Source organism: Schistocerca piceifrons, chromosome 5 (assembly GCF_021461385.2).
Source record: "Schistocerca piceifrons isolate TAMUIC-IGC-003096 chromosome 5, iqSchPice1.1, whole genome shotgun sequence".
NCBI classification, from domain to species: domain Eukaryota; kingdom Metazoa; phylum Arthropoda; class Insecta; order Orthoptera; family Acrididae; genus Schistocerca; species Schistocerca piceifrons.
In genome coordinates this window covers 231,289,837-231,361,925 of record NC_060142.1, presented here as the reverse complement: position 1 = coordinate 231,361,925, position 72,089 = coordinate 231,289,837, and positions in this window count along the sequence as shown.

Here is a 72,089-nt window from a genome sequence, read left to right as displayed (position 1 = left end):
TTGCTTCCTCTTAATTCTTACGTTCAAAAGTAACGGTGAAGACTGTAACAGCAGCCACAGTAGCTTGAGCGTTTTCTTAAGGAATCGTAATATTATGTAGGTTTGTGTGTAGCTTTGCTATTTCTTTCGAGTCAAGTTCATTTGCATAAGACATTTTCTAAAACGTTTGAAGAGTGTATTTTCTTTAATCAACACTCGTTATACCAAGGAGAGGGGAGGGCTACATTATGCTCACCTTTTGAAAATATTGTTATGTAATGATGTACATTATATTTTGAAATTTTGAAAAAAATGTTTGTTTTTAGTGATTTCTTATACCAGACACCTTAAGCTTTTTCAATTATTACATAAATCTTAACACAAAAATTTAAATCTTACAAGGGAACCTCCCCATCGCACCCCCCTCAGATTTAGTTATATGTTAGCACAGTGGATAGGCCTTGAAAAACTAAACACAGATCAACCGAGAAAACAGGAAGAAGTTGTGTGGAACTATGAAAAAAATAAGCAAAGTATACAAACTGAGTAGTCCATGTGCAAGATAGGCAACATTGGCGACCATCTGAGAACAGGAGCGCCGTCGTCCCGTGGTTAGAGTGAGCAACTGCGGAACGAGGGGTCCTTGGTTGAAGTCTTCCCTCGAGTGAAAATTTTAAATTTTTTATTTTCGCGAAGTTATGATCTGTCCGTTCGTTCATTGACGTCTCTGTTCACTGTAATAAGTTTAGTGTCTGTGTTTTGCGACCGCACCGCAAACGCGTGCGATTAGTAGACGAAAGGACGTGCCTCTCCAATGGGAACCGAAAACATTTGATCGCAAGGTCATAGGTCAACCGATTCCTCCATAGGTAAACACGTCTGATATATTCTATACGACACTGGTGACGGCATGTGCGTCACATGACAGAAATATGTTGTCGACCCACCTAACTTTTACACTTGGCGAATGGGTAAAAAGATTCTTCTACCTTGTCTGATTTAGGTTTTCTTGTGTATGTGATAATCACTCCCAAAAAGTGATGACAACATAAGAGTTTGTCAGATAATAATTGTCTGAAAATAAAAAGTTAAACTTTTCACACGAGGGAAGCCTTGAACCAAGGACCTCTCGCTCCGCAGCTGCTCACGCTAACCACGGGACCACGGCGCTCCTGAACTCATACTGTTGTTGAAGTTGCCTATCTTGCCATGAACTACACAGTATGTATATTTTGCTTATTTTTGTTGTCCACACAACTTCTTCCTGTTTTCTCGATTGATCTGTGTTCAGTTTTTCAAGGCCTATCCACTGTGCCAACTTATAACTAAATCTGAGGGGGGTGCGATGGGGAGGTTCCCTTGTTAGTAGTTACTATGACTTCTTGCAATACGTTCAAATTCATATTTTCAGGTTCAGGAACCTTCATACACATCTTCATATCCTTAAACGGTATGTTGTGAATGAAAGTCAACGAGAATTAATGAAATTTTTTTTTAGTGGCCATGAGGCATCCCTCCCCTTGATATACTCATTATGTGTCACAAGATAGAACATACTTTTTAACACGGCAGTAATGTAGAAGTTGTTCTACATTAATGCCGCGTTAAAAAGTATTTTGTTAATAAAAGTTAACAACAATTAACGACATTTTTAATTTTTTGTGGTGGACGTACGATACACCTTCCTGTCTCTCCTTGGTAATACACGTCTTGGAAAACGCGTTGGTATTGCTAGGCTTAAATGATAAGCATTAACTTAAACTGAAGTGTGAACAGTCTTAAGTACTGAAAGGAAGTCAACAAACATCATGTCATTGTCATTCTGGTATTTAAAATTATCTTGTATAACTGTTCCAATTTGAATGAACAGATTTAACATTCAATACTGGTTCCTTCAGAACGTGGGGACTGTAATAGTAAAGAGAAGCATTAAATAGTGGGAGGAATTTCTCAAGGTGCGTTTAGTCACAGTCTCTTTTCCAGTGGTGGATGCAGTCACTATTTTCACTGGTAAACTGAAATCAAGATGTACAGAGAAGCGCGAGAAATACTTTGTTGCTAAATATAACAGCCCAGTAGTTTGTCTACTAAACGCTTCAGAACAAGTTTGAAAGCCAAATGAGCTCTCAGCTAGGTAAACACAAGATCCAGATTAGTTACAGACTGCACTGTAGTTAAGTACATAACTTTAATATAACCATTAGATATAGGAGAGGGATGGCAAACATGTACATGATTTAATAGTGGAAAGACACATTCTAGGGCCGTGGTGTCAAGACATAACTGCCTTATTCTCCTACACAATATAGCTGGGAAGTTCCGGAAACCATTTACAGGAAGTATAAAAACTTACGGCTATAACTTGTAAAGTGCAGCTGGTCAATACTATAATGCAAGATTTTATTCAGGATCTTTTTTTATCAAAATGGATATGTGTGACTACCTAACATCCACCATGGCTTATGATTACAAGAGGAAGACTACCAGAGAAGCAACAATGTTATTCACAGTCCATATGTACGTGATATTTAGTATCAGTAAGTGCTAGCTTCGTCAGTCACCACTGTGTCTTGAGGAAAGTTTCTTCTCTGGGTGGACGTTTGGCGTGGTTTAATTATGTGCACATTCATTTTCATGGTACTTCAGACATAGAGGTCATAAAAGATGAGTGAGTGGTTTTGTAATTCTGGACAATTTGCACTACACTGGAGATGCAAGTTCGTGGTTCGTCCGAAACTGCTGTAACGTGTGGCTTGTTACTGTGACCACCAAGTCACAGCACTCTGCACATGGTCCAGGGCAGCTGTCGTAGCAGTCATGTGTCTGAGGCTTACGCCAGAGCAGCAAAGACGTTTGACAGTCAATCAGTGCCAGCCTGTCAGTGTCCTATTGTCTAATAACTGCTGTAGTGTAGTATTTAAATATATGAATACACTCTTGCTACAAAGTGGGATGGGCTGACATTAAAATCGATCAGCTGCCTGGAACAATACTATCTAACATTTGGATATTACTGAATTACGATTAGCTGCTTTTGAGTATAAAAAAACTATGTTTGTAGCAGTAATGTGATTCTGCAGTAATAAGAACACCCGAAATTGCACGCTTCCTAGACAATCATGAACTGTGGAAAGATTGTAGTCCATACTCTGTTTACAACTTCTAAGTACTTGCAAGTGGAAATGTTACACATCCTATGCTATTGCCCTGCTGAAGTAATGGCTTTTCTACACAACTAAATTGCATTTCCTAAATTTGGAGGAGTTTTATTTGCTGTAGGTTTTAAGCCTCCATTCAAATTATAAAGTAGAACCACTGGTAGGTAAGTACGCTCTACCACGGTCTATACGTAGAAGTACACACACACACACACACACACACACACACACACACACGACATAGACGATGAGAGCTTGGTTCCAGTTAGTGTGGATAATTTTGGGCCTGATGGAATAAGGGTTTGTTAGTTGCTAATTTAGCTGCGCTAGACAACTTAAGCATGGATAATAGCAGGAAGCAATATGTCTTTACTGCTGCAATATATTACTTCCTCTCACATAAGTCTCGCAATGAGAAAATCCCGCTAATTATAGCCAATATGTAGGTTTACCATCAATTCCTTTTTACGTTCGTTGCTTAGGTTTTTAGAGCCTGAGGAATAATTACATTTAATGAGTATTTGTTTTGCAATTACATGGAAATCAATTACACAGGTTCCAACACTATTTGCGATTCAGCAACCAACTTACTGAAGCTGTATCCTTTAAGCCGCAATTTTCCTGGAACAGTTTTTTGTTCATGGCTGCAGTGGTACCATACCTAGAAATTCTCTGCTTAAGAAAATGGAGGAGTGACAGGAGTATACAACTCAGCTTGTAGATTAGGCTACTACAAGAGATTGCTTTAGTGTGCAGATGTTTAGCTGTCCTGGACAACACAAGCATGGATTGTAGCCAGAAGCAAACCGTATGTACAGATGCAACATATTAATTCCTCCACCACACTTCTCACACCATGGAAAACTGGGAAATTATGGCTAACATGTAGGTTCACTGGCAATTGCTTTTTAAGAACACTGCTGTTTTGTGTTTTACATCCATGGAATCATTATATTTACCTTGGTAGAGTAGTAAAGTATTTGGAAAACGATTACACATACTCCCAAGCTTTTTATGATTCAGCAGCAATCTTCCTGCAGTTGGATCCCAACTAAGATGCAAACTGAACCAGGTGTGGGTAAGATTATGACAGTGAGAAACATCGTATTATATCTTGGATGAGAAGTAGCTTAAGATCGTAATGCTGGATCGCTTCATGTCTATAAGTTGGCCACGTGATCACGACGTCACTTCAGGACTCCTAACACATACTGAGTATCTCAGGGTGTATTAAGTCGAAGAACGACTGTTATATACTCGTATATTTTCATCCAAGTGTTTGCTGCAATTCACGTTTTATTAATTTGTCATATCTACGTCACAAGGAGCTCTTTTCAACTGTTTTGCCATTTTAAAGTGATAATGAAATGATGGTACGTTTCGCGTATGTTGCTTACGTCTATATTCGTAGCTGCTAGCTTTACAACGTATGCTACATTATAGCCCTAAGGTTGCTTCGTTTGTGTTTGAATACGGTATAACATAATAGGAAATGACTTACATGTGTGACTGTAGTTGTTTGCTTTACTTCTTAGATGTTACGATGTATTCTACAAATTTGCATCTTGGAGCGTCCTATAGATTATCTCTCAGGTTTTGTGATAATAGTAATTTTTTGTATGCGAAAACGTTTGCAACAACACCTACAAATATTTGATTGCTTTCTCCAGTGATGCTTAAATGTTTACAATAAATATTATTTGCGAAAAATCAGCGAAACAGTACATTCCAGTGATTGTGTTTTCGCTTCTCGTACAAAGATATTTGTGTTGACTATTTTATTGTTTTTTATATTTCGTGAAAAGAAATATTATCCCTTTTCTGTTAGAATATCAATTAAAATTTGTGGGTACGTCCTCTATTTACAATTTCTCCATTCCCCGCTTTTTCTGCTTTGTGTTTTTGGTCTTCTAGGTGCATATAAAATGTAAATTGATTGCGCTCACATTGCCGGGTGTGTTCCGCAAACGCTATTCAGAAATTTCTACCTGGTTGTCTGACGTAAAAATTCGTTGGAGTCATTGCAAGAGAATTTTTAAATTCCTGTATTTGAGAAAATAAATATTTTGGACTTTCTTGACTGTATTCCGGCACAAATTGCTAGTTTTACTTTTGTCTTCTTAAATAAATAATTCAGTTTACTTGAAAGTGGTGCTGTGACGTAAGTTAGTTAGCCGCGAGAGTAGAATATTGGCTCCCAAATTCGAATGTTATTACCGTTCAAAAACTCAGCCAGACACAGACACGAAATATCAGTTCCGGTATACTGTGATTACAACGTTAATTCAGAACGAAGCACAGAAACTTATACAGACTCGCTAGACAGTCGTGTTGAGCTGTAATCTGAACATGAATAGAAACAATGGCAGGTACAATTGCTACAGAAGACCATTTTCGAACGGTAACTAACAGGAGTTCTATACCCAGCGTTCCTGGATGCCGGCGCGTGAGCTGGTATGACGACACGTCCGCTGACGGCATGTTGACGGCCGATGTATGGCTGGCTGAACCCAATCGACTGTATTGGGTTTGCTGTTAATAAAAATTTCTGTGGTTCTTCCGCCTCTGCTAACGACACAAAGATGACCAAAGTACAGACTTGTCAGCGCAGGTTTCACTCAGTCTGCATATAGCACAACAGGTGTACTCCGGAGCAGATGTGTGTGTGAAGTTCCATGCTGTGGTGTTTGATGAGGTCGGATTTGAGTCATCCATTTGCTCGGGTGAGAAATGAAATCTGATTTTTTGCTGTCATTCAGCTTGGAAGCACTTGAATCAATAAACTTGCCAAGCAGTCGTAGCATTCCACCATAAACGAGCTCGGCTGACAAACAGTACAGTTTGCGTTTGTGAGTGTTTTACACACCGAGCAAGACCAAAGGTAAGGCTGTATGTGTGTGTGTGTGTGTGTGTGTGTGTGTGTGTGTGTGTGTGTGTGTTTGTGTGTGTGTGTGTGTGTGTGTGTATGTGTGTGTGCGTGTGTGTTTGTAGTTTACGGGCGCCCATCGCCTAGGTGTTCAGCAGCTTAAGAAATACACACATCAAAAAAAGTTTTGCATGATCTCGATTCCGAGAGCTCGGGAACCTGTACAGAAAACTGGAAAAGAGATCAACATAAACATCATTTCCGCCCTTTTTATTGCTCATGAAAACCACATATTGCGTGTTGCACCACCATACACAGCTAGTGGTCCAGATTGCTGTGTACACCGGTACCTCTAATAGCCAGTAGCACGTCCTCTTGCATTGATGCATGCCTCTACTCTTCGTGGCATACTATCCACAAGTTCATCAACGCACTGTTCATTCAGGCTGTCCCACTCCTGAACGGCAATTCGGCGTAGTTCCCTCAGAGTGGTTGGTGTGTCATGTCGTCTACAAACAGCCCTTTTCAATGTATCCCTGGAATGTTCGATACGGTTCATGTCTGGAGAACATGCTGGCCACTCTAGTCGAGCGATGTCGTTATCCTGAAGAGAGTCATTCACAAGATGTGCACGATGGGGGCGCGAATTGTCGTCCATGAAGACGAATGCCTCGCCAATATGCTGCCGATATGGTTGCACTATCGGTCGGAGGATGACATTCACGTATCATACAGCCGTTACGGCGCCTTCCATGACCACCAACGGCGTATGTCGGCCCCACGTAATATCACTCCAAAACAATAGGGAACCTGCACCTTGCTCCACTCGCTGGACAGTGTGTCTAAGGCGTTCAACCTGACCGGGTTCCTCCAAATACGTCTCCGACGATTGTCTGGTTGAAGGCATATGTGACACTCTTCGGCGAAGAGAACGTGATGCCAATCCTGAGCGGTCCATTCGGCATGTTGTTGGGCCCATCTGTACCGCGCTGTATAGTGTCGTGTTTGCAAAGATGGTCCTCGCCATGGACGTCGGGAGTGAAATTGCGCATCATGCAGCCTATTGCGCACAGTTTCAGTCTTAACACGACGTCCTGTGCTGCACGAAAAGCATTATTCAACATGGTGGCGTTGCTGCCAGGGTTCTTCCGAGCCATAATCCGTAGGTAATGATCATCCACTGCAGTAGTAGCCCTTGGGCAGCCTGAGCGAGGCATGTCATCTACAGTTCCTATCTCTCTGTGTCTCCTCCATGTCCGAACAAGATCGCTTTGATCACTGGGAGATACCTGGACACTTCCTTTGTTCAGAGCCCTTCCTGGCACAAAGTAACGATTCGGACGGATCGAACCGCAGTATTGACCGTTTAGGCTTTGTTGAACTACAGACAACACGAGCCGTGTACCTCGTTCCTGGTGCAATGACGGGAACTGACCAGCTGTCGGACCCACTCAGTCTAATAGTCGCTGCTCATGCATGTTTGTTTACATCTTTGGGAGAGTTTACTGACATCTCTGAAGAGTCAAAGGGACTGTATCTGTGGTACAATATCTGCAGTCGACGTCTATCTTCTGGGGTTATTCAAACCTTTTTTTTATCTAATCCTAAAAATTGACACTCACTCACTCCCACCTCAGTTTTGTTGATCTACAGAATCACCCTATGCCACGCCCCATAAATCAATGAAGAGGGTGAAAGGTACTATATAAGGGAATGGAACACAAGTAAAACGACAGCGGAGCTAAGATAACGGCACAGGAAAATGTGACTGTCTGACCAGTTCCAAAACCAAGTATGAGCCAGTCACCCTGGTAACACGTTAAGAACGTCCCCTAAAATTTTTGAAACAGGTTGGACATTTTAAAACTCCCATCACAACAGTTCGAACGTCAGCTAAAGCACAAAGCAAAATATGGCTCTCGGCACTTTGGGACTTAAAATCTGAGGTCATCAGTCCCCTAGAACTTAGAACTACTAAAACCTAACTAACCTAAGGACATCACAGACATCCATGCCCAAGGCAGGATTCGAACCTGTGACCGTAGCGGTTGAACGGTTCCAGACTGAAGCGCCTAGAACCGTATAGCCACACCGGCCGGCAAAGTACAAGGCAGACCTGTCGGCAAGTCTGCCACAGTTTTCTGGTCTGAAATAAAATGCAGTCTAATAAAATGTGACGCACACTGATCTCTACCACCCACGTGCCCTGGCACTCAACAGAAATACACCTTCTTTGCCAACTTTTGTAAGTGGAGTATTGCGTCCTCGATATCCTTATCTACTTTTTCGGTTGGATACAAGCGTTGCAGAGACCGATTAGGGACAGACGTGGATCTTAGCAGGCTTAGCCTTCAAGATCGCGGTAAATTCGACATCGAATACAGTGAACTGGAGCAGATGCGTCCTTTTCGCTCCCAAAGACCTGCGGCTAATATACTTCTAAATAATAAGACTGGAAGCCATATGATTCCATCGTGCCAACGATCGTTGAATATAGGAAACGGAGAAAAGAAATGGAGAAGAGAACAGTAATCGATCCCGAAATCCGTCTTTTTTTTACAGCGGATCTAGATGTCAGCTATTGCATAGTCATATTCAGTGTTAAAAATTACAAAAGAAGAGAGTCAGAAACAAACATAAAACAGTCGACAAAATATCGTAAGTGCAGACATACTCACCATACAGTTACATACCGTAAAACAACAGGTGGCAGTAGCCCGAAGTTTCACGTAATAAACAATATTGGTTGTTGTAGAGCATGCAGGAGTCTAATGTTAACTTTGCTTGGATGGATAAACAGGAAGAAAATGTGACGTCACAATCATGTGGTACTTTGTATCGAGGTTTTGATGAATAGTTAAATAATAGAAAAGCTACATAATTTTGAAAAATAGTTCTTTTTACTGTAGTGAACAACAAACCACAAGTAATAGTTAAAACGTGGAAGGCAAATCACTTATGCGAAGCCGTAAGTGTACACCCCTCAATGACAGTAGCTACAAGATAGTATTTTTGCAGTACAAGCTAAAGGAAGAAGAGCCATGTACAATTTGATAAATAAATGTTAAAATGTTTTTATAAGCCGCTGGCTAGATTCATACCTTTCAACATACTATGCTGCTTTATTCCACATGCTTATACTGTAAACCCAAAGAGAGGGCACCAGTGTATTCTTAGGATTTGTATGATTTTGGTTTTTGCCCAAAGGGGGCACACTGAGGAGAAACTTGAGCATTGGGCAAATACTCTAGATCATAAATTAAACGTCTTAGAAAATGAAATTCATACTGAAATGCTTCATCAATACAACCTTGTACGTAACGAAATTCAAGAACATATTAGGGAAATTCATACTGATGTAGATAGTTTGCTAGAATTTGTAGTAAAGGAGTGTAATCATAAAAGATCAGATCTCAGATGTGCAAAACCATATTGAACTTTTAGAGCAAAGGAGCGAGAATGGAGATCCCATTTCTTCGCGGTGATAGCTGTACGGGTTTGGAGGAAAAAGTAGAGGCCTTAGTAGATCAAAAATTTCAAGAGAGTACACAAACTTTAAATAACATACAGCTTTCTGGGGATGAAGTAACTCATCCAAATAATGAATCTAAACAGATGTAGAATGAGTTAACTAAAACAAGACAAAAGATAACAGAAAATCACTGCAGATGGAAATCTTTAGATACAAATACTTCATTAGAAGAACTACAATTAGGCAGTAGCATGAACCTATACAAGAATATCCCAAAGTTTAAAGCTGACAGAGATGTACACCAAACATATTTCTTACAAGATTTTTGAAGATCTTTACCTCAAAAATTGGGGGATTCTCGGAAACCAAATTTTGCAGTAAGTTATCTAATAGAGGATGCTGCTGAGCGAGGCAATGTTCAGTCAGACGAATTTTCTTCAGAATAGGATTTTCAAGAGAAATGTGGACATAAATACTGGTCACTAACGAAACAAGAAAAATTATCTTTAGTCTTACTCAATCCGAAGGACTAAAATAGTTCATGGGGAAAGTTTCAAAAAGTACATTGACTGGCATGTAACACGAACTAAATATTTAGACAACCTACTGGCTGAAGTTCACTTAGCTGAAATATTAGTGGGTTGGCTACCCTATTGCGTACTGTGGTTGGGTTCAAATGGCTCTGAGCACTATGGGACTCAACTTCTGAGGTCATTAGTCCCCTAGAACTTAGAACTAGTTAAACCTAAGGACATCACAAACATCCATGCCCGAGGCAGGATTCGAACCTGCGACCGTAGCGGTCCTGCGGTTCCAGACTGCAGCGCCTTTAACCGCACGGCCACTTCGGCCGGCTACTGTGGTTGGGCTACTGTAAACAAGTTATTATCATTTGTGGAAAATCTGAACACCAGCAACAATGAAAAGAATAAGACAAATTAGGAAGACACGGGCCATGAGAATAGCAAGTTAAACCAGAAGTTTCAAAAGAAATGAGAACTAAATTATAGCCATGTGATCGAATATCCAAGAGGAAAGTCGAAACAACAACGACATGATGTAAGAAATGCAAACACATGAATGTTTAACAATAATAATAATGACAACAGAGTAGGGGCTACAACTGTACAACCCATTACAAGAACCTAAACAATTTTAGGGATGGGAAACGATTTATTTCCTGTCAAATGGTTGGATCCAGGATGTATCATATTGAATATAGGCCCATATGGGAAAAAATTTATAGCTTTTAGTGAAAAAGCACCACTAAAAATTGGCTATTAGTAGACGGTGAGAGACAGAGATGTTCCGAAAATACAAAACCAATAGTTGTAGATATGATAAACAATTGTGAAGTAAATGCATACTTAGACTCGGGAAATGAAATTTCCGTTGTATCAAATTCATTATTTGACAAACAGTTTATAGAACCTTCATTAAAATTCTTTAGTTGGCCCAAACACGAAACATTGCCTATAGAAGAAATATAGTGACAAGTAACAAAAAACCTAATAGACAGCACAAATATACAAGTCCAGCGGTACAATTAACAAGTGCAAATACCACAGCTTAATATTGGAGACCTGGTGTTAATCAATAATCATCATGTAAGTGCAACTATTAAGAAAGAGACCAGTAAATTTTTTCCAAAGTCTGGTACCGCGCGCCGCGGTTTTTGAATCTGCACCAGACGGCATGGACGTCGAATACTAACCTTGGCGAGCACCTATCGACATCTCGCCTCAGACAGCGTATTTACATTCTTTGTTCCATGTACCAGTGGACGTGGTTGATTACTTAGGGTTCCGTGTGATTCTGTTGTTTCTAACTTGTTGTTGTTTATAAGGTCCTTCGTTGTTTGTGTCCGTCCTCTCCCGTTTGTGTTGCTGTTCGCAGGCCACTCCATGGGTCCCCCCGCGATTTCCTTTACGACAACCCCACGGCCGTTCCAGTTGCGGTTACAACATTTTTGGCGGCGAGGTAAATGGTGGTCATTGTTCGCATGGAGGTGAAGGTGGTCTGTCTGCTGGGGCAACAGCAGCAGCTCATGCAGCAGCAGCAGCTCCAGGTAGACATCTTACAGCAGTCACTGTGATTGCTTACAGATTGAGTTGATGCTAGGGACGCACTGCCACAACAGATTCCGAGTCCTCGGGGGTTGGATGCTTTCCCACGTCCGCTGTTCCCTCCTTTTAATGACGCTAAAGAAGACTGGGAAACGTACTTACAGCAAGTGAAACAACATTTCACGGCTTTTCAAGTCACGAATGACTCCTTGCAGTGGTCGTTGTGCTTGTCTTGGGCCTCCCCAGACACGTTCTTTCTGCTCCACAAGTTGGCACTGTCGTCTGATCCTGTGACTCTCTCTTTCCAGGAGATATGCCTTTTGCTGACGAACTATTATTCCAAACGCTACCATGTGGTTGCCTCTCGACTGGAGTTCCACCAGTACCATAAACAGCCTGGTCAATCGTATCTTCCTAGGTCATGGACTTGCAGGGTCTCAGCCATCGATGCGATTTTACATGCACCAGTGAGCAGTGTAAGGCTTCGTATGTGAACTCCCAGATCCACGATGTGGTGGTTCAGCTCGCTCCTGATCCTGAGGCCCTCACTGCGGCATTGAAGCTCGATAAACCCTCCTTGGAAGAGATTCTCCGCATTGCCCACTCCTTTGAAATTGCTCAAGCAGCCAACGAGCGTCTTATGGCATGGCCAGAAGTGGCGGCGATCGATACGTCCCGGCGCCATTGCTGTGGCCCGGCCGACAGCGGCCAGCACCATCGGGGCAACTCTTTGTCCGACGTCTCTATAGTGTCGGCGCCTCCGGTCGCCCTTCGTCGCTGGTCGCCCGCCCCCCTTCCCTCTTGCCCACTGTACCTTACCGCACATTCTCGAGCAGATTATCCCCATCCTGGAAAATGTGCGTGCTGTGTCGCAAGGAGGGCCACATCCGATTGGTGTGTCGTAGTCGCTCGACTTGCTCCAATCCTGCCCCTCCTGGGCCTCAAGATACCGTCCATGCTCTGCACTCAGTCGTCTCAAAGGATGACCAATCCGCGCGGAACTTTTCCTCACGCTCCGCCTTTTCACTGAGGATGTCAGTTTTCAGGTCGACACTGGGGCCACCGTCTCGTCGATTGATATGACGACATATCCTTACCTGGGCTCTCCTGAGTTGTACCTCCCTCTTGGCGTTTTGTCTCCTATGGAGGTGGTGCCATTCCCCTACGAGGGCAGTTCATCATCCAGGCAATGTACAAACATCTTCCCTGGCTCCTTACCCTATTTGTCGTCGACCATCCGTCAGCTTCGAATATTTTTGGCCTGGATATGTTTCAACTGTTTGGCTTTTCAATTTCCGATGAAGATAAGGTTGTTTCCGTGGCTGTTCCTTTTCAGGACCTAGACGATCTGTGCTCTGCTTTTCCATCGTTGTTTGCTACGGATCTCAGATGTGCTTCCAATTTTCAGGTGCACATCACACGTCGGCCGGGTGTGTAACCTCGTTTTTTTTGGGGCCAGCGGTCAAGCTTGATCAGCTCCAGGCCGCTGGCGTTCTGGAGCCTGTGACATACAGTGCCTGGGAAACACCATTGTTGGTCATATGGAAACCCACTGGGTCCCTTCAGCTGTGTGGGGATTTCGGTGCTACTGTCAATGCTCAGTCCCTCATCGGCATTTACCTCATTCCCCGACAGGAAGACCTTCTCGCCAAGCTTGTCGTGGGTGAGTACTTTTCCAAGATTGATGTGGCTGAGACATACCACCAGTTATCCTTGGTCGAGTCCCAGAACGCCATGGTTATCAACACGCCTTTCGGGTTATATAAGTACAAGCCCCTCCCCTTTGGTGCCTCGTTGGCGCCAGCCATTTTCCAACAGTTCCTGGAGCAGCTTACGCAGCCTATCCCCGCCTGTGTGAATTATCTGGATGGCATCTCGGTCTCCGGGCGTTCCCACCAGGAAAATTTGCAAAACCTCAGTGCCTTATTTTACACTCTGCAATCTGCCGGTTTATGCTGTCTGCTGGACAAGTGTTGTTTTTTTCAAACTGAAGTGGAATACTTAGGCCACTTGCTTAGCAAAGATGGCATTCGTCCTTTGGGTCACAATATCGCGGCCATTGAGGTCCTTCCTCATCCCAAGAACTTGTCTGAACACCAGGTGTTTTTGGGCAAGGTCCTTTCTTAGGTAAAGTTCTTGCCCCAGGCTGCCTCCGTTGTTCAACCTCTCAATAACTTACGTCGCAAAGGTGTGCCTTTTTATTGGACTCCTGCCTGTGACCAGGCTTTTCTCCATTTAAAGGCACAGCTGAAGTCCGCCCCTAGCCTTACTCCCTGCTCTCTGGACCGCCCCTTGGTTGTGGCGGCTGGTGCATCAGCATATGGCATTGGGGCCGTCCTCGTGCATCGAGATGCCGATGGCTCTGAACAGCCCATCGCTTATGCCTCTAAGACGTTGACCCCAGCACAACGGAATTCCTCCCAGATTGAAAATTAGGCCCTGGCGATGGTGTTTGCCGTCCAAAAGTTTCACATCTATCTCTTTGGGGCGAAGTTCACACTCCTGACAGACCATACACCCTTGGTTACGCTTTTCAGACCCCACTCTCACCTTCCAGAGTGGACGGCTCAACATCTCCAGTGCTGGGCGTTGTTGTTGTTGTTGTGGTCTTCAGTCCTGAAACTGGTTTGATGCAGCTCTCCATGCTACTCTACCCTGTCCAAGTTTCTTCATCTCCCAGTACCTACTGCAGCCTACATCCTTCTGAATCTGCTTAGTGTATTCATCTCTTAGTCTCCCTCTACGATTTTTACCCTCCACTCTGCCCTCCAATACTAAATTGGTGATTCCTCGATGTCTCAGAACATGTCCTACCAACCGATCCCTTCTTCTAGTCAAGTTGTGCCACAAGCTCCTCTTCTCCCCAATTCTATTCAATACCTCCTCATTAATTATGTGATCTACCCATCTAATGTTCAGCATTCTTCTGTAGCACCACATTTCGAAAGCTTCTATTCTCTTCTTGTCTACACTATTTATCGTCCACGTTTCACTTCCATACATGGCTACACTCCATACAAATACTTTCAGAAACGTCTTCCTGACATTTAAATCTATACTCGATGTTAACAAATTTCTCTTCTTCAGAAACGATTTCCTTGCCATTGCCAGTCTTCATTTTATATCCTCTTTACTTCGATCATCGTCAGTTATTTTGCTCCCCAAATAGCAAAACTCCTTTACTACTTTAAGTGTCTCATTTCCTAATCTAATTCCCTCAGCATCACCCGACTTAATTCGACTACATTCCATTATCCTCGTTTTGCTATTGTTGATGTTCATCTTATATCCTCCTTTCAAGACACTGTCCATTCCTTTCAGCTGCTCTTCCAAGTCCTTTGCTTTCTCTGACAGAATTACAATGTCATCGGCGAACCTTAAAGTTTTTATTTCTTCTCCATGGATTTTATTACCTACTCTGAACTTTTCTTTTGTTTCCTTTATTGCTTGCTCAATATACAGATTGAATAACATTGGGGATAGGCTACAACCCTGTCTCACTCCCTTCCCAACCACTGCTTCTCTTTCATGCCCCTCGACTCTTATAACTGCCATCTGGTTTCTGTACAAATTGTAAATAGCTTTTCGCTCTCTGTATTTTACCTCTGCCAGCTTCAGAATTTGAAAGAGAGTATTCCAATCAACATTGTCAAAAGCTTTCTCTAAGTCTACAAATGCTAGAATCGTAGGTTTGCCTTTCCTTAATCTTTCTTCTAAGATAAGTCGTAGGGTCAGTAATGCCTCACGTGTTCCAACATTTCTATGGAATCCAAACTGATCTTCCCCGAGGTCGGCTTCTATCAGTTTTTCCATTCGTCTGTAAAGAATTCGCGTTAGTATTTTGCAGCTGTGACTTATTAAACTGATAGTTCGGTAATTTTCACATCTGTCAACACCTGCTTTCTTTGGGATTGGAATTATTATATTCTTCTTGAAGTCTGAGGGTATTTTTCGCCCGTCTCATACATCTTGCTCACCAGATGGTAGAGTTTTGTCAAGACTGGCTCTCCCAAGGCGGTCGGTAGTTCTGGAATGTTGTCTACTCCGGGGGCCTTGTTTTGACTCGAGTCTTTCAGTGCTCTGTCAAACTCTTTACGCAGTATCATATCTCCCATTTCATCTTCATCTACATCCTCTTCCATTTCCATAATATTGTCCACAAGTACGTCGCCCTTGTATAGACCCTCTATATACCCCTTCCACCTTTCTGCTTTCCCTTCTTTGCTTAGAACTGGGTTTCGATCAAAGCTCTTGATATTCATGAGAGTGGTTCTCCTTTCTCCAAAGGTCTCATTAATTTTCCTGTAGGCAGTATCTATTTTACCCCTATTAAGATAAGCCTCTACATCCTTACATTTGTCCTCTAGCCATCCCTGCTTAACCATTTTGCACTTCCTGTCGATCTCATTTTTGAGACGTTTGTATTCCTTTTTGCCTGCTTCATTTACTGCATTTTTATATTTTCTTCTTTCATCAATTAAATTCAATATTTCTTCTGTTACCCAAGGGTTTCTACTAGCCCTCGTCTTTTTACCTATTTGATCCTCTGCTGCCTTCACTATTTCATCCCTCAAAGCTGCCCATTCTTCTTCTACTGTATTTCTTTCCCCCATTCCTGTCAATTGTTCCATTATGCTCTCCCTGAAACTCTGTACAACCTCTGGTTCTTTCAGTTTATCCTGGTCCCATCTCCTCAAATTCCCACCTTTTTGCAGTTTCTTCAGTTTTAATCTACAGTTCATAACCAATAGATTGTGGTCAGAGTCTACGGTCGCAGGTTCGAATCCTGCCTCGGGCATGGATGTGTGTGATGTCCTTAGGTTAGTTAGGTTTAACTAGTTCTAAGTTCTAGGGGACTAATGACCTCAGCAGTTGAGTCCCATAGTGCTCAGAGCCATTTTTGTGGTCAGAGTCCACATCTGCCCCTGGAAATGTTTTACATTTTAAAACCTGGTTCCTAACTCTCTGTCTTACCATTATATAATCTATCTGATACCTTTTAGTATCTCCAGGGTTCTTCCATGTATACAACCTTCTTTTGTGGTTCTTGAACTAAGTGTTAGCTATGATTAAGTTATGCTCTGCGCAAAATTCTACCAGGCGGCTTCCTCTTTCATTTCTTATCCCCAATCCATATTCACCTACTATGTTCCCTTCTCTCCCTTTTCATACTGACGAATTCCAGTCACCCATGACTATTACATTTTCGTTTCCCTTCACTACCTGAATAATTTCTTTTATCTCATCATACATTTCATCAATTTCTTCATCATCTGCAGAGCTAGTTGGCATATAAACTTGTACTACTGTAGTAGGCGTGGGCTTTGTGTCTATCTTGGCCACAATAATGCGTTCACTATGCTGTTTGTAGTAGCTTACCCGCACTCCTACTTTTTTATTCATTATTAAACCTACACCTGCATTACCCCTATTTGCTTTTGTATTTATAACCCTGTATTCACCTGACCAAAAATCTTGTTCCTCCTGCCACCGAACTTCACTAATTCCCACTATATCTAACTTTAACCTATCCATTTCCCTTTTTAAATTTTCTAACCTACCTGCCCGATTAAGGGATCTGACATTCTACGCTCCGATCCGTAGAACGCCAGTTTTCTTTCTGCTGATAACGACGTCCTCTTGAGTAGTCCCCGCCTGGAGATCCGAATGGGGGACTATTTTACCTCCGAAATATTTTACCCAAGATGACGCCATCATCATTTAATTATACAGTAAAGCTGTGTGCCCTAGGGAAAAATTATGGCTGTAGTTTCCCCTTTCTTTCAGCCGTTCGCAGTACCAGAGCAGCAAGGCCATTTGGGTTAGTGTTACAAAGGCAGATCAGTCAATCATCCAGACTGTTGCCCCTGCAACTACTGAAAAGGCTGCTGACCCTCTTCAGGAACCACACGTTTGTCTGGCCTCTCAACAGTTACCCCTCTGTTGTGGTTGCACCTACGGTACGGCTATCTGTATCGTTGAGGCATGCAGGCCTCCCCACCAATGGCAAGGTCCATGGTTCATGGGGGGAGGTGCTGGGCGTTATTTTTACGAAATTACGCTTACGCCATCCAGTATAAACACACCGCCCACCATGCTGATGTGGACACTTTGTCACGTCTCCCAGCAGACCCCAATCCTGCCTTTGACCAACAGGAGGTCCTCTGCTTTCACATTGATTCCGCCTGCCGGGATGTGCTGGACAGTCTGCCTCTTATGACTGCTCATGTTGCTGCGGCTACCCGCCGTGACCCTATCTTGGGGTAGTTTCTCCACTGCGTGGTCCACGGGTGGCCCTCCTCGGTTAATCATCGGATACAGTCCGATTTCAGCCCCTGGTGCCACCTGCCCCACAGGCTCTCCATGGTCGATGATGTCCTTGTGCTGGCCATGGAGTCGGATTCCCATCGGGAAGTCATCCCTCTGGATTAGCAGCTTCAGGTGCTCAGTTTGTTACACGGCGGGCACTGGGGTATGTGCAATATGAAAGTTTTGGGAGCCAACATGTGTTTTGGCCTGGCATCGATGGTGATATTGACCACCTGTTCCGTGGGTGCACTGTGTGTGCATGTCACCAGGCAAGCCCCCTCAGTCGTTTGCACCCTAACCTGTCCCGCACTGCTGTGGCATTGCATCTATCTCGATTTTGTGGGCCTGTTTTTGGGGTCCATGTGGTTACTTATTCTTGATGCTTACGCCAAACACGCATATGTCGTCTGCATGGCATCCACCACCACAGAGGCTACACTCACAGCCCTGGCCCAGGTTCTCGCCATTGATGGCCTGCCACACACAGTGATCTCCGATAATGGCCCCCAATTCACGGCGTCCTCCTTCCACGACTTCTGTCAGGCGAATGGTATCAAACGTATCCGTAGCCCACCTTTCCATCCTTCATCCAATGGCGTGGCAGAGAGGCTTGTCCACACTTTTAAACAACAGTTGACAAAGGCGGTCGACACATCTCCAACAAAATTGGCCCTCACCCTGTTTTAGAGCACCTCTCGCACTACGCCACTTGATGGATGTAGTCCGGCACAGCTCCATCATGGGCAACAGTCCCAGACCCTGCTCCATTTGCTGATGCCATACCCCTCCCGCCCCCACTTGCAGCCCTCTCAGTGTTATGCCCCCAGTACGCCCGTGTGGGTCTGCGAGTATGAGTCATTGTGGCCCATGGGCGAGTGTGACGTCGGTGCAGATGTCGAAAGGGGTGGAGTGCCAGCATCATAATCAGTTCCACTCGTGTGTCCTCGCGGGACTCATGCCAGCTCAGGCGCCGCCTCCTCCTCCTCTACCTTCTTCGGGTACAAACATGGACCTCGAGTCGCAACCGCCGCCCCCAATTGTCTTCTCCCTGCGGGCCTGCCACCAGGCCTCCCCCCAGGGGGATCAGCAGCTCCCTCCCGCACTGTGGACTCTGGGTTGGACGTCGTGGATACCTCGGGCGTCCCTTCCTCCCCACCAACGGTGGTTGATGAGCCAAGCTCTTCCTCCCACTGTCGCTCACCTCGGCACCATTCGGGATGTTTCCACCCCCATGCGCAAGTTTCAAGGGGGAGGGATCTGGTACCGCACACCGTGGGATTTAAATCCACACCAGATGGCGTAAGCCATGGCGGCGCACGCCTCCTGGGCTACGTTTAATGTGAGGGCGCCACAGTGAAACACGTGGTCTCAGCAGCCAATCACGGCGTCCCTGATCATGTATTTAAGCGCCTGCCTCTCGCTCATCCAGTCAGTCTAAACTTGTCGTGCATCTATCGATATCTCGCCACAGACAGTGTAATTACGTTCTTTGTTCCGTGCACGAGTGGTCGTTGTTGATTAGTTAGGTTTCCGTGTGACTCTGTTGTTTCTATCTTGTTGTTGTTCATAAGGTCCTTCATTGTTCGTGTCCGTCCTCTCCCATTTGTGTTGTTGTTTGCAGGAAAAGAAAAAGGCCTATACAACGCAGAGACGGTAACGTGATTAAAACAATAGCATATCCAACTGGAAACAAACCGAGCACTGTTTTTTACTCTGAACAATGTGAATAAAACAATTCTTTTTAATTTTTTTTTATGATTGTATTGTGGATGTGTTTGTGCTTATTTTATAGGGGAGGTGTGGGATTTGCAGATTTTATAAGTCAACACACATAATTAACACAGTGCTATTATTTACTCTCTGCAGGCCATCCACAGCAGGGTGTTGGACTCACTGTTCGGTGTCCGTTTGAGTGAAGCCAGGACATTACCAGTCTATAGGCCACATTGAACACTCTGCGTCCTCCAGCATCTCGATGAAGAACCTGGCAGGGAGAGCGCCCTGGGGTAGGAGGTTGGGAAGGGATTCTGTCTTAGCAGATTATTTTTCTTCATCGGGTCCAACATTCTGATTCCAACTTTTCACACTCTTACTTCTCACTCATTGTGGGAAACATTGTAGAAAAATAGTTTTTTTTGGAAAGGGGGGGGGGGAGGGGGTCAGTCCTGTCAGTTTTTTGAGGGGAGGAATAAGGGGGCCAGGTGCCAGAATAACCCAATTATAAGAGTGACAAGCTAACATGTAGAAGGAAAAGGGTTTTGGAGAAGAGTAGCGATAGGAAGAATAGTCGAGCAGGAAAACTGTCCAGAGCAAATCAAGAGTCTGGTAGTGGGTGTAGGGATTAGAAAAAGAAAAACGGAAGGGAGAAGTACTGGAGTACTCACAGTAATAGTAAAGTAGCTATGTGATGCACCTTATGGGAGTTTATGACTAAATTACACCAGAGAAGATAACTTCTACCAGGTTCGTGTGGACCCAAGGAAAGGAGGACCCCAACCACCTTGTAGGAGTTTGTGGGTAAGTTGCCACAGAGAAGGGAACTTATACCAGGTTTTGGTGGACCCAAGGAAGGAAGGACCACAACCACTTTATGGCAAAAGTAGTACAGCCTGTTAGCGAGGGTTTGGAGTTAGAGGAAAGAGTACTTAAGCACCAGAAGGGCAGTGTTGACAAATGTTTACACGTATTATTATTTGCACAAGGGCAGAGACCCTGGATAAGGGAGCATTTCCTCCAACTGATTAAATGAAATTATTAAAGTTAACTAATTTACCTGTTTCTGAGGACACAATGTAATCTTAGAGTACTTTGATGTTTGATCCTAGAATAATAGATAATATTTACCTTCTCCAAGAAAGAGATTTTCATGATAAAACCAAACACAAAGAAATGCTTACTGTCACAGTAAACTTAAAGAAAAACTAAAAGGGGTAGTGAAATGGCTCTGAGCACTATGGGACTCAACTGCTGAGGTCATTAGTCCCCTAGAACTAGTTAAACCTAACTAACCTAAGGACATCACAAACATCCATGCCCGAGGCAGGATTCGAACCTGCGACCGTAGCGGTCTTGCGGTTCCAGACCGCAGCGCCTTTAACCGCACGGCCACTTCGGCCGGCAATGATAGTGAAGCTATTGTGTCTGTTTGTGTAACACTTGTACAGTAATTAAAGTTGTATGTATGGTCACACCTTTCTCATAGTGGAGGGATGTATAGTGATGCATTCCATTCCTTGAATGAGAGGTATCAAATCCTTAAATACGTATATGAAAGAAAAGGTACTTGTGACAGAGCCGGACGGAGTGGCCGAGCGGTTCTAGGTGCTACCGTCTGGAACCGCCTGACCACTATGGTCGCAGCTTCGAATCTTGCTTTGGGCATGGATGTGTGTGATGTCCTTAGGTTAGTTAGGTTTAAGTAGTTCTAAATTCTAGGGGACTGATGACCTCAGAAGTTAAGTCCCATAGTGCTCAGAGCCATTTGAACTATTTTGAACTTGTGACAGAGTAGTCGATAAGTGGTGAGCACACCACACATGGGAGGTATTTTAAATCGTAGGTGCTGATACCAGAGTTAACGATCCAGTAACTGTATGAAAGTGGGTAGCAGTTAGACAACCCTATCTGCTGAGGTTGAGATAGGAGTTCCATGGGGCAAGTGGTGTGGAAGAAAGAGCTTCGTGAAATCTAAGTATGCAAAATGTTAAAGATAATAAATATATTGTAATTGTTAATTATCAAGTTGAATATTAGACCTATCATGTGTAGTACAGAGAGGCAGTAAACAAATTGGTAGCTGTTCTCATTTATCATGAATTAAGTTGTAATTTTTAAGATAATATAAGAAGGTGAATTGAATCTCACTTCTTATTTATATGTTGGGGTGAATGAGAATGAGAAGTTAATTTTAAGCAGTTTTATCTGCAGCCCTTAGGGAGGCAAAGTCTGAGCCAAGTTACAGGAAGAAGGCACATGGATTCAGGGCACAGACTAGCTTGACCCAGATTAATAATACTTAACGGTGACCAAATATTCAGCAAATAACATTCATTGTACATAAAAGGAGTGATAAGGTGTCGACTTTTTAAGTGTTTGGTGCATGATGTGAAGTATAACAAACCACCACACAGCCCAAGCCAATCTGAAACACTTCAAAAGGATGGACCAAACAAAGAAATAGAAATCAGGTAAATGAAACTACAATGTTACTTATTGTAGAGAAATAGCAAACATACTCACTGATGATTATATTGATTTGATAGGTGCCGTAAAACTGGAAAGAAACAGTCCAAAAAAGAAGGGTATTAAAAAAATTACAGCACCATGTTCGTTGAAACCAGTCGCAAAAGATGAACTGAGGAGAACTATATTGAAACCAAAGGTCAAGAAATCAGCTGTTGGTAATGAAGTATCAAATTACATTATAGTAAATCAATAATCATACCACTGCTAAACATAGCAAATAAATCTTTCAAAGACGGAATTTTTCCAGAAAAACTGAAGGTAACCTGGGTTGTGCCAGTGTACAATAAAGGGAGGGTGAGGATGACCCCAACAACTACAGGCCAGTTTCACTGATATGAGGTTCCTTGAACTGCTTATGTGTAACAGACTAGTTGTTCATCTGGACAAAAACTCCACGAACAGCATTCTGGCTGGCATCCAAAGCTTCAAAGCCATCTGGTGGTAAAGCTGTGACACAAAGTGATATTGGTACAAATGGCTAGGTATTTATACACTTTTGGTCTGTGATTGCTTGAGCTTTTCTGTGCCTAAACACTTCAGTGTCTGCTGATGTAGAAAGGCTTCTGCCACCTTCTTCCACTTAGGTACTGCTCTGTCAGCTGTTTTCACACCTCGTCAGGCAAGCTCCCTTGCAGCGTTGCAACAGATGTGTCGTAAGGACATTGTATAATTATAATTCCACTTACGCTGCTAAGTCTGATAATCCTGCAATTGTCTGTCAAAGAAGCTGTCACGAATAACTCAGATAAGGTGATAACTAACCGTTATCGCTGCAATAACACCAACGGAACGGAACTGACAAGCAAATAGATGGTGACAGGACCACCAAAACCACACAGATGTCAAAACTGTCAGGCATAGTTGATGATGGAAATTCAGCTTAAATACACCTGTTGTAAAATTAAAGCAATCAAACTTAGCAGCATACGCGGAATTATAATTATACAATGTCCTTAAGAGACATATACTATGCAGTGGGTCCAGAAGAATATAAATTGGAAGTGTTGTATTTTCTAAGACATAACATCTGTACTCTCCTGCAACTAGTGTTGCTGCAATCTACTTCCTACTCTGCATATTTCATCTACATCTACATCTAAATCTACATGATTACTCTGCAATTCACATTTAAGTGCTTGATAGAGGGTTCATCGAACCACAATCATACTATCTCTCTACCATTCCACTCCCGAACAGCGCGCGGGAAAAACGAACACCTAAACCTTTCTGTTCGAGCTCTGATTTCTCTTATTTTATTTTGATGATCATTCCTACCTATGTAGGTTGGGCTCAACAAAATATTTTCGCATTCGGAAGAGAAAGTTGGTGACTGAAATTTCGTAAATAGATCTCGCCGCGACGAGAAACGTCTTTGCTTTAATGACTTCCAACCCAACTCGCTTATCATATCTGCCACACTCTCTCCCCTATTACGTCATAATACAAAACGAGCTGCCCTCTTTTGCACCCTTTCGATGTCCTCCGTCAATCCCACCTGGTAAGGATCCCACACCGCGCAGCAATATTCTAACAGAGGACGAACGAGTCTAGTGTAAGCTGTCTCTTTAGTGGACTTGTTGCATCTTCTAAGTGTCGTGCCAATGAAACGCAACCTTTGGCTCGCCTTCCCCACAATATTATCCATGTGGTGTTTCGAACTGAAGTTGTTCGTAATTTTAACACCCAGGTACTTAGTTGAATTGACAGCCTTGAGAATTGTACTATTTATCGAGTAATCGAATTCCAACGGATTTCTTTTGGAACTCATGTGGAACACCTCACACTTTTCGTTATTTAGCGTCACCTGCCACACCATGCAGCAATCTTTTCTAAATCGCTTTGCAACTGATACTGGTCTTCGGATGACCTTACTAGACGTTAAATTACAGCATCATCTGTGAACAAACAACATCAAAGACTCAGAAATAGCAGAAAGAAAACGTTTTAAAAACAAAATACTAAATTGGGAAGGCTTTCAAAGCAGAAGAAATAAAAAATCGGGAACAATATGGACAGAAGAAAGGAAGAGACTTCATGGGGAGAAAACGAGGGATTACTGGAAAAATAGGAAACAACAACAAAGGAAGAAGAGGAACTGAAGTTGTTAACGTGATCCTAGTTCGTCAATACGATTGTAAAAAAAAAAAAAAAAAAAAAAAAATCGACACCCATTTTAATATCGATATAACTGTATATTGGGTGAAAATTTCAACTGATATATATCTAACTCGTGGTGAAAGCATCGACATATCGATATTTTGTCAACAACTCAATTACCAGCTTTATACGAATTTCTTTCGCAACGATATGTCCTATAAACCAATATCTGCAGACAAGTACAGGCCAATTTTTACAGAAGGGTATAGTGTTGGAGTAAATTCACCAAAGATGTAAGCTTTTGACATGCTCAAAGTAAAAACTGTAAGTACCAAAGACCTCCAGCTGAAAGAAAGTCTTGAGCAATAGCTGGAATTACACCAGTTAAGAACAGTGGTAGGCGAGACTAGTGCTTGAATCCAGTCGAAACATGAGGAGGCAGACAGTTACGTTACGTTTTATTTGCAGCAGACTCTACCAGTCCATAAATTAAGATGTGGAGGAATTTTTTACACTTGCTTCACCTTTCTCAAGCAACAGGAAACAGGTAAGTGGACCTCAGAACTCTGAACCAGAGTGTTGCGGTTTTATCATACCAGGCTGCTGCTTGCACGCCAATTGCAACCTCCAGCTATGAGCGGAGGTGGTGTTCTGGGTTAAATTTCAAGTTATGAAAACATGGTTGTGGCATGTTAGATCAAAACAAAGACATTTAATTGTATTATATACTAACCACACGAAATCCTTATGGGTAGGGCTGCCAGACATAATTCTAGAGGGCAAGACTCACTCAAATTCCGGATTCTACAAAGCCTGGTTTATATAGGCAAATGGGAATTCTCTCAGTAGGCGAGCGCGAGCAAACTGCATTTGGTTCTTATTTGGTTGTGTTCCGCTGGTTGTCAGTCTTTAAAGGAATGTCACGACGTAGCAGTACAGAAATCATTTGTCTGCTACCTTTTCTATTTCTGCTGTTGACACGAGTATCGTGATTCATGGAGAAAATGTAATATTGTTGATGGAAGGATGCAGATAACATGGGTGCTTCTGGCATCCATGAGAAGATCAGCAAAAATGCCGAAGGAAAAGAAATAGGTAACCTCGCAGTCACTCAAAGATCCAACCAGAGATGTGAGAAAGACGAGATGCCTGCATCAGGTGGGAATAAGCACAACCCTACTATTTCTTTTTACTAAAAAGAAAAAAAAGGAAATTAACTATCCTTGAAAGGAGACAATTGTGCATACGTATTTACTATTCTGACTGAAAACATGCAAAATACCTAATCATTCTTATATTCATACTAGCTATAATGCCACAGTTGATGTTTCATTGTAATGTTACAGATTATTTGATGGTGGGTTACTGGGGACCATGCAGCTTGCCTTCTGATAAACTATAAAGCAGATTTTATCAAGTAAACAATGTGACAAGTTGTATATGTGCTTGTTTTTAATTTTGATGACGTTATCTTGCTTTTACGTAAAATTCTTCAAGTGCAACACCAGAAACCACCTGAGACAAAACAGCTACCGGAATGCGAAACCATCACTAACATAAATGAATAAAGTGGCTAGTAGTCAGAGTGTAAATGTTAATGGTCTAAGTTTTACTTTATTTGCATCAAAAAACTATAATATAGTTTTTATAAGGCATGCTCGTGTTCTTTTCCTCTCCTTTTAGTGTACACACTTGTACAAGCGAATGGTAGTGAAATGTCCGCCCCTTGGTGTAAGCCAGACTGAATGTCAGTAGAAGAGTTAACTTTGCCAGCATCGATTATTGCTTGAAGTTTATGAGTGCATAATTGCAGTTATGTATGAGAGCATTTCGTCATTTGGGAGACATTTGCTAAAATTGCATTTCTCTGATTTGCAAAAAGTTCGCGCTGTTATTGCATAATATTTTGCAGCATGTAGTGAGTCCTGCGCAAAGTATCGTATTTTCTTATGTAGAAGAATTGACAATATCGGCTAAGCCAGCATTACATCTACAAAACGTTGCATGTTAGCAAACGTGCCTAACAAGGTGGCCTGTCATACTACAGCAGGCAGCAAGCAACTGCTAACCTAGTGTTGCCTTATTTTAATAACTACGATGCCATGAATTAGTGTTAATCACGCCTTAAACAGAAGAAAAAAATTGTGACATAAAGATATGAATTCTGGTTATTTGTCCACTGTCTGCAGCGATTCAACACTCACATCTTCCTCAAAGATCACGTTCATTGCGAGTGTGAGAAACTCTGAAACAAGAACAAGATAGCAAACTTGCTGACTAATTACACAGGTCTGCAAAAATTTTTTTTTTTGCTAGTTGCATGAGATATTTTTATGAATTATATGTTTCAGAATCCGCTGATTTCAGAAGTGACGTCGATTTCTTCTATCACATAAGGATTTTTTGCGAATTCAAACATAAAAAACTGGTAAAAGCACTCGTTTATTCAAAATTATCAAACATAATATTTTCTTACAACCAATGAAACATTATTTTGAGACATAAAATAACAATATTATACCAATTCATGTTTTCTTTATGAAACCTTTCCTTTTTTCCTTGATATTTCGCCGAGTCCTTTTCCGAATTCCATCTTTAGTTTCCCGCTTAAGCATCCAATAGTAGTCTGCAAGCGTAGTGACATCCCATCTTCCTTGGTATCTTCTCTCGATTTCGCGGGCATCATGGTGAAACCGTTCCCCCTGTTCTTCACTGTAAGCTCCCAGGTTTTCCGGGAAGCTGTGTATATGGGAGTGTAGAAACTGGACATCCAAGCTCATCTTGTAACCTTGAGCTTCGTATGCTGCTAGCATCCGTTGAACAATGGTTTTGTAGTCAGGATCTTCAGTGTTTCCCAAAAACTTTCGCACTACATCCTTGAACGATACCCAAGCTTCTTTTTCTTCTCATTCGTACTTTCCACAAAGAGGGTGTCGGTTAACAGTTTTCTTATGTCGGGGCCAGTGAAAACTCACTCTTTCAACTTTGCTTCTGACTGCTTCGAAATTTTTGTACATAGATATTTAAAACAGTCCCCATCCTTTTGCAGCGATTTTGCAAATTGTTTCATCAACCCCAATTTGATATGGAGAGGGGGCAACAAAACCTTTTTGGTGGTACCAAAGTAGTACTGATAAAATTTTTCTCTCCATGCTCTAAAGTTTCTCGGGGTGCCAAATCACTTTTAGTCCAGTGCTGTTCTCTGGCACTACTATTCCACAAGCATAAGATGCATGGGTATTTAGTATAGCGTGCCTTCTGACCCAAAATCATCGTGAGTATTTTGAAGTCCCCACAAACCATCTATTCATGGTCCTGATATTTGATTTTTTCTAGAATAATGGCCAAATCGTTATAGTTTTCTTCCATATGCACAGAATGTCCCATCGGAAGCGATGAAAATTTATTTCCATTGTGCAATAATACTATTTTGAGACGAGCTTTGGATGAATCAGTGAATAGGCGCCATTCAGATGACTCATACTGCATATCAAAGCAATGTGCGAGTCCTTGCAAATCACTGCAAAAAACTAAATTTCCTCCTTTTGAGAAAAACTGAGTAAATTATTTTTCTCGGTGTCTGTACCATGAAAATGATGTGCCAGATGATAAAAGGTTTTTATTTCTTAATCAGGAACCTAACATTTCGGCAGCATCTTTTGAAAGACCTAAATCTCTTACTAGATTATTGAGCTGACTTTGAGAAAACAGTTGATGCCTTTCATCTTCGTCTGAAGAAAAATCTCATCTTGATTCACCCTGAGGAGGTAGTGTAACTTCGTCCTCCAAACTGGAAGGTGGCTGTGGGATAGGTATTTCAGAGCTATGGGGCACTGGACGCATATCTGAGTCAGTGTTAGGATAACTTATGCTTCTTTTGTTTTTTGAATTGAATCCCTTTACGTCAACTGAACAGAAGTAGCAATCAGTGGTATGGTTTTTCCGCTCACGCAGTATTATAGGAATTACAAATCAGAATGAATTCTTCTTACCCTTAAACCACGAACGAAGATCTTCTTCACATCTTCTACACACCTTGATCACCAAGTTTTAATTTAAAGTAAGCAAATTAAACTTTGCTCTGTTGACTTTTAATAGTGTATTCACCACAGATATAACAAAAACTGTTTGGAGAAATAACACAACGTCTTGTAGCCATGACTATACAGAAACAACAGCACTGTTCACTTGAATAGCAATATGTCTACTGAGAGTTCCTCTTCATTTCATGCGAGATACAAATCGTCATTTGACTTGTCGCAACACGATAAAACTGAACAATAACATTGTTTGCATTTGCTTCTGGCGCCCAGGAGTTCACGGTAAAACCTGCAAGTAGTAACAAAGAATAGTTAACATTGTAATTTTTTAAAATTTAATTTTATTTTATCAATTATAATTGATAAAATTTTTAATAATTATTAAATCAAAAAACACAAACGTTTATTACTAATGAACATAAATACTGCAATATACATAAAAACCTATGTGATAGAACTTTTTGAATATTTTTCCTGTTTTTGGGAGATCAAAATCTATAAGAAAATGTTAAAAAATCCTATGTAGTTTTTCAGTCTCAGACCTGTGTTATTATTAATCTCATTCTGGCATGCAGAATCAGCATGGTGGTACGTTATAAAGGCACGAAGACTCGCTGCCATGACTTTGTAGGTGTCAGAAGAGTTGTCATCGTCGTGGCACTCACCCTGTTAACTGTCGAACCAAACAGTATGCAGGTGAATGATGGTCGCTCTGTAAAATGATCATCAGTGTTCCACTCAGTAATATCCATTGAATAAATGATCATCGCCTTTACTCAGCAATGTGTGTGTGTGTGTGTGTGTGTGTGTGTGTGTGTGTGTGTGTGTGTACGAAATTCAGAACGTAATTTTACGAAAATATATTTGACTTTCATAGAAATAATGCAACCTCATACTATTTCACCCATCACTTTGATGTTACACTGCTTAAATACAGAGATGTATATATGTATACAAATATTCTTGACTTCCGGAGAAATGATGCTTGTGTTTGGCGTTGGCTTCTATTCATGTAAAGTCTACGTAATTTTTCACTGTGTATTTTTGAACATGATGCCATTTTTATGCAAATGGGCAATTCTAAATGAACGAGACACAAAGAAAAGTATTCCCTTGATAACGTAATGAGTTCATTTCAGAAACTCATAAATAGATCGAAAGCTTAACTGTCACAGTTTAGATTGGCAATAGTGAAACAGTGGAAAGTCGCCTTTGTCCATCGCTGGAGTTAGTACTCAGAGTACTTCAAAATGGTTCAAATGGTTCTGAGCACTATGCGACTTAACTTCTGAGGTCATCAGTCGCCTAGAACTTAGAACTAATTAAACCTAACTAACCTAAGGACATCACACACATCTATACCCGAGGCAGGATCCGAACCTGCGACCGTAGCGGTCACGCGGTTCCAGGCTGAAGCGCCTTTAACCACACGGCCACACCGGCCGGCACTCAGAGTACTGACATACACAATAGAAAAGGCGTATTGTCTATTCTACCTTTTCATCTCAGAGTAGCATTTGCAAGCTACGGCCTCAATTGTTGAGCTGGTGTATGAATTCGTTTCATTTTTCCATAGGTTCAGTAAACACAACAGTAAACACAACAGATACACATAATAGAGATTTTTGTCATCAATTCAACATTCTTCTTCACTATTTACAACAACTTGCCAGCACTGGGGTAACGCTTCGATTCCACGATTGTAGAAGTCATGTGGTTTTAAGGCGAAGATAGCAGGGGAGTTTAAAATCTGAGGCCACAAAGTCAGGTGAATAAGGCGGATGCGGAATGAAGTCTGTGCCCCCCTCCTACATAGTTTCCTTTTTTCAATCTAGCAGGATGTGGGCGAACGTTATGGTGGAGTAGAATCACTTCACTCAGTCTTCCTGGTCGTTGTTCCTGGACCGCGTCTACACGTAAGGGAAATAATTCGTACTACACCTCACCGTCGCTGTTCCACCAGATGCATAACATATTTTGTAGATGTAAGCAGGTATTTGTGCGGGAATCAGCTGCTTTCTTTTTTAATTCAGTTGCTACTGTATTTTCCCTATGTTAGCATAAAGGCACCATTTCTCATCACCAGTAATGATTCAGAATAGGAATGGTCGGTGCTGTTCACTAGCCAACTGGTACGAACAAACAGAGATGCATGGCCACCAGCTGATTTGTTGTGATTTTCGCTAAGAGCGTGCGGCACCCACTCACTCTATTTATGAACCCAGTTTTAGAACCTTCCCCATTGCTTGAAAATATCGCACGATGGTGGAATAGTCACAGTTCACCACATTTGCCAGTTCTCGAGTAAACGGATGTGGATCACTGTAGATTAATATGTTTAAACAATCTGAAGACTCGCAAGTCGCCGAAGTGGCGTCAAATCGAAAGACTTGCACCCGGCGAACGGTCTACGCGACTGGAGGCCCTAGTCACACGACATTTACATTTACATTTTTATCTGTGGATATTAAGTGACTGACTATTTTGTTCTTTACTTTTAATGTTCAGAACGCAGCGGAACCGGTTGCAGAATGAAGACGATCTCTGGCTGACCAAAATCGGTCAGCGCCGCGCGGGATTAGCCGAGCGGTCTTAGGCGCTGCAGTCATGGACTGTGCGGCTGATCCCGGCGGAGGTTCGAGTCCTCCCTCGGACATGGGTGTGTTTGTTTGTCCTTAAGATAATTTAGGTTAAGTAATGTGTAAGCTTAGGGACTGATGACCTTAGCAGTTAAGACCCATAGGATTACACACACATTTGAACATTTTTTTTGAAAAACGGTCAGCGCTTTCAGACTCTGTCGTAAAATACATAAAAAATTCAATTATAGAAATAAAAGTGTTACAATTTTACTGGTGGTACTTAATAAAGTTATTGTATGAAACGACAATGCGAAACATACTTGTTTATCCACAAAAAAGTCATCTCCCAAGGCTAGTTAAGTATCTTAATGGGAAACATGATAGTTTAATTCGCTTCCGAGTAAAAGTTGGATATTTTACTCAAATGACTGCACCTCAGGCTTAATACTTCGAAAATTATGTCTTCTCGTTGTCTTGCTATATCAAGCATGGTGGTGCAGTGGCAGAGCACTAGACATGCGTTCAGAAGACGCGTGGTTGAAATCCCACTCTAGGCGTCTAGATTAAGGTCTTCTATGATTTTGCTGAACCAAAGTAGGTGAATGCCGGTACGCTTTCTTTGAAAAAGGAGCAGCTGATTCGCTTCCACATCAACTTACTTTTTAATTTCGTGTCACGCCCAAGACGGAGTCATCGAACTCAACCTCCCATCCTCCATCGCCCCCCCCCCCCCCTCTCTCTCTCTCTCCTGACGTTCAACCTGACCTGTCGTAATGGTTCCGTTTCATTTTACTCAGAGGCCGAACCCGTAATCAAAGTCTTCAGAAAACCTTAAGAAAGGAAGTCGTGTGCGGCATTCGTCTACGAGTCGTGTATTATTGTATTTGAACTCCTTGTACATCGTATTTTTTACCGTTGAGACCGAGTACTAGATTAGACTTTGCCCAAACGAATGAGAGAAAACCCCTACAATCATATTCACACTCACCAATCTCCGACTAATGATCATTAATGGTATGTCGGTATTCCATCAACTTCTCACTTAACTCACTGTCATGTAAACAAACAAATCCTGTCTTACGTATAGCTTTTCTGTGTCCACTTTACATGTTTCTGTTTAGGATTTGTACTCTGGATGGTAAGATCACTACTTTTATCTTCACAGAAACTGCTGTTAACTTCGTTGCGCGCAGCTTCGGTTCTGCCTGTAACCGTTCACTTTTCATTCCTATCAATTATGTCTCAGCTGCTAGAGTTTTCATTTTCTGTTTTTGTTTATTCCAGTCTGAAGATAATTATGTCTCTAACACACAGTGGCTTTTCTATACCAATTATTTATTGTCGCATTGTATTCACCAAATCCTTTTCAGAATTATTTGCGGCATTGCTTAAATAGTAAATCGCAGAGAATATTATATTCGTCCTACCATTTTAAATGCGATCGTCCGTAGAGAATCCCCTGATACTAATCTATTGCAGCAGAGGGTCTTTGTAACGTGTCTGGGACACACACAATTTTTGTTTCTTCTTTTAATTTCTCAGGCTCACACATTACTGTCGTGGTTGCTATGAGAAAATTTCCGACGACATAGCACTGAGCAGTGTTTCGTCTACACACACGTTAAGGAAGTACCGAAATTTATCCATGAAGGAAACTTAAGTTTATTATTTATTCAAGCTTTTGCCACAATTGGAATCCTGATTGTGATTAGTTTCGAACATTTACTTTCAATCCAGAATCTTCGTTTCAAATGTTTGTTAGATCGCTGTTCCACCGCTACACTTACGAGACATCTTCATAAAGCAGATATGCATGACAAATGTTGCATGACCTTAATACAGAAGTGGTACATTCAACAGACTAACTTATACTAAAAGTCAGCAATACCTTTGAATAATCACTGAGGTGACGAATCTCATGCGATAGCAATATGTGCATACGAAAATGGCGACAGTCTAAAGATCCAAAAGGGTCGTGCGTTGGCGGAGCTGTCATTCCTACTCAGGTGATTCATGTGAAATGACTTCCGTCGTGGTTGTGGCCACATGACGGGAATCAACAGAACCTTAACGAGGAATGGTAGTTGCAGTTAGACGTATGGGACATCCCGTTTTGGAAATCGTTAGGGAATTCAGTAATTCAAGATCCACAGTGACAAGAATGAACCGAGAATACAAATTTTCAGATATTACCTCTCACCATGGACAACGGAGTGGCCGATAGCCTTTACATAACGACCGAGAGCGGCGGCATTAACGTAGGGTTGTCAGTGCTAACAGACAAGCAACACTGCTTGTAATAACTGCATTAATCAATATAGGTGTACGAAAAACGTATCCGTTAGGACAGAGTGATGAAATTTGATGTTAATGGACTACGGAACCTGACGACTGGCGCGGGTGTCTTTGTTAACAGCGCGACATCGCTTGCAGCGCCTCTCCTCGGCTCGTGGTCATAGTGGTTGGACCCTAAACAACTGGAGAACCGTGGCCTGGTCAGAGGAGTCCCTATTTCAGTTGGTAAGACCTAATGGTAGGGTTTGAGTGTGGCACAGTCACCATGAAGCCATGGATTCATGTTGTCAATAAGGTATTGCCCAAATTGGTAGTGGCTCCATAATGGTAAAATGGAAATGTCATGTGGCTAGGGCATCCCGTCGGGTACACCGGTCGCTTGGTGCAAGTCCATTGAGTCACGCCACGTCGGCGACTTGCGCGTCGATGGGGGTGAGATGATGATAATGATGAGGACAACACAACACCCAGTCTATGAGCGGAGAAAATCTCCGACGCAGCCGGGAATCAATCCCGGGCCCCTTTGCACGGCATCCCGCAGCGCTGACCACTCAGCTATGTGGGTGGACCTCCAGAACGATGTGAGCTGTGTTTACGTGGAGTGGACTGGGTACTCTAGTCGAACTGAACCGATCATTCACAGGAAATGGTTCTGTTCGCCTACTTGGAGACCATTTGCAGCCATTCATGTATTTCATATTCCGTAACAACGATGCGCCATGTTACTGGGCTACAAATGTTCGCGACTGGTTTGAAGAACATTCTGGACAACTCGAGTGAATAGTTTGGTAAGCCAGACCGCCTAACATGACTCCCATCGAACATTTATGGGACATAATCGGGAGGTCAGATCGTGCACAGAATCCTGCACCGGCAACAGTTTCGCACTGCTCAGTATTTCTGCAGGGGACTTCCAACCACTTGTTGAGTCCATACCACATCAAGTTTCTGCACCAAGCTGGGCAAAAGGAGGTTCGACACGATGTTAGAAAGGCATCCCATGACTTTTGTCACCTCAGTGTTCCACTTCTGCTTTATGGTTACACCGCGTTTAACATGGAGATTTATTTTACGAAGATATCTCGTAACTATCTAAGTTGGAATAGGGCTCCAAGAAACACTTGAAATGTGGACTGTCGTTTGAGAATGTATGTTAATGTTCTAAACCAGTCGCCACCTATAAATTGTACGCAACTGTGACAGAAACCTGAATAAATAACGATCAAATATGAGTTGCTGGTCCTGTTACCACACAATGGTGGAATGGTGTTTAAATTTTACAGACTGGAACACTAGGGCCTTTTTTTAACCTGACCGACGTCAGATGAGCTGAAATTATTTCTTGCTCAGTACAGCATCGTACTATAAATTGTTATGTACAATTCTTGTGCTTTCTTTTGTCTGGCGCATGTCAAGATAAAGAGTTCCTGACGAAGTGGTCCAGAGATGATCTCCTGACAAAGTGAGTGGAAGTGCAGATCAGTATACGAAGGCGGAAGACGGCCAGCTACAGGGAGAGTTACTGGGCGACATTGTGATTAAACACACTTTGACATTATTGTATCATGAAATAAAATAAAATAATGTTAATTTTGTATCGATTCCTTATTAGATCTCGTTAAGATCACTAGTGTGTGCATTAAAATGTGTGTATAATGTATTTGGTGCCGTGTACGTCACTTATAAATGTGTTCAGTAACGACGTATTGCAACATTGAATGTGAAATTAAATACTAGAAGGCAGCGTTAGTTACAGGAGAGATTATCATTCAGGACGGCTATTTGAATTGAATATGACATGAAATAGGAATAACTCTTGTTTTGTGAACGGTATTTATGAGTGAATGAAAATAATGACATTTAAACTTATACTCTAGAGTAGTGTGGTGAGCATTATTACGCTTGGATTCCAATATACAGGAGTTGAGTAGCATACAATCCGTCTTATTTGATGGGAAAAGAATGAGGGACAGATATATCACTTCTTTTTGAGATCGAGATCACGCACTCAATTAAATTTACTGCAAGCAGAAATATTCAGTTAACAGATATAAACCTGCTCCTGAAATCGGGGTATTCCTTCTAACTTAATAAAAACAGTTGAAGACAGTTATTCCAACAACTAAATCCAGCCGAAAATTGGTTCCAGGGTAACTAGCTGCATAGCAGTTAATAGTGGTATTAGAGAAGGTGACTCTTTGAACCCTCTACTCTTTAATATAGCCATTAATGAGGTGATAAAAAAGGTATTGGTTGGTAGTGGTTATACAGTGCGGGACGAAGAAATAAAAATCGCTTATTACGCTGACGATGCTATTATGTTGGCAAGCAATGAAGATAACCTGCAGAAACTTTTGTATATATTTAACGTGGCAGCCAAAAACCTAACTATGGTCGTATCCACTCAAAAATACAACTTGTGTGACCACATATGTAGAACCGGTTAGATGTAAACTGGAAGCCGATGGAAATATTATTCAGCTGGTGATGTCATTTAAATTTTTTTAGCAGTGGAAATGTCGAAAAGGAGGTTAGAGAAGAAATAGCAAAAGCAAATAAAGTGGCAGGGTGTTTAAGTGATACTATTCGGAAAATCAAGCATAATGGAAAAGATGCAAAGATAAGAATATACAAAACAATAGTGAAACCAATTATGACATACAGCGCTGGGCCAAGACCGGAAACATCAAAAATAAAAAGACTTTTGGAAACCACAGAAATGAAAATTCGGGAAAGGATTACAGGGAAGACGCTGCGAGACAAGTGAAAGGATTAGAAGTGGATGTAAAGTGTACTCCATTAATGAGTGGGTATATAAGAGAGAGCATGAATGTAATGAAGAAAAAACAGGGAGGACGAACGGAAGATTGTGAAGATAGTACAAAATAAATTATCTGTTGGTAAAAGAGATATTGGCCCTCCAAGGAAAAGATGGCGCGACAAACTCAGGGAAGGGTGAGGAGTAGTGAAGAAAACAGGCTTTAGCCACGGAAAAAAGGATGACGAAGAAGAAGGAGAAAAGAAGAAGAAATGTTGTAAAGGGGAGCTACAATAACTAATAACAGTAAAAGCTATCGAATATGCATTTATCGACTCTAGCAGAATGATGTTCGAGTCTTCTCTCATTTTTCGGCAAAATCTGAGTTGAACATTGATAGAAAAGCTATGAAGTTAGATTCAGACCTCTTCTCATTCAGAAAAATGACCTGCAAGTGTATTAAATTCGCTTGGAAGAAATAAATAACGTCATAATAATCTGCAACAGGAAGGTACAATTGCATAAATATCTTGTATGTGGCAGTAGGCCTACTACATAGCTACTACGTACGGTCAACCAACTAACTGAAAGAGACTGTGTAAAGCTTTGTCCTATGGACTTGTACTACTCAAGAACTTCGACTCACCACGCGCCACAATGAAGATTATATACACTTGAGTTCCTCAAGTAATGTGGAGTTAAGATCCTAGACGGTAACGGATAGCACGTTAAGAACAGAGAGTGTCTTTGTTTATCTTAAGGGATACACGCTGGAGGTACACTACAACAGCCTTGTTCGGTTATGTATTTGGTACTGTTCCGCATTCTGAGATGGTTGACAAAGATTTCTCAAAGATTAAGTCACAGGATGGTTTACTTAGCGTAAGAATATTACCGAGTTGCCCTTCCAATTGAACTGACAGACTCTACCATAGAAGAGAGGGCTTACTATTAGCGCAGGACAAAAGAAGAGTCAAACCACGTATCATATCTTACTACACAAACTTCACCAGGCAGCTATCATGGTAAAATAAGATAAGCTGAAGTTTATACCTAGGCCTATCAAATGTCTTTCTTCTCCTTCAACATCTCGAATGCGCTATGAGAAGCGAAGGGAGGAGGTCGAGAGAAGAAGGAAAGACAGTGAAACACGACGCGTTCTCCACCACACGTTGTAAGATGCGTTTCGGAGCACTTACTTTTTATGTAGCAACGGAGAATCCTACTGTGCGCAACACAACCTATCTTAATAACCTCACTGCTTATCATTGTTAGTAAAATGAGATGTTGTACTGTGTTCGAGACGATTTTTGTATTTCTGTAGAAATAGCGAAGCTTGAAATTTTGCTTGAAAATGGGAAAGTGAATTACAGATTAAGATTATAACTGTGAAGCAAGCTTACCGAAATGGCTCTTTAGATCGATGTTTGCTCTCCAACTGTCGTCTCCAGAGGCGTTACATTTTCAATACGTTCCTGCGATTTAATTTTATCAGAAAAATTTAACGTGTATCTAGCTAAAAAAACGTTTATTGTTCATTTGATAACAGATGGCCAGAAACAACACTGAATGGACATTTCCTCTGAACTCCAACAAACTGCCGATGCATGTGTGTCCAAAAGACAACCATAGGACCATTACGTCATCGAGACAAAAGTTTGAGCGTCGCAGAGGATCAGTGAAGAATCTCCACGTCTGTAGAAGGTACGACAGTTTTCATCTAATGCAAAATCGATTCTTACAATTTTTTTAGTTGGCGGCCACCGTGCGTGAAAAAACGTTAGAAGAGACGACGGTTGTGAGAAACCGTCGCCGTGACGTCACACCCACACACCAGAGTTTCATGTTAACATCGGATAAATATCCTTTGGAGACCATACGGCATGTGACATTTTCTTCTTCCCAAAATAAAAATTCGTGCTGAGGGTATGGAGAACTTGTATCCATTTGACTGTAAGAAGAAACTGTCACAACTTCTGGAGTACGTTCAAATGAAGCTCTCTATGGCTGTACAGTTTAATGGACAAAACACAGCCACAAGTGGTTGGATAGCGAAGGTGAGTAATTTCAGTGCTCATTGCACATTTTTCTAGTTTTACCAGCACCAGAGAAATAGGACCATGTACGCTGTATTTTCTGCTTAGTCCTATACCTCTGGATGTATAAGAGGCCGTACATAATTGTATCTAACCGTATATGTTAGCGCTCAGATGCAATGAAGCAGTATTATTCACATTTTTGTTTCTTCAGTTGTGACAGTTGAAAGCTGATGCAATATTGGAAAACTCTCCTAGACTTTGAAATAAAAATAAAGAAGTTGAAATGGAGCCCAAAATATGTTTTATTCAATAAATATATTGTCGCACCAAGTTAAGGAAGTACCAAGAGGTCACTACACGTTTAATTCCGATCCTCGACTTCTTTTTCAATGGGCAACAGCTGCCCATTTATTCACTGAAGAAGCAGTTGCCCTGTAACCTACCTATGGCTATTACGGTGTACACGTCGGTAGGATAGCAATACTCCGGGTGAAGGGCCTCGAGACAGCCCTGTTCTGACCATCAGAGGTGATTAATTGCTAAAACCGAGACTGAGTGTTCTCTCTACGAATCAAGGCGTCTCCCGGTTCGGAGGTACTGTGCTGAGTCAGACAAATATGTCGTGAGGACGTCCCAGGTGCTGAAGAACTGAAAAATACTTTGTAAAACTACTAAATCATTAGCTCCTGGATCTGTTTTGTTTAATCAAAAGGAAAGTAATCTCTCCAGTTTCTTTCACTAGCCTTACAAAGATAATTCTAACGAAGAATAACTATATTTTATTCTTATGTGTTAACATCAATTTCGTTTCGCCCGTTCTATCACCTTTATGTTTCCGTCAGCGTTACTGCACTCACACTCATTGCTTCTATTCCTCACTGTTCTTAAATTTTACTTATAATCCTTTCTTTCGTTTACATTTTCTTCTACCGGTACGTCATTTTGCCCATAGTATAACAAGAATTTATGTTTTGAGTGTTGTATGACGATTACCATCCACATGTTGCAATGAAAAATACATTTTTGATGCCAAGCACAGTCAGTATAAATATATTATTTCGCATTTAGGTTGTAACCGATAGATTGTCAATTTCAAACGTTTCAGTATTATGCTAGACGAATAAAATAACCCATATCACTTTCACAAAGATCACAACAGATAAAACAATGATAGGAAGAAAGTATGAAGAAAATGATACGTTGCTACGACGATTGTCATGACGTTACAAAGAAATAGAAATAAATAACATTACATTTAAATTAACCCACTGCATGTAAACAACGATAAAAGTCATTTTGATAACGATCCCATAGAGAAGTTTTAAATCACCTGATGGGATTCGAACCCACAATTTCCTATACGTTACGAATGTTCTTTTAGCACTGCGCTACGCCACCACCCTACATCTACATCTACATCATACTCAGCAAGCCACCTAATGGTTGGTGTGTGGCGGAGGGTACTTTCGGTACCACTATCTGATCCCTCCAACCGTGTTCCACTCGGGAGTAGTGCGTGGGAAGTATGATTGTCGGTAAGCCTCTGTATTGGCTCTAATTTCTTGAATTTTCTCGTTGTGGTCAATACGCGAGATGTATATGGGGGGGAAGTAATATGTTGTCCGACTCATCGTGAAAAGTGCTGTCCCGAAATTTCAGTAGTAAATCTCTCCATGATGCTCAACGTCTCTCTTGTAACGTCTGCCAGTGGAGTTTGTTCAGCATGTCCGTAACGCTCTCTCGCCAGCTAAACGATCCCGTGACGAAACGCGCCGCTTTCTTTTGGATCTTCTCTATCGCCTCTATTAGTCCTACCTGATAGGGATGTTAGATAGATGAACAGTACTCAAGAGTGTGGCGAACAAGCGCCTTACAAGCCCCTTCCTTCGTGGATGAGTTACATTTCTTTAAAATTCTTCGATTAATCTGAATCTTGTGTCTGCTTTTCCCACTATCTGTTTTATATGGTCATTCCACTTATGGTCGCTCTGGATAGTTATTTTGCGGCAGACGCTGTCTCCAGCTGTTTGTCATCAGTAGTGTAGCTGTGCAGTAGTGGATTGCTTTTCCTATGTATACGCAATATGTTGCATTTATTTACATTCAGGGTCAACTGGCAGAGTCTGCACCATTCATCAGTTCTCTGCAGATCGTTCTGCACATTCCTACTGTCTGCTGCCCTCGCTACTTTGGTATAAACAAAAACATCATCTGCGAATAGCCTTAGAGATCATCCGACGCTCTCTACTAGATCATTTATATATATCGTGAACAGCAACGGTCCTATCACACTTCCCTGTGGTACTCCGGATATTACCTTTACATCTGTCTATTTAGTTACGTTAAGAGCGACGTGTTGAGTTCTACCTGCAAGAAAGTCTTGAATCCAATCTCAGGTCTGCTCCGATACTCCGTAAGCTCGTATTTTTTTCATTAAACGGCAATGCGGGACGGTCTCAAATGCCATACTGAAAACAAGGAACGCGGCATCAACCTGAGCGCCGTTGTCCACTGCTCTGTGGATCTCATGGAGGAACAGAGCGAGCTATGTTTCGCAGGATCTCTGTTTACGGAATCCATAATGATTTTTATAGAGGAGATGTCATTTTCCAAGAACGTCATAATTCTTGAGCGTAAAACATGTTCCATAATTCTACAACAGATTGTCGTCAACGATGTAGGTCTATAATTGTATGGATCTGTCTTCACGCCTTTCTTAAAAACGGAAATGACCTGCGCTTTTTTCCAGTCGTTAGGTACCTTTCGTTGCTCTAGTGATCTACGATAAACTACTGCTAGAAGGGCAGCAAGTTCTTTCGCATAATCTTTATAGAATCTTATATGTATCTCATATAGTCCTAAAGCCTTTCCACTATTAAGCGATTGTAGAAGCTTTTCAATTCCGCGATCGGTTATCTAAGTATCTGCCATTTCGACTTTCGCACGACGATTGAAAGGAGCGACAGTGTTACTATCTTCCACAGTGAAGTAACTTCGGAACACCGAATTCATTATTGCGGCGTTCTCTCTGTTATCTTCCGTTTCGGTGCCGGTGTGTATAGCGTCCCCAGTGCTATATTACGAAAAGACTTAAAAAACAGTATTTATAAAGAAGAGACATTTAAAAATTGAATAATGTATTTTTACCATGTAGCCGTAAAATAATAATTTCTCTGTCTAAGTTTCGAATGCAAAGAAATATAACAAAGTGATCTAAAGAGACGACAAGATACGCTCTTTTGTTAATTTTTTAGTCGTCTTCACTTCCTCTCTTGTCTTGATTGTGTGTAGACGGACATCTTGCGAGTGCTGGCAAATGTAAGCATATTTGTATGAGTTAAGCAGATAATATATTGATTTAATCTTATCGTGCACTTTTAATTTGTAAGAGGTGATCCAGATTTCATGTCCGCCTTCCTTGAATTAACCTGCATTCAAGTAATTTACAGTTCAACAATCGCAGCGGCCGATGCAGCCATTACGTGGCGATATTAACTTATGAAAAATTAGCGAAATACTCGCCCGCTATTAACATAATATTAATTTTTCTCCACAGCCGCACGAAGTTGCAGAAATACGTAGCTTTAAGATTCTTATTTTCAGTACCATAGCCGAGAGCCAGAGCCAGGACTCCGACTACAATACAATGGTTAACGGAGGTAAAAAATGGCTCTGTGCACTATGGGACTCAACTGCTGTGGTCATAAGTCCCCTAGAACTTAGAACTACTTAAACCTAACTAACCTAAGGACATCACACACATCCATGCCCGAGGCAGGATTCGAACCTGCGACCGTAGCGGTCGTGCGGTTCCAGACTGTAGCGCCTTTAACCGGCTTAACGGAGGTAAGAAAAATACTCTCGCGCGTGTGTGGGCCGCAATTGTAATTAATAACTATAGATTTCTTGCTTTAAAGTAAACTGACTAGCCGAGGAAATTAATATGAAAAGTTTATTACATTGTTCAACTTATATGCTCATGTTTTAAGATTCAGCGAGTCTAACATTCATTAACATAACAAATAATTTGAGATTAATATTGTTAAAAAGGAGAACTTCAGGAAAGCATTTAATCGTAAATCAAAATTAAATGAAATATCATTTTTATTAAGGCCCACCACGTAAGTCGGCAACAATAAAAAAAAATAATAACAATAATAATATATTAAATTACGACGGCCGACGGACGCGAGATGTGGTCGCTGAGAGAATGAATAAATGATTTTGACTCACTTACTGATTTTACATACGACCAAAATCTCTTAGGGATTTTACTCAGGTCGGTTGACAACGTCTTACTTTCGAAATCATTGAACGCTTCTCTCTTTGGTCTCCTGACGCTCTTTTTCGCTTCGTTCAGTTTTTGTTTGTCGGCTAGGTTTTTACTTCTCTTGAATCTGAGATGAAGTGCTCTTTGTTTACTTAACGCTTTTCTAACATGGCTATTAAACCATGTTGGATCTTTCCCATCCCTTGATGCCTTACTCGGTACATACTTGTCTAGGGCATATTGAACGACACCTTAAAATTTTTTCTATTTGTGCTCCACATCTTCATCCTCATCACCGAATATTTGATAGTGATTGCTGAGAAATTCAGAAATTTGTATCCTGTCACCCTTGCTCAGAAAATATATCTTCCTACCTTTCTTAACATTCCTTGTAGGACCCGTCGTCATAGATGCTGTCACAGCCTTATCATCACTGATACATTCCTCTACGTTAACTGATTCGATAAGTTTAGGTCTGTTTATTGCCAGGAGGTTTAAGACATTACCCTCACGAGTTGGTTCTCTAACTATATGTTCAAGGTAATTTTCGGACAAGACATCCAGAACAATGCCACACGATTCCCTGTCTCTGGCACCAGTTTTGATGGCATAACACTTCCAATCTATACCAGCAAGTTGAAGTCACCCCCTATTACAACGGCATGATCTGGAAAATTACTAATGATATTCTGCAAGCTCTGTCTGAAGTGCTCTACAACTACAGATCCTGACCCAGGTGGTCTATAAAAGCATCCGATCACCATTTTTGACCGTTCTTTTATACTCAGTTACACCCACATTAATTCATATTCGCAATCCATGATAACCTCGCTAGATTTCACCGAATTTTTTACTGCAATAAACACGCCGCCACCATTGGCGACCAGCCTATCCTTACGATAAACATTCCAGTGTGAACTTAGGATTTCGTTGTCATTGACGTCTGGCTTCAACCTGCTTTCTGCTCCCAATACTATTTGTGCATTATAACCTTCAGTAAGCGATACTAATTCTGGGACCTTTCCTTGGTTGCACCTGCAGTTTACTAAAATCATATTAATCTTTTCTATCTCTGATCTGCGAGGACAAAGATTCTCTGAGGTTGCTGTAGCTGATTTAACAGGCATATCGTGTTTGATCCCAAGGGAGGGGTCCTCTAACCTAAAAAAGCCCCATGTGCACGCCACACGTACTCCACTACCCTAGTAGCCGCTTTCTGCGTGTAGTGCACGCCTGACCTATTAAGCGGAACCCTACAATTCTGCACCCGATAGCGGATGTGGAGAGATTCGCATCCGATACCATCGCAGAGCCGTCTGAGCCTCTGGTTTAGACCTTCCACTCTGCTCCAAACTAGAGGACCGCGATTAAGCCTGGGTACGATGCTACAAATAGACAGCTTAGACTGCACTCCGCGTGCATTGGTAGTTGCCTTCAACAAATCAGAAAGCCGCGGAAAGGAGCCGAGGATGGCCTCAGAACCCAAGCGGCAGGCGTCATTCGTGCAGACCTGTGCCATCACATGCAGCCGGTTGCAGCCAGTGCGCTCGATAGCCGCCGGCAGGACCTCCTCCACATCACGGATGAGACCTCGCGCCAAAAGTATCGAATGCACACTGGAACTCTTTCTCGCCTTGCCTGCTATCTCTCTCAGGGCTCCATCACCCACTTAACATTGGAGCTCCCAATTACTAGCATACCCACCGTCTGTAGTTGTTACACTGGGAAGCCGCCCTACACAACGATGTACACAAGACTTACGCAATAACGAAAACTACGATTAATTTTATAACCACTAATCTACACAGTAAAATACACACGTACAGTTCACTTCTTTGCAGAAGCACGTAAACAAAAAACAAAGACTAAATCAATTTACAGTTTATCACAAAAGTGTTGATTGGACCAGGCAGGAATATCGACCGCTGGCCCAACAGGAGATGCATCCCGTGCTGGCTCGGAGTTATCATCAACTCTGGGAAGCACCTCGTACCTGTTGCTAAGACGTGGGGAATCAGCCGCACGGCCTGCTCCCTCTTTCGCCTTCCGCCCAGTGACACGCAAACCCACCACTGTCTGCCACCCATTCTGGAGTGAGGGCGGACCGGTCAGATGTTGCGTGTCGGAAGCCGCAGAGACGTCTGGGCCACCAGGGGATTCCAGTGACACCAAAGGCGTCACAGGTCTCGTCACTGGCGCCCCGACGTCACCGCAACTTCGAGCATTAGCTAGAAGCTTGTCGACGGTAGCGAACGCAGCTTCCAGCTGTTTACGGACAGCAGCCAACTCTCCTTGTGTGCGCTCACAACAAGCACAGCCGCTAGCCATATCGTACTGTGTATAAAATAGATATTAGTTCTCAAATGGCGCTACCGAGTTTGAAAATATACCAAATGAGAATGAAGAAACAGTAAGAGTTAGTGTGCAGTTTTCTCACTGAACTCTGAGATCGCAAGCTATTAAACAGAAATAAATTTCTCTACACGGAAAAGTTACACTGGGAAGCCGCCCTACACAACGATATACACAAGACTTACGCAAAAACAAAAAGTACGATTAATTTTATAACCACTAATCTACACAGTAAAATACACACGTACAGTTCACTTCTTTGCAGAAGCACGTGAACAAAAAACAAAGACTAAATCAATTTACAGTTTATCACAAAAGTGTTGCTCCTGCTGCTCTGCTGAGCGTCCTCTCGGATCGGCGGCTGCCGCTACACTCTGTAGTACTATATTTTTAAGGAATCAAGAGTATCACGTGGAATTCCGAAACTCTTCTTCGAGTAGTCGCAAACGAGGACCCACCAGGGTGAATGGCTCCGGGTTTGATCCTCGCTAACGTCGAAAGTCTTCCCGAGGTTTTTATTTTTCAGTTTCTGCTCTCCAAACGCAGAACACGTTTAGCGACGTCATCTCTGGTAGCCTGTTTGAATGTGCGCACGCGTCGACCTGGTTGGCTAACTTCAATGCAAAATGACTCGGAAACTGCACAACGATCCACTTTTTTCTTAACAATTATTTGTCAAGACAATCTCCCTTACCATGCACTTATAAACTCTTAATGCTCTTTCTGACCACGCTGCATAATGGAGAAACCATTTGTCTAATGTTTTAAATGCTATCGTAGTTAAAAGCGACTGCTCGAGGAAGAAAACGAACACGCCTATTTTCACAACACAGCACAGCATTTTCTTCTTTACAGTGCGGTTTTAAAAGAAAACTTGCGCAACGTTGTTTAAATAAATAGATGGTCTACGTCCGTCAAAACCTTTATTGAAGTATCGTGTAACAATGTGACGTAAATCAGTCACCAGTTTTTCGAAATTATGGCTGACAAAGGCTCCCTTTATATTTACATACAAATATATTAAAAATATATAGCCCATGTTCGTCCGAGTGTATATGAGAGTATTAAGTAAGAATATGAATTAAATAGGTCAATAACTTTTCGAGATTTTTGGGAAGACTATTTTCCCTTTGTATATTAATATGAATTTGTTTTGCGAATAGACCTTCCACGGCTGCACCCTTTATGTTGTCTATGCGCATTAGTTTTGTGCTTTGTAAGACCAGTGGTGATGGAGGATCCCAACCTGAACCCATGGCTAATGGCACGAAAGACTGCTGCGAAAGACGGACTGCAGCCCCACAGTTACTAGCATTTAAGAAGGACAAGGAAATATCAAGAATGCAGCTGTTTCTTACGTTTCGAATTGTCTCCAGAAGAATACGTTCTTAAAAAGTGGGTTTTCAGGTCTGCGCTAGGAACAGCGATCTCTAGACCCTCTGTTTTGTGTATGTGTTTATCGAAATACAGTAAGCTGAAGACGTTTAAATACCTTACTCGCATTTTCAATTGCTTGACATTATGCAGTACTACATTACATCAGCAACAAGTTTTTTCTTAGATGACATTCGCGGTACTTTATGTTTCGTTTCTGTTTCATGGTAAAATGTAAATTCAAAAGCATAGGGACGCTTGTTACAATATAACTGTAGAGTTACGTTAGCGATAAAAACTATACTTACTACTCTACAGCTTCACTATTAACGACAAACATCTGGAGACAGCGACTGCCGTAAAATATCTAGGCATAAATATCTGGAGCAAACTTAAGTGGAATGACCATATAAAACAGATAGTGGGATATGCAGACATAGAGTCAGATTCATCGGAAGAATTTTAAGGAAAATGTAACTCATCCGGGAAGGAAGTGGCTTATAAGACACTTATTCGCCCCAGTCTTGAGTATTGTTCATGTATCTGGGATCCCTATCAGATAGGACTAATAGAGGAGATTGAGAGGATCTAACGAAGATGGCGCGTTTCGTCACGGGATCGTTCAGCTGGCGAGACAGCGTTACGGAGATACTAAACAAACTCCACTGGCAGACGCTACAAGAGAGGCGTTGTGCGTCACGGAGAGATTTACTACTGAAATTTCGGGACAGCACTTTTCACGATGAGTCAGACGACATATTACTTCCCCCCACATACATCTCGCGTATTGACAACAAGGAGAAAATTCGAGAAATTAGAGCCAATACAGAGGCTTACCGGCAATCATTCTTCCCACTCACTATTCGCGAGTGGAGCAGGGTTGGAGGGATCAGATAGTGGTATCGAAAGTACCCTCCGCCACACACCATTAGGTGGCTTATGGAGTATGATGTAGATGTAGATTTTTATTTCGTTCCTTCAGAAAAGATCAAGGCGGTGAAATAATGTACAAAAGCATGGTCTCAATAACTTTAAAACGAGAACCAGCTCTCTAAAAGAGTCGTCTAGTAGACAGCAAAGAGAACCTAAATAGCGTCTAGGTAAGGGAACGTTTATCTATGGAGATTGACGAAATCAGGGCAGAAAATATGCGTTGTTTATTAGTTTTGTAATTAATAGGAACAGGTAGCTATCTTGAAAACAAAGATTTCCCCTTTACGATTGTAGAACATAAAGCTTGCTTTATGACGCGACGAGACATTTGCAGATGCAGTATTTACGGTTACGTACTTCGCAGGAAGGAAACTTGTCCTATCGGCGATAGTTATCCGCATAGATCACTGTAATGGTTGTGTTTACCTCGTACCGTACGACATATTACGTTCGACCGATTCTTCGGCCATTGTCTCCACGTAAAGAACGATTTCCATATCATGAGTGGGAATTATACGTTTCAAGATGATTCACCTTTTTTACCACAGAATTTTCTCGTTTCCTTAGACCTTCAAAACTTCACACCCACTACACTTAAAGCTGTTTAGGTTTTTAAATTAATGAGGAAATAATGACTGGAGTGTAAAATTCAAAAGCCTTATGTATCTATATTGAAACGAATTTAAAATAAAGAAAACAACATTTTGAAATTTCTTGGACAACTTAACTCAGCCACATTTGCACTACAAATCACTGCAAACGTTGGGGAGAGACAAATCAATAAGCTGACACCCTTTGTGTATTTTCACTCAATAATATTATACGGAATAATGATCTGGGGCAACTCATCACTAGGCCGGCCAAGGTGGCCGAGCGGTTCTAGGCGCTACAGTCTTGAACCGCGCCACCGCTACGGTCGCAGGTTCAAATGCTGCCTCGGGCATGGCTGTGTGTGATGGCCTTAGGTTAGTGAGGTTTAAATAGTTCTAAGTTCTAGGGGACTGATGACCTCCGAAGTTAAGTCCCATAGTGCTCAGAGCCATTTGAACTACTTGAACTCATCACTAAGAAAGAGAGCATTCATTGTTCAAAAACTTACTATAAGAATAACATTGGTGCACACCCATGATCATCACGTAGACACTTTATAAAATTTTTGACCCTGTGACAGGGCAGTTACAAGATAGATAAAGCTTCTTATGCTCTCGGTCTCAATGGAACTTTTAAATTTATATAATTTTGGTTAATATAAATCGCAGACGCAAAGCACTCGATGTGACAGAGTGTATTCCTACACTTAAAGTAGCAGAAGTAGGAAAAAGTTGAGATGAAAAGTGAGAAGAATTGTTGGAAAAGTTGTGGGACGGACAATGGGCTAAAACGGCCGGTGCAAATTAAGCGGTAAGAAAGTATGACACATCATTTTATTTCGACCGTTTTTTTCGCGATTTCCATATCTTTGACTGTCGAACGACTTAGATTTCAGAGACATTTGCACATATAGTTCAAACACCTCTGTCATCGTTTGCGTTCTATTCGCAATTAGGAATTACAAAAGACACAAGGGCCGTTTTATGAACCCCACTTCTGATGGCCCATTTATGCGACAAGTGTTGCTTAAGTTTAACTAAACCTTTAGCGTTTGTTGAGTCAACTAATTAGAACAAATGAGAATTATTTCATGACAAAGGTTCAACCTCCGATTCTGAACATAGTTATGGCAAATGCATGTTACAGTAATGTAAGTGTAAAATCAATTAAAGAATCCACTGTGCGAGCTTATCTACACTGATCAGCCAGAAAGTTATGACCACCGAGCTCTATCGATATAAACCCGTCCAGGTGATAGCAGCGCCATCTGGCAAGGAATGACTGACAGTCAGACACACGCACAGTGCGTATAGTATCAGTGAGCATGCTGTCCGTGTGTGGAATGGGGAAGGCGCGCGATCTATCTGTTTGAGCGAGGACAAATTCTCATGGCCCGGAGGCTAGGCTCGAGCACTGCGGAAAGTGCCTGACTTGTCGAGCATTCGAGGAGTGCTGTGGTGAGTGTATGTAACACGTGGCAAAACCGAGGTGAAATCACGTCCAAACGTTGTGGGGTTGGGCAGCCACACCTCATAACAGACGTCGAACGTCGTAGGCTGGGCAGACTGGCAAAACAATACAGACGGCGAGCTGTGGCAGAACAGACATCGGACTTGAATGCTGGGCAGAGTACAGGTGTGTCTGAAAACACAATTCACCGAACACACGATGGGCGTTCGCAACCAACGACCCATGCATATGCAAACGTTAACACAACACCACCAGCAACTAGGAAGGAAATGGGTACGTGACCATCGGCGCTGGACTTTGGCGCAGTGGCAGAGCGTTGCATGGTTTGACAAATCCCAATACCTTCCTCATCATGGCTATTGGAGGGCGCGAATCTGTCGTCTTCTAGGTGAACAGCTCGTTGGCGCCTGGACTGCGGGACGGAGACACGCTGGAGGCGGCTCTATTATGCCATGGGGAACATTGACGCGGGCATCCATGGGTGCACTAGAGCTCGTGCAAGGCACCATGATGACCGAGGAGTATGGTACACTGGTTGCAGACCACGTACACCCCTCCACGACTATTTTGTTTCCAGGCAGCAGTGGCATTTTTTCAAATGCACCACGTCACAAGACCAAGAATGTGATGGAGTCGTTCGAGGAAAACTGGGGAGTCCCAACTGATGTGCTGGCCAGATCTGAACCCAATAGAAAACATCCGGGATGTGCTTGAATGTGGCGTCAGAGCTCATCTTCCCCTCCCTGGAGTTTACGGGAATTGGGTGACTCTTGTGTGCAAATGTGGTGCCAACTTCCTCCAGTATCCTACCAACACCTCATTTCTTCCATGTCACGACGCGTCGCCGCTGTTATCCGTGTCAAACACACGTGGACATTCCAGCTATTAGGTAGGTGGTCATAATGCTCTGGTGATCAGTGTATACCAGAGAATTATTTACGGAAGTACTTAAGAAATACTAATACACTCCTGGAAATAGAAATAAGAACACCGTGAATTCATTGTCCCAGGAAGGGGAAACTTTATTGACACATTCCTGGGGTCAGATACATCACATGATCACACTGACAGAACCACAGGCACACAGGCACAGGCAACAGAGCATGCACAATGTCGGCACTAGTACAGTGTATATCCACCTTTCGCAGCAATGCAGGCTGCTATTCTCCCATGGAGACGATCGTAGAGATGCTGGATGTAGTCCTGTGGAACGGCTAGCCATGCCATTTCCACCTGGCGCCTCAGTTGGACCAGCGTTCGTGCTGGACGTGCAGACCGCGTGAGACGACGCTTCATCCAGTCCCAAACATGCTCAATGTGGGACAGATCCGGAGATCTTGCTGGCACGTGCACCTTCCGCCGACCACTGGCGACAACATCGATGTACTGTGGAGACCTCACGCCCCACGTGTTGAGCAATTCGGCGATACGTCCACCCGGCCTCCCGCATGCCCACTATACGCCCTCGCTCAAAGTCCGTCAACTGCACATACGGTTCACGTCCACGCTGTCGCGGCATGCTACCAGTGTTAAAGACTGTGATGGAGCTCCGTATGCCACGGCAAACTGGCTGACACTGACGGCGGCGGTGCACAAATGCTGCGCAGCTAGCGCCATTCGACGGCCAACACCGCGGTTCCTGGTGTGTCCGCTGTGTCGTGCGTGTGATCATTGCTTGTACAGCCCTCTCGCAGTGTCCGGAGCAAGTATGGTGGGTCTGACACACCGGTGTCAATGTGTTCTTTTTTCCATTTCCAGGAGTGTAGTAATTCTACCGTGATTAATAAAACGTAGGTACTAGTTTCATGGAAAGTTAGAATTTCACAGTCGTTGTGCAGTCTAGTTTTTATTTTCTGATCGACTAACCTGCCGTCAAATCTAAACATTCAGATTATTCAGGTTAAAGTTTACAATAATTAGAAAGCTTATCCAATACCAGCTGCCGCCACATAAGAGGCGTGTTTTTGTCGTACTGAATACTAGCATTCGGAAGCAAACCACAGTTATCGCTTCTCGCGTAGTAATGGTTTAAATGGCTCTGAGCACTATGCGACTCAACTTCTGAGGTCATCAGTCGCCTAGAACTTAGAACCAATTAAACCTAACTAACCTAAGGACATCACACACATCCATGCCCGAGGCAGGATTCGAACCTGCGACCGTAGCGGTCACGCGGTTCCAGACTGAAGCGCCTTTAACCGCACGGCCACACTGGCCGGCTCTCGCGTAGTAGACGTATTTCTATAATAGTGCCTGGCAAACGCTGCAGTAAAAGAACTCTGTCAAAGAACTCCCACACTCTTAGACACAATGCAGAGGAGGTGGGTAGGTTCTCTTAGCAGTAATGAAAAGAATGGGAGACAACAGATTAACTAAAACAACGTTATAATATTCAATAAAAAATTTAAAAAAAGAATAGATGAAAGACACCTAAAAAGACTTAGGAGAGATCAACGTAACAGAATAATATATTTTAAAAAAGAGAAATATTTAGAAGAAAGATGTAAAGCTTTAAAGGTTTTCGAGAAGAAGAGAATATATGGAGAAGAATCTTGATCCAAGTGCAAAAACATCAACAGAGCGACGGAATGAGAAAGTACAGAGAAAATAAGAACCTTTTTCGAAAGAACAGTTCCTCTGAGTAATTGCTCAACGGCAGAGTCGATGCAAGAAGGTAAACAGTATTACTGTGAAATTGCACTACAGTTGCTAAAAGTTTGCTATGGATTATGTTTTGTTTTTTCTGTTTAAGATCACAGCTGGTTGTTGCGTATATTCCTGGAGAAATGCGTCATAAAGTGCGGATGATTTGTTTTGAAGCTTATTGTCAAATGTAGAAAAAAACTACTTATGTCGTTCGCAAAATCAAACTCAAAAACGGCTTACAACACTGCCAGATGAAAAGGATCTGTGACAGCCGATGTTTACGTTAAACGACCCGGTGATCAACGAATTCGCCAGAAAGGTAATTTCATATTTAATAACGACGTTTCATTCTTTTGTTTCTGCTTACCTTAATGAAAAGTTCGGGGTACGTCACAGCATGAAAATCTACTCCCACTGCGCCTACAGAAAGAAGACCCCGATATTATCTAATTTATCGATACGTTATTTTCTCTAAAGTAATACTAAAGCTAAATACTTAAAGCCGACTCACATTTGGTAAAAGACATAACGGTAACTATTTATGACTTCAGGTTCCTTGATGAACATGGTAATCAGTTGGAAAAAAAGAAAGCTTTACAGCGAGTGAAGTCGACAGGACGGACGGCAGGCTCTCACAGTAGTTCCTTGAATCGCCGTTCGTGGCGCCAAGAACTGGAGGCGGAGGCGCAGCCGGCGGAGCGGGTGTTCCGATAGAAGAGATCGCAGCCGGGGATAAAGGAAGGTTCGCTGCCTCCACCAGCTACCCTTTGATGACGGCGGAATGGTATTGGTGTAAGCGTTTAAGCCAATGAAATGCAATCCGTGCTGATTCCGCCTTCACGTCGAGTTTTGTGTGGTAAGCAAAGACTGTCTGAATGGGAACTATGCAAATCAAGAAAGTGAAACTAGCAGCATTGACTCTGGGGGAAAGGATATGCAACGAATTTTTGTATGCAGGAAAATGAAATGTGTGCTGCTTTTACCCAAACAAGCACAGCATCCCCTGCAAAAATCAATCGCTGAACTTTACAAAGATCCAGGAAACTAATTCAGTAACTGTGTTAAGTCACTGACTGCCTGTTTATCTCACGTCTGCACGATAACAATACAGGGTGTCCCAGCTATCTTGTCCACCCAAAATATCTCTGGAACAATAACAGCTATTGGAAAACGACTTTCACCGGTATCAATGTAGGGCTGGGGCCCATGAATGTACATATTTGGAAACATTCTGAAACGAAAGCATATGTGTTTTTTAACACAAACTTATGTTTTTTTAAATGGACCTCCTATATTTTTTCTTCAGCAATCCATAGCATGACAAAGCACATACACAATGGCGTAGATTGCATCGCAAAGTCGTTTTCCAATAGCTGTTATTGTTCCAGAGATATTTTGGGTGGACAAGATAGCTGGGAGACCATATATATATATATATATATATATATATATATATATATATATATATGTATATATATATATATATATATATATATATATATAATGATGCAGCATGCATGCTCATTAATCATGTATTTAGTAACTCACACCCTCTCTCACTCTCTCTCTCTCTCTCTCTCTTTCTCTTTCTCTCTATCTCTCTCTCTCTCTCTCTCTCTCTCTCTCTCTGTCTCCATCTCTCTGTTGTCTCTCTCCGTCTCTCTGTTTGTGACTGTCTCTCTCTCTCTCTCACTCATTTTCTCTGCCCCTTCCACTCTCTTTCTTATTCCCTTCTTTTCTTATCAGTTATTTTTGCTTGTCAGCTGTTTTTACTCCTTTCACTCCTAGATACAACAGTTCACGCCACTCCATCCTTCTATTTTCCTCACTCCCCATTATTCTACCTACCTCAATGACTTTTTGTCCCCACCTGCAGTTTGGAAGGGATCCGTAGTTATGTAGTCATCAGACCATCCTCATTATGATGACTTTCATGCACCCATAGCATCATCACCACATCATAGTATCACTGGTATTATCATAAATTTATATTATAACTGTAATCCAAAATTTCCTGAAATCTCTTAATAATCAACGATGTCTTTCTCCAACGTGTTTTTTTTTTTTTTAATTTTTGTCACCATTTGGTGAAGAGCGTCATTATCAGCAGTCAGCTTGTAGCTTGTCCCTTGAGGCGGAACTGAAATAACAATGCAATGAGAAACAAAAATCCTATACTTGTTAGTTTACATCATTTTGTGCGGCAACATAGTCTTTCATATTGTTTTCTACGGCTGGAGGTGGTCACCATAGACCGAAATTTATAACCTGGTGAAACTATTGTGGTCTGCTACTGACAGAAGTACAACATATGGTTTCCTGGGTCCTTGTGTGAATATGGAATTTCTTTAATTTTATATATTTGGACGACTGTTGCTTGAAAGTTGGTGAAAAGTGAGATCTCGACATATGGGAATAAGGTCTTTCTTTTTTCGTAATCGGGCATACTTATCTTGAAGGTCAGTTGCAAATCTCGGTCACAGTATCGACTATGTCTATGTTTCACTGCTTCTTGTAGCTATTGTCTATCGAAGTCGACTGCGTCACCCGCGAACATCATCAGAAAGCTTCGAGCGTGACCTGTCACCATAGTTCGTATGTATTGCTTGCACGTACGCTGGACGCTATTTCCACTTGTCTAGACATCTTGCCAATAAGTGTGATTTGTTTTCTTGTTGGTTTACGGAAACTACATAAAAAATGAAAGAGTTCAAATTGTTTTACTACAAAAAAATTAACTGATGTGCAACAAACTGTTACAGTTCAGCATAAATAATTTTTCACCATCAGCATACCATTAATTCACCCTAGAGTGTACAAATAATTCCCAACGACGTTAAAGAAAGAAACACTGTTTCTGTATGAAATAACTTCTTCTGCTTCAGTCACATTTTAGTAGTATTTAATTAACACGAGGCGTTTCGAGAGCATGCTTCCATCATCTGGTGCATTCGAGTTACATGTACATTTCATTAGCCTGAAATGTGATTTCTTTGGAAAACCTTAATTTCAAACAGATGAGATACTTTTCAGTTAAACTGTAAAGACTAAAGAATTTAATTTCTTCGTCAAACCATACTGAGCACAATTAATCATGAGATACAGAGATGGCGTACTTGGGATATTAGAGCTCTTTATGACCAGTGCGGCTGCCACTATTGACCTTAGTCACTGTGGTGTCGTTGAGTGACTTACATTCTATAAATCACATGTTATGTGTGATTTTCTTGTATTATTGTAATAAAAATGTCATTTCTTTCTCACAAATCATCTGTTTGTTAGTATGTGTTGAGTCCTTTTCGGGAATTAAACACTTTACAAACGAATATTAATAATGGTCCGCTTGGAAGTCCCGCTTGCATGAAAAATTCATATATACACGTATCACGATAAAGTTACATTGTATAGATTTATCTGTCAACGAGCAGCAACATACATAATGCTACCTGATCCATTTGTTTCGGCACCACTACCCTCCCTCATTCCGTAAAAAGTTTAGCGTATGTCTAGTCGACATACTAGACGTATTTACAATGACAAGTGCTCATATAATGTAAAGGTTTTCATTCTGATGAAGACCTTGTTTTCCACTATGGTGGTTTTGTTGAGAAGTACGAAGCACAGCTTGTTACTTGGGAACGACATATTTTATATGAATTATTTGAGATTGCTAATAGGAACGGGAATTTTAAGTTTAGATTTTACTAACAGAAAATGAAATTTGTGAACCACTTACCTCCCCCACTAAGTACAAACACATCTACATTTACGTTACATTCAGTGGTGAGTTTCAGGGGGATGCGCACGGGGTGCACCCCTTTAACGTTTTGGTCCTCAGAGCCGAAAAGTCTTTATTTTGTCACGTAGAAGGAGTAATTAGATGAATGACGAACACTATCTTCGCTTAACGATGGTTTATTCAGCACTTGCACATACAAGGGCGCGGAGCGAACTGCCTCCTGCCAGAACACATACAGTACATATACAGAAACAGAACATTCCAGTACAATGATTCTTGGCATTTGTGGATACTTCTAGAATGTACTCGAACCAAATATAGAAATTAAAATTACACAGTCCAGGTTAGTTTTTTACTCACGACGCTCCACGCAACAGTTTAGTATCATAACCACTACACCACGGTGCTACTCAGCTTCTCATGCGACAATATTATTTATATGAAAAGACAGAAAATGCATACATTAATTATCAGTAAAACCTGGTAACGATTTTAGACTTCGTCTGCAAATGGGCCATTTTTTAACACTATCCTTTTAGCGTTCATGGCAGTCGAAACATGCTTAGAAAATCAACCTGTACAATATTACTGAAACTGTTCCACATCTGAATGTTAAGACCCATGTAAATAAATAATTGTATGCCGTCAGATTTTAAACTACATTTATAGAAGGCATTTATTTCATTATTGTGCAGTGATGTCGTAACGTCATCAATGGGAAGGGTGGAATGTCCTAAAGTAGAGATAAAAACTGATGTTAAACCATAGAGCAGGTAAATAAAGGCAGCGGAAAATGTAACTGGATGACCACTTATGAAGCAGTCATCCTGTTAACACTTAGAAACATCTCCCTGAAATTTTGGGAAACGAGTTGGACAAATCAAAAAACTTTAAAAGCCGCATAGCACTCAATTGAATGTCACTTAAAACAGAAGGCAGTTCTGCCGCTGCCCTCTCTCCGAAAATAAGACACAGCCCAGTAAAATGTGGCGCACAGAGATCTGTCCGCCGCAAGCACCATACATTGAAGGGTCCTCTCGCCGGGGCAAAAAGCCTTGCGTCAGGGGACCAAGCACCACACACTGGACTGTCCTCTCGCCGGAGCAAGAAGCCACGCGTCAGAGGACTGCGGCCTATGCCAAGACGAGTGAGGAGGACTTTACCCCGTCTTCATGGCTGAAAGGAGATACGCCGTGGCCGCGTAGTGGTCTTAAAGAGACGCAGGTTATTATCAGTCACTGCCAGCCACTAATCCTCTCACTGGCGCAACACTCTTGAGTTCAACCTTGAGATGATAGCATGCAGAAGGATGGCCCACTGAAATCACTGAGAAACACGACAAGCCTCCTTGGCTGCTACACCCGCCCGTTTATTCCCCGCAATACTCATGTGCCCTGTTACCCGGCAGAAAGCTACCTCCTCCTCCAATCGTTGTAGCTGGAGGAGGGCGACTTGAATACTCTGGACTACCGTATCTGCTGAGTACAAGCATTGGACAGAGTAGAGGGCACTTCAAGAATCGGGACAAACAACGAATTTTAACAGTCGAAGCACATCTCATCTGCTCCAGCGTCCGCAAGATCGTATATAATTCCGTGTTAAAGACACTAAAGTCCTAAAGCAGTCGGCCTTGAATACACGATTAGGGAAAACCACACAGTATCCAACGTAGTCCTCCTTTCTTGACCCATCCGTAAAAACAGCAGCGGAGTTGTGGTGCTCATGTAAATGTCGTAGAATAATGTATTAAAGACATATGCAGATGAGCAATCTCTCCTGTACTCTTGGCCTCTGCAGTAATCATTGCAGACGATTAAAACCCTGGAGCTGAGGTTGTGCCTGCTCCACTGACCCCAGCACATTCTCACACGGATCAAAGTGGCCTTGTTGGTCGTGGACAATTGGAAAAAAGGCGTTTCATAGGTGAACGAGCAACAGTATGGTATGCAGATGAATTTGGAGCTGCGAGGAACTTATGTGCCTGATGCACTACGAGAAGTTACCGTCGGACTGTAAGTGGCAGTTCACCTACCTCAGCGTATAGATTGGGTAAGGGGCTGATTCTATAAGCAATCGTGGCAAGCCTAATTACTTCACGGTGGACAGTATCAATGATCTTGAAGTAAGAAGGCCTTGCCGATCCATACATCGTACACCCATTGTCTAGACGTGAACGCACGAAAGCCCTATCATCATCATCAGTTATCTGCTATATTAGCAGGTCCTTTGCCTCTCCATTTTCTGCGATCCATTGCTTCCTTCTTAAGGCTGCTGTATGTTGTACCGTCCATCATGTCATCCAGTATCTGGAATCTCTTCCTTCCTCGCTTCCTTTTCCCTTCTACATAACCTTCTAAAACTGTTTTTATCAGTCCGTCATTCTTTCTTAATATATGCCCAATCCAATTTCTTTTTCTTGTCTTTATTACATCTAGTAACTGTCTTTTCTCTCCCACTCTTCTCAGTACCTCTTCATTTTTTACTCTGTCCATCCAACTTATTCTTTCCATCTTCCGCCATGTCCAGATCTCAAAAGCCTCCAGCCTTCCTCTGTCTTTTTTCCTCATAGTCCATGTTTCAGCGCCATATAGAAGAACACTCCATACAAGACATTTTATGAGTCTCTTTCTGAGTTCTCTGTCCAGACCGCTGCAGAAGACTCTCCTTTTCTTATAAAACGCCTCTTTTGCCATTGCTATCCTTGTTTTAATTTCTGTGGTGCACTTCCAGTCGGTGTCTATCCTGCTTCCAAGATACGTAAGATTTTGCACCTGTTCTAGTGTTTCTCCATTCAGCATAATTTTTATTTTCTTATTTCCTCCTATTGCCAATAGTTTTGTTTTATTTGTGTTAATTTTCATTCCATATTTTTTTCCGTTAGTTGCAATGGTGTCCACCAAATCCTGTAATTCTTTTTCCCCTGTGGCTAGAAGGACCATGTCATCAGCAAATCTCAAGCACCCTACTCTTCTTCCTCCAATTTCTACTCCTTTGTCATCTAATGAGCATTGGTCAATCATATTTTCCAAGTACAGGTTGAAAAGAGTTGGTGATAAACAGCATCCTTGTCTTACTGCTTTCCCTAGTCTGATCCAGTTTCTACTTTCTCCTCTCACTTTAACTGAAACTTTTTGATTAAGGTATAATGAGTTTATAAGTCTTCTGGTTTTCCAGTCCACTCTCTTTTCCCTCATAATAGTCGCCAGCTTGTCCTAAACCACATTGTCAAATGCCTTTTCTAAATCGATGAAGCACATATATAGGTTTCTTCCTTTTTCAATAAACCTTTCTCCCAAGATTCGTAGGAGCCCAATTGCATCTCTGGTGCCCGTATTCCGTCTAAAGCCAAACTGCTCCTCGCCGAGATTCTCTTATATTACTGTTTCAAGTCTTTTATTAATTATTCCTAACATCACTTTGGCTGCATGTGAAATGAGGCTGATTGTCTTGTGCTCGCTGCATTTCTTGGTTCCTTGTTTTTTCGGTAATGGAATCATTACTGTTGTCAGAAAGTTCTCCGGCCATTCACCACTGTCACATATTTTACTACATAACCTCAATATTTCTCCTATTCCATTGTGGTTCAAGCATTTTAGTATTTCTCCCGGTATTGTATCTGTACCTACTGCTTTGCCATTTTTCATTGTAGCAAGCCCTATAAAGCTGGAGAAAACGTGCCCTGTCCGCTCCCCAAGACTTGTGACTAAGCCACTATGTGATACTCAGTGCCTTCACAGTCCTGGCTTTCAGGTGTGTAACTTCGACAGTTTGGAGTCATAAATAAGGTCCAGAAAGCTCACAGAGTCTCTAAAATATAGAATGGTGTCCCTCATACGCTAATCAGCCAAATTAAAAATATGATGAGAGCGATTAATATGAACACACACAAACACTTTTCTGCAGAAAATTGGAAATCCGTCTTTACAGCCCACTCCTGTAACCTCTGCACTGTAAGCTGCAGCTCACGATTAGTTGTTGCAACACTGGAGGAGAAACAGAAAACTACAAAAACGTCCACGAATCAGGAGCATTGTACAGGACTTCTTAAAGAAGAAGTGATAGTTTTTATGGCTATGGAGGGTAATATTTAAAACAGTGCCCTGAGGTACACTATTCTCCTGATCAAAACGATCTGACAGCGTGTCACCAACTCGGGTCCTTAAAAACCGCTGAGACAGGAAAGACCGCATGGAAAACGGGAGGTGTCCACAAAAGCGCCATCGATGTGGTTGTGCGAGAATTCTGTATCTCCAAGTAGTGTCACATGCCTTACTGATAAAAAAGAAGATACCAATACAGTGATATTTACGTAGGAAAGACTGTTGAATAACGGCGTCCACAGGTTGTCGACAGTGGACTGAAATCTCCTGACGCCAACAAGAGAGGGTCACGAGTTGCCTTGTCTCTAACAACCAGACGAGACGACGGGTAACCATTCGCTCCAGAGACTTCCATATACAGCTCGTTAAGGCGATAATCCAGTAACTACTCGGACACATGCGCTTCTTTCCTGGATTGAGGAGAGGTATCAGAATTGCCTCTCTCCATACGTCGGGAAGTGACCTAACTGCCATATCAAATTAAAACATTCGAAGAGGATTTCCTTTGGCAAATGTCGAAGCATCCAGTACCGGATTTGATAGTGACCGTGTGCAGTGTCGTAAGTCTCAGACCGGGCCAATTCCAAATTACACGTGGATAAAGGGGAGTTGTAGGACTCAGAACTGTTGGATCTGGAGCCCCCACTGCTGCCATTGGCAAACGACTGTATTTACCGGAAATCCTCTGGGTGGTTCCTCATACATTCGTAAAACAAGTGCAACGCTTGCAAGAGTCCAGGAACGCTTTCCATGACCTTTTTTTCTCTCCTTAATCACGTATAGAGCCTTGGCTCTCACGAGTAGAGCGGCATTCAGACCATCAAAGAACCGCACGCCTGTCCCAGATTGCTGAAAGGCACTATCTGTCCATCAAGATACAGGTCGCCTCCTAAGGTGACCTGCGGACTTTGGGATGGATAAGTCAACGGCATGCTGGATCACTTGTATAATGTGGTCCATCCATTACTGGACTCTGCTGTAGTGTTGAAACACATCCAGCTGACTGAACAGCGCCTCATTCTGACGGCTTCTCTCCAGGGAATGCTCCAACCAGTAAGCGAATGTGGATTGGCAAGTGGTCACTGGATTGGCGGTCGTCAATAACCTCCATTGAACAGAGTCGGCAAGGTTTTGAGAGCAGAAAGAGAGGCCAGTTGCTGAAAATGACCCAGTAATAGCGCAGATATGAATGTGAATACCTGTGTTGACGATGCACAGCTCTTGAGACACCGTGAGGCTCTCCAAACCCCAAACCCAATGGTAAGTAGAAATCGAGCTGCACAAGGCATGATAGACATTGAAGTCTCGAAGTAGGCGAAATGCTCTGGGGAGTTGTTCCATAAAATCTTTGAGAGCCTCACAGTCTACTGCGTCTTGTGGAGGGAGAGACAAGTCAGCAAACATTGATCCTCTGATAAACATTTCAGTGGCACATGCTTGCAGATCAGTAGCCAGGGGGAGAGCAGAGGAGTGATGTGGGTAATTGAGAAACACAGCAGCCTCTCCCTTGGCTTTTCCCCAGTCAGGTTAACCTTTCCATGAAGGGCATATCCTCTTATCATAGTGACATCAAAGGATTTAAAATGTGTTTCTTGTAAACACAGGCACAGGGAGTGTTCCTGTGCTATCAGTTACAGTTCCTCCATGTGTACTGAACCCATTAATGTTCCACTGTAATATGGGAGTCATCTAGCAATGAGGTTGCACTTTCACGCTGCCTTTCCTCTGAGGAAGGGAGCCCATAATGGGTGGAGGCTAAGTCTTGAGGCGAGACGATGGTCCCAGTCTGACACAAGGTTCATTAACTCCAGAGAATAAACGAGAGAGACGTTATCCTATTGAACAGTAGGATGACGTTGACATGGTCGGACTGCTTACGTCCCGACTTCCTTGGTGGTAGATGACTGGCTTTTGATTTTTTGCCCTGGGTAGCCTTCGGAGCCATAACTGGGGCAGCAGTAGTAGCAGGATTGGATGGTGGACAACACTGATCCTTTACAGGAGCAGGGACCCCACAGTGTTAGGGACGATCCTTGTCTGATGTTCTGGGAGGATATATAGACTTTAAAGTAACTGCAGCAACATAAGTTCACTTTCAAACGTGGGTACTAGTGCTGACACTAGCAACTACTGTTTGTGTAGCAACATCGGTTTTCTGAATTGGCTGTTTGAGAACAGACACAAGGCTGCCTGGCCTTGTAGACCTTTTGGCCTCACCATAGGAGATACGCTTAGTTGTTTTATCTCCTGTATCTCCCTTTTTTCAAGGAAGACCCTCCAGTTGCTGCTCCAGAGTTTGTGATCCCCAGAGCAGGTTGCACACTTTGGAGGAGATGGACAACAAACACCTTCATCGGCGGCATTACCACATCTGCCACAAGTGGCTTTTCCCTTACAACTTAAGGCTGTGTGTTCAAAGCTCTGGCATGTGAAACAGCGCATTAGATTATCAAAATCAAGGCACACGCTGAGGCAAAGGAAATCAGCGTCAAAGTCCTCTGGAAGTTTTGTGCTACTGAAAGTCAATATAAATGAGTCTTATTTTACGATATCGCCATCCACCCTTTTTCTTATCTTTTGCACATCAATGATACACTCCTGGGGTCATTCTGCTTTCAGTTATTCTCGGGGAAGATCAATCAAATCCCTGTAAGTCACAACACCTTTGCTACAGTTCAATGTGTTGTGCGGTCAATTTTCTATTCTGTAGTCCCCGAGACATTGAGCTTTTTGGATGTTCTTCACCTGTTGAGAATTTGATGTTTCTACCAACAAGGTCTCGATTTGCAAGCGACTGACAGATTTTAAACTTTAATCGATTGTCTCCAAGTCTCTTTGTAAGTAAAATGGTGACACTTTCTCAAATCTCCCCAATTTCCTTTTAGCTATTAAAAATACATTTAACTAGCAAGATGAGTTCTGTTTCTATAAGTGCCAGATTCTGAAAGACTTCTAAGTTTGGTGGACTAGCTTCACAAGCCATTTTACTGGACTGGTACCTTCCAGCAGCCCACCCTTTACACAGGGAGGAGGATAACAAAATTTCGAAAGGTCTATTTAGATCCCACGAGCAGCTAGAGAAATAAAATGCCGCCTAGACAGAGTCCCGCTTGCCTAGGTAAGCCTTGTACAACTGGGCTGCTGCAGGTTTCACAGAGGTTGCCTGATAACGACTGTTCCACCTCGTCAGCATGCTTCTCATTATCGCGCAGCACACCTTGAGACTGAGGGTTTTTTTTTTTTAAAAAAATAGAAGTTTTTGCCACCCTCACAATCCGGGGGTTAAGCCAATATCTCCATTGCCTGTGACACACAACGTTCCACTGCCTCGCCATACAGTGGTCACTGAAGCATGCCCAGAGCTTACGGTGACAGGGAACTGCGGCGCTTACGAATCCCCAGACCAGGAACTCCAGGGTCGACAAGCCCATAGTCAACAAACGAATGGTGAGCCCCTGAGGGCGATATGTGTGCGGCTACTGTAAAAACAAGTCAAAAAACGACTAGAGGAGCAACTGCAGAAGGCGAGAGACTGGCAAGTAAGCTGTTTCAGAAATGCAGGAGATCACCACAGACGCACATAGGACTCAATTACTGGCGCCGGAAGCGGATATAATGTAACATTACACAGAGAAGCATTGGAAATTGTTAAACATCATACAAATTTCAGTGGGAAGAAGGAGGGCCTGAAATTGAATAACATATGGAGTATTCTGTTCCTCTTTGAGCCTGGAACATGGGGTAAAAAGTTTTTTGTTTAATCCAGAGCAGCGGTCGTTTGTATAGCTATTCGAACGTCTGTCTTACTATAGCTATTTTACGGTATATTAAGCAACGTTTAAATGACGAACCGGAGCTGGTATGTAGCCAAATTGTTGCGAATGATTAATTCCTGTTGCAAAAGATTTTAACTCGGCTGAAATTAATGTTCAGATAATAGCACCCTGTTAAATTTGCTAACTTTATGTACCTTTTCTCTTTGGAACTGTTGTACGTAGAACTTTGAAGTTTTGCTGCTGCTTTCAGCTTGTATTGTAAGCTAACGGCAGTATAATCAATGCTTCTTTTTTGTTTGTGTAATATTTATGAATTTTTAACTCTGAAGTTATTTTAATTGGAAAAAGTTCATATAAAGCTCCCTGATTAAGAGAATAAGCCAGTTCATGTCGTGTTTCTAGTTCATTGGCACCCTTTAAATATTTTATAGAATTTCTGAAAATTTGAATTTCATACCTTTAGTCGTTTGTGAGATAAGGGTACATATATCACTGAAAATGAGAAATGCTAAAAAATGCGATTAAAGTAATTTATGATGAGAATTCACAAATACCTGTTGTGAAAATATCCAAAATGTTCACCAGAGTATATAGGGTCACCTTCCGATTCCTCTTTTTCACCTAGAAGGTTTCTCGTTTGTGCTGCTCTTGTATGTGCGATATCCCATGCTTGTGAGGCAACAAGTAAAAGGCTGGTCTATAATAATTAAGGAAGCTTTACGTTCTTTTAAACCAAAAACAATAAATGGCTGTGTGTGCTGCTTAATGGATTTTGCAATAATGCTTTACGTGCATATGTTGGTTAAGTTGACACCGAATTTTGTGGTTGGCCATTTAGAGCTGAGCTTTGAGACGTCTTTTATGTTTTGGAGTAGTTCACTGGGACTTCATTTTTTTACGAGTTTGTAACCGTGACGGACCAGGGCAAAACTGGTCTTGTCAGCTGTCGAGAAGGCGACGGGGGAGAGGGAGGGGGAGGGTCCATTACATTCCAGAAATGAAGACGCGTTTTGTCCCTGGAAGGGGCCGTTACAGAATGGGCGCACTCTTTCCTGCCGACCTCATTCTTGGCTACTATCTGATTGGGAACTGGCCCAAGATGCTCCAAGTAACTAACTGCAGAAAACTTACTTGGAAATGCGATGGCACAAGAACGAGTCTCTATAATTAGCTGCGGAGACAGTTTTCTGTGATTTGTCTACCTCCTGCTTTATATCTATGGTGATTCTTTTTTGTCAGTACGTGGTAATAGATTAATTTAAATTATATTTCGATGAATCCTGCTGTGCTTCATGTTATGAAAGGGTCGTCACAATTCGTAATTACGCCAGTTTACATTATAAGTCGCTACACTGACACAGACATGAAGAGCAGCAGAACTTACTTCTTTCTTTTCTAGATGTTAATAGCAAGTGGCGATCCTGTGATTAAATATCTAATTTACTTTTATCATATTCATGAGACACCACCTTAAAGTATTACTGTCCGTGCGGTCGGAGACGTCTGCCTGTTTATATGACACTAAGGATTATGCCAGCTGTAGCGTAGCTACTGGCAGGGTCTCCCAAGTCGGACAGGTCTTATTCCATGAACCAGATGAAGTGCGTCTCTCAACGCCCGATCTTGCCACTCCTTGTCCTTCATCCTTTCATATTTTTAAGAAACGATGAGATTAACCTCGACAGCTGTAGAGAAAACAATTCATCTAGAGGAAGGTTACCCCAAAATCAAAAACCCTGGTCCTCCAGCTTCGGGTTTGGCGATGGGTTACCACCTCATCACAGAAAATGTGTTAACGACAAAAAAACTACAAGGAAGCCTCGTAATTTCAGAAGTGCCAGAACACGGTATTCGATTTGGACCACTGAATATTCGTAGTTTATGTAAAACTGGTCCCTCAATCATTATAGCCAAGGAGACCAAAGTTATAGAATGGACTTAGTTACTCTACAGGAAGTTCGTCGGGAGAACAGAGGTACCCTTGACGGCTAAAAGTATACAATGTGTAATAGAAATTGTGAGGCAGGAACACAAACTGTGTATGGAATTTTGTGTTTGTAAGCATGTAGTTGGTAATGTATCTATGTTCAAGTCTGTGACAGATATGAAGATATGTGAAATGTTGTTCGTGAACTGTCATGCAGCTAGACAAGAAAACACATGCCAAGTGAAAAACGAATTCTATGCGGTATTGGAGATTTTCATGGATGCCGTCCCCAACTACAGTTGTAAAGTCCTATTGGGCGGTATGATTGCTAAAGTGGGTTGAGAAGAGGTATTCCTCCTCTGTTTTAGTCCCTAGGATAGCAACTTTCGCCCTTTCTGTTATCTAAAGTCGTGTGTGACAGAGTGACTGAGTGAGTGAATGCGGGTGAGGTGCGAGTGAGTCCATAAATGTCGTTTCGTAGGTTTCGTCCTCACTGCAACAATTTTGGCCATTTTATCCAGACTCATTCCTTTAAAGATGTGCCAGGACGCTGATAACCTCTCCATTGAGCGATAATAAAGTCAAAACACACACACACACACACACACACACACACACACACACACACACACACACACACACACAAAATAAATTGCAATAACTACAGAGGACTCGACCTCCTGAACGTCGACTGTAAGATCTTGTCCAACTATATACGGGATAGAATCCAGCCATTTTCAGAAGAAGTGACTGGTGAATATCAAAGCTGTTTCAGAAATGGCCCTTCCGTTATTGACAACATCCATGTACTGCGACAGGTCATCGAACGGGTGTGGGGATATGGTAAAGACCTACAGCGGCTCTTCATAGATGTTAAGAAGATATATGACTGCCTACAATGGGAAAGCTTTATGAACTGCCTGACAGAGTTAGGAATAACGAAGAAACTTGTCAGCCTGGTTCGAGTTTGTCTCACTGATTGCAAAGGCAAAGTGAAGCTCGGGAACCAACCCAGGGAGAGCTTTTTTATAAAAGAGATTTCGCAGTGGTGTTTCACCAGTATTGTTCAACCTGGTGCTCGAAAAATAATGTGGCAAGCTTTCCACAAGAACATCGAGGGGATTGGGTAGAGGGTGAGAAAATCACACACTTCGCCTCTGTCGACGTTGTGGCTCTGTTGTCTATATCTAAGGAAGAACTGATGCGGATGAGCGACAACGAGGTGGTGGCAGCGAACAGAATCTATCTCATTGTGAATCAAGCGAAGACCGAGTACCTGGTGAATAGAGCAGTCATGCCTATCCAAGAGACCCACTCCAGACTCTGGTAGTCGGAACCTGATCATACTAAAGGTTTCATAATTTTAAATATTGGGGGAGGGCGAGGGAGGAATCTTTGCAGGGTAAGCATCGTGTGAGACAAAAAATCAAAGCGAGTATCTAAGCCGAAAAGTGAATATACTTCAGTCTGAGTCAGTTTTTTAAATCGCGCCGACTCCCAAGGAATTTCAGACGCCACCTGAGCAAAACATTCACCCAACCTGTAGGGCTGTAGGGTTGCGGAACTTTGAGCGTCCAGAAAACGACTTAATCTTCTCGATTTCGAGCGAAAAGTCCTAAGGAACATCTGTGGTCCGGTAGAAGACGAGATCACTGGAGAATGGAGGATACAACACAATTGTGAGCTGGATGAAATCTGCAACAGACCAAACATTGTACGACAGATGAAAATCAACCGTATAGTATGGGCATAAGATGTCGCTTGTATAAATAAATGCCGATGGCCTATGGAATTAATTTTATTCCCTGCGGAAGAAGACCCTAAGAAGACCAAAGAAGATGTGGAGGGATGGAATTCGTGAGTACTTGTTGTGGGCTGGCCAAGAGGGTGACTGGCGAAAGAACGCGCTAAAGGAAATCCTGTGAAAGAGACGTCTTGTAGTAGCGTGCGGTCCTCTGGGACTGATCGCGTGAAATATAGTAAGCAAGCATGTTCGAGATTTACCACTTGACTTTCAATAGGACCTTAGGGGTTTCTTCTTTTTTAAAAAAGTAATTTATTAATAATTAACCAGTAGTGTAACAATCTGTGGAGAAATGTGGAAATGAAGTGGAGGTGCTAAGGTAATAAAGAGGCTCATACTGTGAAGAAAAAAATACAAAAAAGCACTACGAAAACCCTACAATGCACCCAAATCTACGAAGCGAGTGATGGTGGACATCACCGGGGTGTTCCATCACTCGTGGTGGCCAACAATTTTTGACAGCCTGAGGAACTTGGACTGCTCACAAGCGTTATACAATTGCTGTAAGGACTGCTGTGAAAAGAGTAGCAAGACTTTTGTGCCCAGGAGACACCCGAGTAAAGGAAATTTCAAACGGCTGCCCAGAGGGATCCCTAAGTGGCCATGTTTTCTAGGATCTAGTACTAGACACGGTATCAGGAAAGCTACAGGGTAATGAAGAGGTCGTAAGAGTAGTGCCATATGCCGACGACCTGATGATCCTTGTGAGAGGAAGCTCCTGAACAACCTGGAAGAGGAATGTACCGTAGTCGTTCAACAGTTAAATCAGTGGTGCCAAGGAATCAAGTTGTTTCTTGCGCCTGAAAATACCACGTGCATGCCGTTAAAAGGGAATCTTCTATAAGATCTCTTCATGAAATTAAGCGACAGGTTTCATAAAGAGAAAGTCCGTCACCAGTTACTTGGGCGTCTTCTTGGACGAACGACAAATTATGTTGCACAGATTGAGAAAACGATGAAGAGAGCCAGGAACACGGTGAACAAAATTATTAGTCTCGCCAGTTACGATTATAAGCTGCCAATGCAAACGATAAGAACGTATTATATGGCTATCTTAACTGCGATCATGGGAGGCTATGCGAATGGTGGGGCCCACAGACTTTTGCTCATTACACCAGCACGGATAGTTAACAGGGTGCAACGCGGACGGTTGACGGGAGCTTTTCGCACTGTATTAATTGCGAGATTGCCATGGAAAAAAATGGTGATGTATTGGCTCAACAAGGAACACATCATGAAGTTCTGAACGTAATAGGGATATGGGTCATAACGAACCAGAAATTTCAAAATTAGATCCTCCACCTATGGGAGGAACTTGGGATAATGCCGAAACAGCGAAGCGTACCTATGGTTTCTTGCCAAATATAAAAGAGCGACCGGGAATGAAGCTCCTGATTCCCTCAACATGCCTGACTCACTTCTTAACTCGTCGTGGGCCCTACGCCCCCTAGTTGCAACGATTTGGTTGAAGACAGACCTCCGAGTTTGCCAGTAGTGAAGAAGGTACGCCTGAGTAAACCATCTGGGGATGTTCGACATATGCCGATGTAGCTGATACTCAGCGACATGCAACTGAATCGGAGCAGAGGACTCGATGTCAGAGAGATACTGCGTTGCGAAAAATAATAGCAGATTTTGGACAAAAGCGCTGATGGCTTGGGTAGCACGTTATCTTACCAGCCACTGCACTGCGAGAGGTTGCGACAGAAGGTCGAGAAACAACGCAGCGAAGGCAGATGTTATCATCAGTTGTGACAGAAGAACTGCCAACACGGTACGCGCAGCCACTGTACTATCACCAGAGACAAACGCAGGCGTGGGCTGCGTCTCGCCACTTAAGGAACCAGAAACGCGGTGACGGTGGGCAGGCGTGTGGCTGCGCTCGTCACTGCCAATAACTTTGCCTCTTGGAACAGGGGATGCTTCCCAGCAATGAGGGAGCCAACAAGCAATGGAAGAGGCAAACAACAGTCATAACGCCCTCCAAGCGTCCAAGGAACTGGCAGCACATGCCAATGGACCAGGGAGCGATGGTGTGCATTGTGGAATATGACAGACAAAAACTGAGGTTATCATAACAGCATTATACATAGATCTGGCTGTAAGTGTAGAGTTTTTTCGTAATTTTTGTTATTACACTAGTTAACAAATTTAAACTTTTGTCCTGCATCTGGTTTGTAGACTGATGCATTTACCTAATTTTGTGGTGCTGAATACACTGGTATAATCAGTTTTTCCCTATGACGTCACATTCCCTAGATATACAGCAGAATAAATAATGGTAATAGCGAAAATTGACAGAATTAAGTCAAACAAAAATACACATTCAGAACGTTTGAAATCAATGCTATTTTGTATGTGTATTGGGCATGATGCTAATAAAAGGCTGAAATTAGTTCAGAAGATATTTTCACCTTCAATTGTCTTTGGTTTTTGAAAAAATGTGACGAAGATCTCTTCCTTTGTTTACCGTTTCATCACTCTCCCTAACAAGAACCTAGCAGTAGTCAGCCATCATCGAAGGGTTCCAATGGCCTCGGTAACGGTGTTCCACGGTAAGAATGTCTTGGTGAAAGCGATCACCATGCTCATCGCTTAGGGCTCCCAAATTATCCAGGAAGAAATCAAGGTGAGAATGTAAAAAGCGAATTTTAAGCGATATTCTACACCCCATTTTCCTATAGTTGTCCAACAGATCATTCAAAATGGTAACATTGCTTTTGTCTTTTCTGTTACCCAAAAAGCCCTCCACAATTGCCTTAAAAGAAGACCAAGCAACTAATTGGATATCTGTGAGTTTGGTATCAAAGGTCGGATCTTTCAGAAATTTTGTGATTTGTGGTTCAAGCTCTTTCAGCTTTGCCTCACTTAATTTGGGAAACTTTTATTGTAAGTGATTGAAGGCCTCACCTTCTTTACCCAGAGCTTTTAGGGAGTTCTTGATAAGGCCCATCTTGATATGAAGGGGAGACAAAATGATTTTATCGGGCTCAACCAATGGGGTATTGTACACATTTACGTTTCCAGGAACATATGACTTCTTTATAAGCCGTGTCTTGACTGTGTAGTGGTTCTTGGTGTCATTGCTGTCCCAAAGGCACAAAAACCAGCAGTATTTTGTGAATCCAGCCGGTAAGCCTGTAAGAAGTGCAACATCTTTTAAATCACAGCAAAGCTGCCATTCATGATAATTTTTATTTGATTGTCTCTAGCAGCAAAGCCATGGTTTAATAAGTTTCTTCCATGTCCACTGCGTAAGCCAAAGGTATCGACATCGCAAGCTGTGTGACGGTCACAAGGGGCGGCGTCTTTACTTCGCACTTGTGTGAACGTACGGCGGAATTGTCGTGTGGATAGGTTACCAGGGCGTAATAGGGCTCAGGAGAGCCTCCCCAGAATAGTAGGTGGTAGATGGATAGTGAAGGGAACGACGAAGATCCAGGGCCTCAGACGCAGGGGCCCGACCGAGAGCAGGCCGGCCCCCCGCGCGCTGTACGTCCGCGGCCTTCTAGGCAAAGGACATGCAATAGGGCTGAGATAGATCACGCGAGTAGGTCTGAACCGAACACCACCACCTCACATGAAACAGACGTCGAACATGCACTGAGACAGCAAATCCAGAAGCTACAACAGGACACCAACATGGCGACTTCCCGCCAAAACCAAACAACCAATCACGACGCACCACGACAGGACATTGAACAAAACTCAACCAATGAAGACACAAATCAGACATACGAAGATGACAACATTTCACAATAGTACCGTTCCTCTGAATCTGAATCATCGGAACAAGAAGAGATGGAACAAGACGATGGGGAAGGGGACTTCCAAACCCCTCCCCCACGGAAAACGATAAAACGAAAGAACACCAAAGACGACACAGCACCGCACCGCACAAACAATTCACCATTCAAACGGAATACCGTTTTGAACCTCTCACACCTCCAATACAAAGAATCAATAGTACCAGAAATCCAGCAACTGCAACCCAACCAACTCCATCATCATCAAATGCACGTCAAGCCATTCCGAGGAAACCAAGAATCCCGCCCATTACCATCCAGTACCAAGGCAACTACCTGACGCTCAACGCAGCCCTGAAAAAACACATGGAAGGACCTATCCAGGCTATCTATAAAGGAAATACCATCAAGTATCATTTTGACTCATTGAAAGATAACCGGACAGCACTCGACTTCTTCCATCATCATAATATTCACAATTTCACTCACCAAACGCAAAATGACAGACACCTAAAAGTCGTGATAAAACATTTACCTGAAACCGCTACGAAAGCGGAAGTAGAAAAAGACCTACGATACCTCAACTTCAATCCACATAACGTTCACCAGTACAAGAAAAGGGACAATAACACAAAACAACTACGACCCATGGATGTCTTCTGTGTCACACTCGACAGAAAACCAGAAAACGACGCCATTTACCACGTCCGCTACATCCTAGACACAAAGGTGATAATAGAATCATACCACAATAAAGACGGTCCACCACAGTGTAAAAAATGTCAGAGGTTTTTCCATACCGCAAAATATTGCTCTATGCCGACCCGCTGTGTCCGCTGCGGTGCCGCCCATAGAGCAAGAGAATGCAGCCTACCAGTGAACACCACACTGTGTCAACTGCAAACAAGACGGCCACCCCGCGTCCTTCCGCGGCTGTGAAGAATTCCAGAAAGCAATACGCATCTACCACGCCCAACGACCAAAGACCACCACTCCAACAGTAGCAACAATCCAACCAAGCATAAAGAACACACCAACGCCAACTCCAGCTGAAGCCAGCCGCAGAGGACGTAAAACATGGGCAAATCTCCAAACAAATCAGGAATCATCTTCAACACAACAACCATCAAATTCAACCTCGAAACAAACAACTGGACCAGCTTCCTTCCTCGACTTCCTCAACCACATCAAAAACTTCTGGCAGAACACTCAGTGGACGAACTATCAATCATCACTACCACATTTCAACAATTTATGACTGCCCCAGCCACACTATCAAAAATAATGGCAATTGTCGGTGGAGTTATGAAATTCTTTGGTACAGACAATGGAAATTAGACCTACCAGGAAACACAACCTAGTTTTTGTAACTTCAATGATTCGAGAATAAATAACAAAAAAGACCTACCAAATGAATTCGTAGAAGATAACAAAATCGACATACTATTTGTCACT